The 60,948-nt window shown below is 40.3% G+C and overlaps 1 protein-coding gene across 1 annotated transcript; it reads left to right on the top strand.

Annotated features, from left to right (window-relative positions):
• The first annotated feature begins 13,967 nt into the window (after positions 1-13,967).
• LOC126457212 (protein LLP homolog) lies at positions 13,968-56,700 on the top strand. The gene is made up of 3 exons (XM_050093321.1): positions 13,968-14,097; positions 42,986-43,150; positions 56,288-56,700. The coding sequence occupies exons 2-3, from the start codon at positions 42,994-42,996 to the stop codon at positions 56,524-56,526; spliced, it is 396 nt and encodes a 131-aa protein (XP_049949278.1). The 5' UTR covers positions 13,968-14,097; positions 42,986-42,993; the 3' UTR covers positions 56,527-56,700.
• Positions 56,701-60,948: the final 4,248 nt, after the last annotated feature.

Consider the following 60,948-nt stretch of genomic DNA (forward strand, 5'->3'; position numbering starts at 1 on the left):
TTTCCCCCTCCTTCCCTCTTTCCTGATGGGGCAACAGTTTGTTGCAAAAGCTTGAATTTTGTGTGTATGTTTGTGTTTGTTTGTGTGTCTATCGACCTGCCAGCGCTTTTGTTTGGTAAGTCACATCATCTTTGTTTTTAGATATATTTTTCCTACAATACTTTCTTTGTTACAAGAACATTTTTCAACAATATAATGAAATAATAAGCAACCAGTTGCAAAAAAGAAATCTAATTTCTTTACTGGTTTGGGGCACTTAGTGCCTTCTTCATAAGGTTATGCACACCACATTATTTGCGGTAAACTGGTAAAGTAATTAAATTTCTTTTATGCAACTGGTTAATCTCTCATTGCAAACAGGTTAGAATGTTGCCAGTGAAAAAAGGGCCTCATTCAATCTTATGCAGCCTGGGCTGTTGATTTATATGGCTTAAGTAGAAATCCCCCCCACGAACCATGGACATTGCCGTTGGTGGGGAGGCTTGCGTGCCTCAGCGATACAGATAGCCGTACCGTACCGTAGGTGCAACCACAACGGAGGGGTATCTGTTGAGAGGCCAGACAAACGCGTGGTTCCTGAAGAGGGGCAGCAGCCTTTTCAGTAGTAGAAGGGGCAACAGTCTGGATGATTGACTGATCTGGCCTTGTAACACTAACCAAAATGGCCTTACTGTGCTGGTACTGCGAATAGCTGAAAGCAAGGGGAAACTACAGCCGTAATTTTTCCCGAGGGCATGCAGCTTTACTGTATGGTTAAATAATGATGGCATCCTCTTGGGTAAAATATTCCGGAGGTAAAATAGTCCCCCATTCAGATCTCCAGTTGGGGACTACTCAAGAGAACGTCGTTATCAGCAGAAAGAAAACTGGCATTCTACAGATTGGAGCTTGGAATGTCAGATCCCTTAATCAGGCAAGTAGGTTAGAAAATTTAAAAAGGAAAATGGATAGGTTAAACTTAGATATAGTGGGAATTAGTAAAGTTCGGTGGTAGGAGGAACAAGACTTTTGGTCAGGTGAATACAGGGTTATAAATACAAAATAAAATAGGGGTAATGCAGGAGTAGGTTTAATAATGAATAAAAAAATGGGAGTGCGGGTAAGCTACTACAAACAGCATAGTGAACACGTTATGGTGGCCAAGATAGACACGAAGCCCACACCTACTACAGTAGTACATGTTTATATGCCAACTAGCTCTGCAGAGGACGAAGAAATTGTATGTATGATGAGATAAAAGAAATTATTCAGATAGTAAAGGGAGACGAAAATTTAATAATCATGGGTGACTGGAATTCGATAGTAGGAAGGTAGAGAAGGAAACGTAGTAGGTGAATATGGATTGGGGGTAAGAAATGAAAGAGGAAGCTGCCTGGTAGAATTTTGCACAGAGCATAACTTAATCATAGCTAACACTTGGTTCAAGAATCATGAAAGAAGGTTGTATACATGGAAGAAGCCTGGAGATACTAGAAGGTATCAGATAGATTATATAGTGGTAAGACAGAGATTTAGGAACCAGGTTTTAAATTGTAAGACATTTCCAGGGGCAGATGTGGACTCTGACCACAATCTATTGGTTATGAACTGTAGATTAAAACTGAAGAAACTGCAAAAACGTGGGAATTTAAGGAGATGGGACCCGGATAAACTGACTAAACCAGAGGTTGTGCAGAGTTTCAGGGAGAGCATAAGGGAACAATTGACAGGAATGAGGGAAAGAAATACAGTAGTAGAAGAATGGGTAGCTTTTGAGGGATGAAGTAGTGAAGGCAGCAGAGGGTCAAGTAGTTAAAAAGACAAGGGCTAGTAGAAATCCTTGGGTAACAGAAGAAATATTGAATTTAATTGATGAAAGGAAAAAAATATAAAAATGCAGTAAATGAAGCAGGCAAAAAGGAATACAAATGTCTCAAAACTGAGATCGACAGGAAGTGCAAAATGGCTAAGCAGGGATGGCTAGAGGACAAATGTAAGGATGTAGAGGCTTATCTCACTAGGGGTAAGACAGATACTGCCTACAGGAAAATTAAAGAGACCTTTGGAGAAAAGAGAACCATTTGTATGAATATCAAGAACTCAGATGCAAACCCAATTCTAAGCAAAGAAGGGAAGGCAGAAAGGTGGAAGGAGTATATAGAGGGCGATGTACTTGAGGACAATATTATGGAAGTGGAAGAGGATGTAGATGAAGATGCAATGGAAGATATGATACTGCGTGAAGAGTTTGACAGAGCACTGAAGACCTGAGTCGAAACAAGGCACCGGGAGTAGACAACATTCCATTATAACTACTGACAGCCTTGGGAGAGCTAGTCCTGACAAAACTCTACCATCTGGTGAGCAACATGTATGAGACAGGCAAAATATCCTCAGACTTCAAGAATAATATAATAACTCCAATCCCAAAGAAAGCAGGTGTTGACAGATGTGAAAATTACTGAACTATCTGTTTAATAAGTCACGGTTGCAAAATACTTTACATACGAATGGAAAAACTGGTAGAAGCCGACCTCGAGGAAGGTCAGTTTGGATTCCATAGAAATATTGGAACACATGAGGCAATACTGACCCTACAACTTATCTTAGAAGATAGATTAAGGAAAGGCAAACCTACATTTCTAGCATTTGTAGACTTAGAGAAAGCTTTTCACAATGTTGACTGGAATACTCTCTTTCAAATTCTGAAGGTGGCAGGGGTAAAATACAGGGAGCAAAAGGCTATTTACAATTTGTACAGAAACCAGATGGCATTTATATAAGAGTCGAGGTTCATGAAAGGGATGCAGTGGTTGGGGAGGGAGTGAGACAGGGTTGTAGCCTCTCCCCAATGTCATTCAATCTATATATTGAGCAAGCAGTGAAGGAAACAAAAGAAAAATTCGGAGTAGGTATTAAAATCCATGGAGAAGAAATAAAAACGTTGAGGTTTGCCGATGACATTGTAATTCTGTCAGAGACAGCAAAGGACTTGGAAGAGCAGCTGAACGGAATGGACAATGTCTTGAAAGGGGGGTATAAGATGAATATCAACAAAAGCAAAACGAGGATAATGGAATGTAGTCGAATTAAGTCAGGTGATGCTGAGGGAATTAGATTAGGAAATGAGACACTTAAAGTAGTAAAGGAGTTTTACTATTTGGGGAGCAAAATAACTGATGATGGTCAAAGTAGAGAGGATTTAAAGTGTAGAATGGCAATGGCAAGGAAAGCGTTTCTGAAGAAGAAAAATTTGTTAACATCGAGTATAGATTTAAATGTCAGGAAGTCGTTTCTGAAAGTATTTGTATGGAGTTTAGCCGTGTATGGAAGTGAAACATGGACGATAAATAGTTTAGACAAGAAGAGAATTGAAGCTTTCAAAATGAGGTGCTACAGAAGAATGCTGAAGATTAGATGGGTAGCTCACATAACTAATGAGGAGGTATTGAATAGAATTGGGGAGAAGAGGAGTTTGTGGCACAACCTGACAAAAAGAAGGGATCGGTTGGTAGGACATGTTCTGAGGCATCAAGGGATGACCAATTTGGTATTGGAGGGCAGCATGGAGGGTAAAAATCGTAGAGGGAGACCAAGAGATGAATACACTAAGCAGATTCAGAAGGATGTAGGTTGCAGTAGGTACTGGGAAATGAAGAAGCTTGCACAGAATAGAGCAGCATGGGGAGCTGCATGAAACCAGTCTCAGGACTGAAGACCACAACAACAAGAAGAGAAATTGCAATTTTCAAATGATTGTGTGGGTAGAACTACGTGGATATTAATAATTGAAGTTACAGTGCTGCTTATTCTCAACCTGGAATTGAGAAACAATGTATTGAGGAAATTGGATCATTCTCTGACAGAAGTAATGTGAATGGCCCAAACCCACAAAACTGCTCACTCAACGCAAAGTTTGTTATGACAGAAGAAGACATTGCAGAGACATTTCTGCAGCACTGGTCATGCAAAATGTCATCTCCAGTGGTCCAGATGATTCCGTAAACAACTATACTACCAGTGTCTGGTCACATCAGTAGCAGCACAACTATTGTTTCTTTTGCCAAACATGCAATGCACGCTCCCAATGGTGTGAAACATGCCACTGATGTGGCAAAAAGATTACTTGTAGGAGGTCTGTTTTAGCAGTTCCCCTAACTGATATGCCCCACTCTGTGAAAGTGAAGCAAGCAAGTGATCATTGTACCCAAGTGCAGATTTCTCTGAATTCAGCCGAGAAAATGTACTTAAATACATTCATTAGCAAAAACCATGTGAGGTAATTCGTGGGACATAGGACACCAGTGCTTCTGTATCATTGTTACACCCATATAATTACTTAAGTTTAGGTCACCACCTTCTCAGGAAGCCAAGACAAATCTTTGCATCTTTTAATGTCATCATATTTGCTTGAAAAGTTTCCAGTTTTACCAACTTACAATCAAGTCACTTATCTAGTAAATTTTTTAGTTTTAGTTGACGCCAAAGTGGACAAAGTTTTTGGGATAGTCTTTACATGCCTTTGGAATTTCAGTTCATGAAACAGTGCATGCCATGCAATGTGAAGATCTTTGCACTGCCTTTAAGATATGCTCAGATCTTCTCAGCTGGATTAGGGAAGGCAATTGATTTTGGAGCACACATCACTCTTAAATCAACAGCTGCTCCATGTGTTTTCAAAGCTAACTGTTGCACTTGGCTCTAAGGGATTCCCCCAAAACAGAGCTGATTAGACTCACTCATGAGGATGTGTTAATGTCTGTTCCCCATAGTCAGTGGGCCACTCCCCTGATAACAGTACACAAACCCAATGGCACCTTGAGGCTTTGTGGCGATTTTAAAGTAACAATAAACACACAAACGGAAATGGCAACTTGTCCTCTCCTGACCCCAGATCAACTTTTTACAAAAGTAGGTACTTTATCCTGTAAAATTGACCTCACAGAGGCATTTTTTCAAATTCCCTTGCACCCAGCATCACAATCTTAACTAGAGCGCCATTTCCCACTTGCTGTTTACCTTTATAATTGGTTACCTTTTAGAATCACTTCAGCCCCTGCCACATTTCAGCATTGTATGGGTCATGCACTAAAAAGTATTTCCAACTGTTACATATGTTGGCAATATTTTGATCAGGGGTTCAACCTTGAGTGTTTGTTCTAGAGGCAGGCAGCAAAAGGACTTAAATGCAAACTACACAGTTGTTCTTTTGTGCAACCTTCCTTGGTATATTTAGGGTTTAAAGTTTCAGCAAATGGACTGGAACCAGTGAGGAATTATGTTGCACCTATCAATAAAATATTTTTAAAAAATGAAAAAAAAAAAAACTTTGAAGTTCTTTTGGGTAAGATCAACTATAGTGGTTGATTCATTGTAAACCTAACAGAACTCTCCTACCCACTGAACCAGCGATGATGTGAAGGTGCACATTTGGAATGGTTCCCTTGCTGCTAACAAGCTTTCCAAGCTTCAAAAGACTGCCTTAAGCAGGCACCACGTTTGACAACATACACCCCTGGTCTGTCTCTGGTAGTAACAACTGACAGGGCCATCTGTGGTACTGGCACAGTCCTGTCCTATAAATACTCAGACAGTACTGAGTGCCCCATCACACATGCTTCTAACACCTATCTGCTTCTGAGCAATACAATGCTCAAATAGAGTAGGGACCCTCACTATCATTTATGCAGTTCAGAAATGTCAAGTATTCCTTTGTTGTTGTGGTCTTCAGTCCAAAGACTGGTTTGATGCAAGTATTCCTTTATGAAGGGAAATTTCATCTTGTCATAGATCATCACCTGTTGCTTCGCTTACCAAAGTAGATCGCCCATTGCCTCCAGCCATTCTACTTGTCTAATCTTCATTATTCTATCCACTATTGAGCAACAATGTTACATGAAAATGCAGATGCAGTGTCCCATTCCACATGGGATCTGACCTAGCCCTCCATCAAAATGAACTGATGTGTTTCCAGCTTGATTCAGAACTGGATTTGGCAGTTTCAGCATTTCCCTTAACGTCACTTAACCTATCAGTTGCCATCTGCTAAACCTTTACGTTATGCCACCTCACTCTGTACAAACAGGTGACTGGACACACTTCCTGAGAGTGAATTTTGTCCCTTCTGGCCATAGTGGCATCGACTACGTCTTACCCGAGGGGTTATGTTATGGATCTTGGATGAGGACCACTACTGCATCCACATTCCCCCTTCTCTTTGGTGGGAGTGCTCCACCTACTGCACATTGTCCTTTGGAGTGTTTACATCCTATGACTTGAAATGATTTTGTGCCCTTAACAGGCTACAACATCTTCGCATCATTCTTTTTCATGTGACCTCCAAGAGTATTGTGGAATACTTTATCTTTACCTTCAAAACCCAGATCTTCAAAGAAATTTTTTGTAACACTTCACCTAATGTCCTTTACAGTTTTCTGGCAACTTACAAGCTACTTTAATTAAGGGCTGCAACCTGACAGAGTGGCTGCAGGGGCACCCTTACCGCATTTTCTTGAATATCCTACGTTCACCATCAGCACACATCACTGAGGCCTGTCCCTTCTGGATAGGCAACCTGTGTGGACCAATTAGTTTGCGCACCACCCACGTGGATCTATGGGATGATTTCTGTCTGCCACAGATCCAAGATGTATGCGGTGGCCTCTGCCCTTAGACTTCTGGTGTAATCAAAATCAACTTTGCCTCCATCAGGATGCTCAGCAGCCACTTACTTTCTGCCCCCGTGAACCTTCTGGTACCACAATGACTCGCGCATCTTCCATTGAGCCTTGGCCTTCCACAGTTATGCTCACGAACATTGTGAACTTTTAACCACCACCTTTCCCACTGATGGCTCCCCTGGACCACACACTACCCATGAGTTCTTGCCCAGCAGACCATGCTTGGTGGGCAGGAGTGGGTGTCAGGAGGGGGTGCTGTAGTGACACTACCCAATGTCACTACAGAAACTGAAAACTTTGCACATCATCACTGTTCACTACTGTGTCACCACTACCCAGGGGTGTTCTCTGATAGGAGCACACCAAAACCCAGCATATAAGCCAACCCAATTTGGTCTGAGTTGGTCGTGATGTGATCTGTAGAGTGCATGGCAAATGTGCTATCACTCTGGCTAAGCTGTTTATATTGTGACTCTATCTGTCATAGGCGTAACTTTGATATGGAAACTTTGATATGGAGTGAAATGGACTTTGCTTGGGATTACTGACTTAAGGTAGTTTGCATTGTTTCTGAGTAGCATCCTGCATATAATTCGTCTTGGGAATAAACCTCCTTTGGTTGTGTGTATAGACTACATTTTACAGAAATAGCATGGACATAAACTCTGTACAGTTGTTCTTTCATGTATTTCTAGAATTTTTAATTACTAATTATCTGTCCCTGTCTCTTTGTTGAATTATGATCTGTTAATTCAAGGACTATGAATTCGTTTTCCACTCCTCTAGTAGTTTTGTGTTCTGAAACAACGGTAATAACTCTTTTGTCATACAAGTCGTAAGTATATTCCTTCTACCAGTCTGTCAGTTTTTCAGATTACAAAAGAATGCTACCTATCATGTCCTTAACTATGTTATTATCAGTTCACTGTAGTTATTTAATTTTAAAGTGTATTCTGTATGTGCTACTTTTGCTAGTCTTCTACCTCACTACACATTTTTCTCATTCAGGTTTTTTTTAAAATAATACTTAATGATTTAAGTAAAGGATGGTATTTAATTTTTTTAAATTCCTCTGTATATGTAGTGTATGCAGTGCTGCCTCCTGTGTAATTTGACCATCACACTCCCATCAGTAACAATATTATGAAAGGAAAATTTCCACACACCATATAGTGGAGATGCTGAGTTGCAGATAGACACAACAAAAAGACTGTTCCCAATAAAGGTTTCAGCCTGTAAGGCCTACGTCAAACACACACACACACACACACACACACACACACACACACACACACACACACACACACACACACACACGACTGCAGTCCAAGGCAACTGTAGCCACAGTGGCTACGGTTGCCTTAGACTGCAGTCATCTGTGCAAGTTGTGTTTGCGTGAGTGTGTGTCTGTTGTCTATTTTTGTTGAATGCCTTACAGGCCGATAGCTTTATGTGGAACAGTCTTTTTATTGCGCCTACCTGCAACTCAGTGCCTTTGCTATATGGTGAGTGGCAACTTTCCTTTTCATAATATTGTTACATTCCATCCTGGATTTTCCATTGTTTGATACTTCTGTCTGTGTTTAGCAGACCATGTACAGCCCCTGCCTTACCTACGAGATTGTTGGTAAACAGACGAAGCAGGGCACTGTGTACAGTCAAGCCCCCAGCAGCAGCCACAATGTCCGGGGGTGCCAGATTTGCCACTCCGTGACTCGCCAGTTACAGCACAGTCATGTGCTCACATGGTACCACGTTGTACCCATCCACAGGTGGCTACATAGGTCTGGGCTCCACCCAGAGGAGGTCAGACACATCCCGGACCATGACAGATGAGAACCATATCAAGTCTGTGTAACAGATCCCGCCTGTTGTAATGACTGCCGCTCCTGAGTTGTCATACTATGAGCCATATCCACTGTGACCCCTGTGGAGAGGGGCTAGGAGCTGAAGTGGCACAAGGATGAATTAGGATGTTTCACGTATTGGGTGGGTGACAATGTGTCATTCTGGGAGGGGTAGAAAGAATCATAGCTAAGGGTGTTCCTCATTCCTGGATACAGTAGTTAGTAGTTAAAGCACTGGCAAAGGATATAGTTATGTTGTTCCAGTGCAGGGTTATACTGGATAATGAGAGGGGGAAGGTGCTCCTTTGCAGGGGGTTCATGAGGATGTTCGATGAGGAACAGGTTTGAATAAGGCACGAGAGAGCTGTTTGCAAACTAGGTTTTCATGGTAACCTTATCTTTGAAGGACATAATAAGCCCTTAGGATCAATGGCCAATGGATTACTTGTAACTGCAGATGCACGATTTACAGATGTGTTTTTCACCCACTGGAGAAGATCAGTTCAACATGTTTCACAATTACAAGTCTCTTTCATTGTACTGAATTGAAAATCATGTTGCAGGTTTGTTTTGCATACTTCTATTCCATGTTGTGTCACAGAATCATCTTCTGGGATAGTGCAGCTAATGTAAAAGAAATATCTATTCAGTAAAAGAGAGCAGTATGAAAACTTTGTAATCTGTATCAAACAAACACCTCTTCAACTATTTTGTAAATACACTCACTTCTCAGTACATTTACTTCTTGCTGATAAAAAATCAGGTCCATCTGAATAATGGTTTAGACAACAACAATTCAAGACACACAAATAATTTTCATGTAGACTTTGTTTACGATTCAGAGAGGCAGTTTGTATTCTGATGGATGGATGGATGGATCTATCTAAAAACACAGATGATGTGACTTACCGAACAAGTGCTGGCAGGTCAATAGACACACAAACATCCACACGAAATTCAAGCTTTCGCAACAAACTGTTGCCTCATCGGGAGGAGAGGGAAAGACGAAAGGATGTGGGTTTTAAGGGAGAGGATAAGGAGTCAGGAGTCATTCCAATCCCGGGAGCGGAAAGACTTACCTTAGGGGGAAAAAAGGACAGGTATACACTCGCACACACACACACACACACGTATCCATCCGCACATACATTTCATGTGGATGTTTGTGTGTCTATCGACCTGCCAGCACTCACACAGCCGTAACCATCATCTCCAGCAGCTCGGCCAGAGCGGCATTCATGTCTGAGCTGCTAGAGATGTGTTCATGAGGTGTGCTTGCTTGTATGAATGTGTGTGCAGAAGAAGACTTTGGCTGAAAGCTAAATGCGTAACAGCATTTTCATTGTGTCCATTGGCAACTCAGTGTGTCATCCTCACTGTGAGTAGCAATAGTTCTCTTTGATAGATCGTTAATATTCCAACCTGGAGTTTACATTGTTTGAAAAGAAAAAACATACTGTTCTGACCATGCCTGCAAATTATCTGGAGTTGAGTAATGAAGATTCATGTTAATTATAAATAAGGCTCTGTTCTTATGGTGCTTATATAAATGCTGTTCTAAGACAAATATTAATGCAACATTGTCAATATTTAACAAACAATAAAAGAGGTAAACAATGGGAATTTAATATAACTGAGGAAGCCGTATCACTACTTCCTATTGTTTTGCAGTTATGCCTAGATATTCAATCGGTGTAAATAAGTCAAGCAACTTACCATTAATACTGCATTAAAAATTACATGAACGTTATCATACCTATACAAATTAGCTTATGTTTATTCACTGTAATAAATATACAGCCATTCATCGCACCAAGTGGAAATTTTGTCCAAGTCATCCTGAATATCTCTATGACACTTTGTCATGTACAACAGCAAACAGTTGGGACTGATGCTCACCCTATTTGGCAATCTAACTATTCTGAAGCATTCGTGACATTACCTTTATCGCTGATGAACATTCACCATCCAGGACAATTCTGTACGTACAGTATTTCTGTAACTTGTTCAGACCAGTTACTTATAGCATTACCAGTTCTCTATGCTCAATCTTTTGTTATATCTGCAGTGTGGTACAGGGTAGAATGGTTTCTGGAATTCTATGGTTAAAGCATCATCTATATCTATGATTTCCAGGATACTGTGTGTAAAAGGAGAATCTTGTTTCACACAACTGCTGCTTCCTAAAATGTATATTGCATTGCATTACGAAAAGAAGTTTTTCTGACAATAAAACTCATATAGTATGCTCAATGACCCTGGTCATTATTCTAGAATTTTGCACGTTCTTTTGTTCCTTTTCCATGTAGGAGTAATCTGCACTTTTGCCCAACCACATGGTGCTGTGTAAGAGTTTTGTGATAAATGCACTCCAAGAAAGGGGTGAATCTCACAGAGTATTCTGCATAAAACTGATTTCATTAGGGCCTGCTGCCTCAGTCATTGCAACTATATATGTTACTCTACAACATGAAAGATGCTTATTCCTTTTTCATTGTGTCAAAGTGTTTGTGGAATGGTCATATAACGATATTCTTGTGTGTGTGATTTATTTAGGCTGTGAAACTTAGTGCTTTGTCTTACCATTTTCTGCCCTTTTATTTCTGCATGTAACTCAATTCGTAAAATGTTACCCAGAAAAGCCAATTGATTGCTAATAACTGTCTGTCTAGAATTTCAGTTACTAGATGTATTTGATTATTTACTCCTACTTTTTGACCATTAAGTGAGCCAGGATTTGAAAGGCACAGTATTTTTCACTTGTTTCCTTGTCCCGAATTGTTACTCTCGTACATGGTAGGGATCTGTTACTCACATGACATTCAAACCTAGTAGGGACCATAACATATTAAAAGTAACCATGGATTGTGTTTGGTTGGTAAATCATTCACTGAAAGTGAGGAGTAAGAACAGCAAGTGACATAGATAACCAAATACATCACAAATCTCTTTTCATTGGTCTTTGACATCTTATACTTACTCACTCCTTTATTTTATTTATTCCTAATAATAAAATTCAGTTTCAGGTGAACTGTAAATTTCATAGTCATAATGAAAGCCATAAAAATACTTTTCATGTAGCTTTAGCCCCCATCCTGGATGCAGAATAGAGTTTTGTGTTCTAATACTAAAATATTCGGTAAAAGTTAGATAGCTGATCCCCCACCCTTATATTTTATTCGCTGCAGACTCTTCATTACCTTACCTAATGTATGTTTTTGCAGTTTATCTTGCAATTTTAGTTTCTATCATTAAAGGTGCTTTTCAATGAAGGACAGAGATAAACAGTTCACACACAGCTGCACCAACCAACAACTGAATTATTACCTTTCAACCAAAACCTACACCTTGTCCTGTGATACAAATCAGTCTGTCGCCACAACAAAGATTTTAGAAGAAGCAACGTCACAATTTAACCAGTTACTGATCAAGTTAACATCATATGTAAAGCAAGAAATACGGTAACTAAGCATAACCAAGGAAGCAGCACTTTCTTCAAATAACTTTCATGCTTCTTGCATGGCATTAAATTAATTGTTCGCCAAGTACACATCAATAGTTAATTATCAATGTAACTTCTAACAACTGCATCTCTCTCTCTCTCTCTCTCTCTCTCTCTCTCTCTCTCTCTCTCTCTCTCTCTCTACACATCACCTACGGAATGGCAAGTACAATCTTCACATTATATTTAGGCCTACATTACAGTCAATTCTCCAGTCTATTTAATTTTTCTCTAGTGAGGCAAGTGCAGACTTACAAGCATTTCATTCTTTATATTGTAAAAGCTTAGCAATCACATTTATGGTGCTACCTTTCACACTGCAAAATCTAGCAATTTGTGGATCGAGTTTTCATCCTCTGCAATAGAACACACTGACTAATTTTGGAGAACAGAGCAAAATGTCTCATCTACATAGTCCTGATGCAGACCATCAGACAAATGGAAAAGAAGGAATCTGGTACAGCAGAGCAAACTCAGATTTACAGCTTGTATTATAACACTTTAATCCTACATATCAAACAAAAACAAAACAAAATAATACATAATTACATAATATTACAGATCAAACTGGGTTCAGTACATCAAGACAAAGAACAGAACTAGCTTAGCCAGTGAAACAAATGCTTCATATTTGTGTAATTTATACTACGAATTGCTCAAATGCCACAATGTGTTCCAAAAATGACTGCAATTGGTTGATGATAATCATATTTTTATTTACGACAAGGAACGCTCCAAACATGCAGGAGTCTACAACAATTTGCTAATGTTGCAGAATACACATTTGTAACTTGTGTAATAGAACAAACTCAACTACAATATGAACAGCTGATGATAAAAGTTGACACATGGTTTATGCAGCGTAATTTCTGAAATACTGAGCAGAGCAAGCTTCATTTTTATTTGATACCAATAGCACTATGTGTTTCCCAAACGAACAAGAATTCAAATATAGTAATGACGTGTGCACAGTGTTTGAGAACATTCCCTTGAAAGCAAAGTGTCTTCAATATGCAAAAACATTTATCATTAACTTTGTAATATATGCACCACCGACTTTATGGCTAATACAAGAACTTATTCTGAAGAATATATACACATTCTGAAACAAAATGATTGTCTAATATTTGCGTTGCAATTTAAGTGAAATGACAACCAAATCAAAATGATTCAACAACCATACACGTTTTCGTCGCTGTATGAAATATACAGAAAGAAATCCTCTTCGTGGTGCTCTTGATACAGGGAACCCATAGTTGCACTAGTTGGTGGAATTACGTTGTTGACGAAGAAGAACAAGGCGTCCTCTGGCCTCAGATGGATCCTCTTCCTTATGAGAAAGTAGAACTGGCCCACTGTCAAATCTGATGGAACAAGATATTTCTTCTTGTCCAGATCAGCAAGCCTTGATTTCGGAGCTTTCTCCACAATGACGGGAACTCTATCTGGATACTTTCGTCTAATTTTTTCGCCTTCTTCTTTCCTTTTCTCAAAAGGATGTTCTTCTTTGTATTGAAACATCATTCTAGACTAATGTAAATAACTCGGATTGCACAATACAGCTTATCTTACGTCTTCCCAAAGGCAACGCGTACACCAAAGATACCAGCAACGAGAAAATGACGACTCATTTACCCCTTCTGCCAAAACTCGCTTTCTATCCATGGACCATTGATTATTATCATCCAGGGTATATTTATAATTACAACAATGTCTCTTCCACATTGCACTACAGTTATGAACACTCAATAATAGTTTTCTTGGAAAAATAGTGTCTTATATTAGAATAATGTAGACTGTAATATTTACATTTATCTCAAAAAGTCATTTTAAGCGATTACTTAGGCAATGACTTTCTTTGTGCTCCTCTAAAATTATTAGATAAACGTAGTATGTTCTCTTCATGCAAAGGGAGATGCAATGGAGAAATGTGCTCGGAACTATTTGCCAAAGATAGTACTAGAGAAGCTTTGCCATCGGAAATGTGTGTTTGTTTATGTTTCGCCAGTTCGCCTGCAGTTGAGGTTATGTTATATACATTCACGTGGTATAAAAAAAGCTAACGATTTTCCTTAGGACTACAGCATTTGTAAGTAGCTCGTTTATTTAGTGTCGTAGGTTATCATAAAACTTCTGAACATGAGCATAAAGGTAGTGATATTCATTAATTGGTTACGTAAATAGTATTAAATGCCATACTGAGGTCCCTGTACAAACGGATCTGTATCAGTTTTAAAACAAGTATTTGATTGGCAGCTGTCAAGTACTTCGCAGGTGGTAACAGGCCTGCTGGAGCTTCAGTTTCCCAATGGGTCTATGTATTCAGTTTACAAGTGTGCCAAGTGAAATAAAGGAATCGTGATACTTGATTATACAGATTTGTTGGTTGACAAACTGTTTGTTGTTTTAATATGATACTGACAAATGTTGAAGTAGGCCTACGTAGTCCATCATTTGCAGAGATCAGTATGACTAATGATACCATTTTAAAGCACATGTGTTGATACTTTCTTTGTAGCCATATCTTTTTGAGTGACTCAAAGCAAATCGTGCACGAGTTGCTGGAATATTTTATTTTAGCATTTGTGAATCATTATTGTGTTGGAGCACATAACTAAAATCATACCATCTACATATATACTCTGCAAACCACCGTGAGGTGCATGGCTGTCGGTACATCTCACTGTTCCACTTGTTAGGGTTTCTACCCGTTCCATTCACTTATGGAGCATGGGAAGAGTGATTGTTTGAGTGCCTCTGTGCATGCAGTAGTTATTTTAATCGTATCCTCGCGATTCCTATGTGATTGATTCTAACTGGATTGTAGTATTTTCGTAGAATCATCATTTAAGGGCGGTTCCTGAAACTTTAACAGCCTTTCTCGGAATTTTATGTCTATCTTCAAGAGTCTCTCAGTTCGGTTCCTTCATTGTCTCTGTAACACTCTCCAATGGATCGAACAGACCTGTGACCATTTGTGCTGGCCTTCTCTGTGTATGTTCAATATCCAGACAGTACTATTTGGACATGGGTCTCGCACACTTGAGCAGCATTCTAGGATGTGTCACATGAGTGATTTATAAGCAATCTCCTTTGAAGACTGTTTGCGCTTCCCCAGTATTCAGCAAGCAAACCAAAGTCTACCACCGGCTATACCCACGACAGCCTATGTTACCATAATGTTTCATTTCCCTACAAAGTGTTACATCCAGGTGTTTGTATGAGTTGACAAATTCAAACGAGACTAATTGATGTTATAGTCATAGAATTCTATGTGCTTTTTTGTGGAGTGCACAGTTTTATATTTATGAACATTTAAAGCAAGTTGCCAATCTTTGAACTGCTTTGAAGTCTTATCAAAAGATGACATAATGAACTAACAAGAGATGCTGCATATGACCTGCTTTTGTCAGAAAATAAATGCACAACATTGTAGGTATTAAAAAGATAAATTCTTGTAGATTGACTATGGAAGGGAAAAGAATGGAAATTATTTATGTATTGGAGTATGCTACAGACTAAGAATATAAACAAACACATATTTAAAACCTTATGGCTGTTGTGTAATTGTAGATGTGCATTTGATATATTTATAGCTTCTTCTGGGCACAATAAATTGTGATGTAACTTTCAGAGTATCATTTGCCCATGTGATTGTCTTCTGCTTTTAATTTACAGTGCTCAAGATGTTAGACACAAATTAAAAACTGTCAGTTGTGTGCATGTAAGAGAAACAGTTACGCTTAAAGGAAATGCAACTGCAGTATATAATTATCATATGGAATGGCATCTTTCTAGATGTAGAGAAAACAAAAGCTGGGTTATGTTTTCAAAGGAAGACTCACTGTTGGATGCAAATCTTTTGATTTCATGCCACTTTTAGAAAATTCGTTGAAATTTTCTTCCTTTTTCTTGTTAATTTTCATTGGTTGAGTGTATTTCATTATGAACTAACTTCAGAATAATTCAATATCAGATACAGAATTTTCACATTAGTTGCTTGCTAATGTAGCATGGCAATTTACAAAAACAGATGGTTCACCCAAAGGAAGAATTCTGCATCATTTCCCAAACCTTTATCAGTTACGTGTATTTGACAAACAACAATTGTTATTTCTGAGGCACATTTTCACAATGGGAAGACACCTTTTTTTCTGTTTTGTTTCACCCAGACATGTTTCAGCACATTTTGTGCAATCTTCAATGGTTTTTTTTTTTTAACTTACATGATACTATTGGAAACTATTGGTGGTGAAAACTCTGCCTCCAAAACAGAAAAAAAGGTGTCTTGCATAAGGCGGAATTCCTCTTCCCATTTTTGTAGCAAGCACGGACATAAAAAGAAGAAATGCAACGCCACGAGATGATTAACATTTTCATAACTCTAAAAATAACAGCAATCTGTTTCTTTGCATATAGCTTGGAAGTAAGTGGTGTGTCAGAGTGCGGTAGCGGAAGGCCCTTTTTTTGAGAATGTTCATTGTTATTGATATTTGAGACTTGTTGATGTGAGATGTTAAACAGATAAATTTGAGTTTAAACTCATTTAAAGCCAAAATTGGTAAAGCCTTGGAGACGCAAGGAAAGATTTCTCTTTTTACATCCTGCTGATGTTTGAAACAGCAATACTGAAATTAAATACAGGTAAATATCCCCATCTAAGCAATGTCAGAAATATGCTATAGAGGTATTCTATATGAGAACGTAAGCTTCCCCAGAGGAATGTTAGTTAACTATAACCATCAAATATATCATTCTTTAACCTGAAGATGAAATGCCATAGAATCCCAAAATAAGGACAGTCCTCGGAACAATCAGCCCTATCTTCTTTTTTTTTTTTTTTTTTTTTTTAAAAGGCATATAGAAATTCATTGACCGATTACCATGTGCAGCATAACAGTAAAGGCCCTCCCACCACTTACATGTAGTATTTGCCTCTTGGTTAAAATTGCAACAGTAAATTAGATTGTACTGAACTGTTCCACTTCTTTCTTTCAATTGTGGCAATGAACCAAAACTCAGTCGTAATCAAACCTTATTATTTCTTTCAATATTGCTTCAACTTTATGTAAGCAGGATGAATGAAGTGAACTGTTATTATTACACTGCCAGGGGAAAAATTGCTACACCCTGATGGACAAGGCCATTTTATCAACAAGTGAGGTGACTGGTGCTTTACCATGGTAGGAGTGTATGATGATAAATTCAGACCAAGTAACTAACTTGTGTCAAAGTAAAGGGTGCACAAACTATCACATTAATATACAGTAAAGGATGCCTCCTTTGGCAGCAACTCAGGCTTATGTTCTTGCATGCAAATGATTATAAAGTTGCTGAATGACATCCTGCAATAGATTGTCCCAAGCATTTTGTGACCTTTGTTCTAGTTTGGCAGTGGTTATTGGGGGCCCTGGAGTACGTATGTGTTTCAGTTGGCAAGAGACCTGATGATCTTGCTGTCCTGGGTAGTTGTTGTACAGCACAAAGATTGTGTAGCCTCATGACAGCCCTATGAGAACATATATTGTTATACAGAAAAAATGTACATCACCTTCCTGTTGAAGAAATGGCAGTAGCTTGGAGAAAACAGTCTGCAATCTGTTGGGCACTGGTTATTTTACCCTGTAGAAACACCAAATGTGACCACAAATTGTAATTCACACATCACGAAGCCGGGGATGTGCTCCCTCTACGCCATACATTTGTATGCCCATCGCTTGCATACCAACTGAATGAACTCTCTTCACTGAAGACAGCAGAGCACCTTTCCATTCTCCAGTCAACTCCTACACAATATCAGAGTAGCCATGCTTGGCAGTGTCACAGTGTCAGCAATAGCCTGGCCAGAAGCACACGTTATCTTAATCCTGCTGCAAGCAAATGGTTCCCGATAGCCCCTGATGACACAGTAGGTGCAACACATGTCTGGATTTCATCTGGATGATGGTCTGTCAGCCACCATTGCTCACAAAATGCACCGTCTTGATGCACATCTTTTTACAATTAGCTGGACCACAGCGAGGAAGGGTGGAGTGATTGAGTGAGTCTGGATTCAATTTGTGTCTTTTAAAACATTTATTGAAGACCAAATTTGCATAAAACTTCGGTCGCTGATGACCTCCACAAAAATTTCTGTTTAAAGTGTTTGAAGATTACTGGAATGGTAGAAAACATTGAAATCTTGAAACAATAATTACTTTAGTTCTGAAACAGAAAGGAACCAGCTACCTCACAATTAAATTAATAAACTTCACAATTTAATAAAGCAGCCAAAACTTTATCCCACAGTAAATTTCAATGGTGTTTCCTTTAGCAAATAATCAGAAATGCCTCTCTCATACTGACTTGAGAGTTTGACATAAACATAGCAGCTGATACCAGTACAAGTCAGTAACTAATTAACAATTTCACACTGTAGAAAAGAGTCTATAGCTATAGATATTAATGCTCTCTAAGTAGTACATAATTTGAGGGGAACATAGCTTCCCTTTTTTTTTTATAAATGTCTGGTTGTGTCCTGACCACTGCCTCATCATTAACAGGTCAATTAGAATCCAGCATTATTTTGTCAGTTCACAGAAATATAATACAATGTTGGCTCTTACACCAGAAACAGCTCGGTACTAGACATTTGCATAAACCATCTACTTGAACCCACTGCCACCAGTATTGGCCACCAGTATTGTTTCAAACTAATACCACCATATTAATAACTGTTTCAACAAGTGGACCTGAACTAGTTGTCTATACAGGACCATTCTCATTACACAATATCATTTAGCAAATACGTTCTGAGCAGTCATCTAATCTCTGAAATAAAGCTGCACAATTATAGCACACCAATTTCGATCACCAAGATCGGTAGCAAGAAATGGATGCACTATCTAATACAGTAGTGCCAAAAAAATGATGACATTAATATTTCCATGTGACAGTATGTGTAGCAAATATTCCATCAACACAACAGCTGCGTTTCACATCTGCCCTCCAGAGACATACTATGTGTAGGCCACCTGCTGCAAGCCACCATATACATCCATCAAGTTTCATGCAGACCCACAATGCGAACCCATTCAAATGGCTGAAACTGTTCAACTGTACATACTCATTGATAGGGCATGACTGTTCCATAGAATGAAAGTTGCAACTCTAAACTCCAGACAGGTTGAAACAAACGGTACACAGACAGGCCTCCCAAAATCAACCTGATTGCCTATATCTGTGACAAACGCATTGCCAACACTACACCCTCTTGTATTGCATCCTGCTGGCACCAATACAATCTTTGAGGGTGTTGCATTTTTTCTGCCATGTATTAGTGACCACATAAAGCAGTGAAATAAACGTACTGGTACTGTATCATCCAGTTCTGGAAGTGATTGTGCTGGAAGGGACTTTTGTTTGTAATAACAAGATCAATTGAGGTCGGGCAGTGGCTCTGTTGAAAAGGGCCAGTGAGTGAAATAAGATATTGCAAGAATGATCCATCTTTATTTGCTTAAAGTGATTTAGAGAAATAATTATACATTTTTGGTAATGAATTACTGCATGGGAGCTAAAGTCTGTTGCCTCAACTGCTACACCAATGTGCTCAGTCATGAGGGGAGAGTTGTACAGTGATACAGCATACAAGGGAGCTACGGGATCTCACAATGAGAATTTGCATGAGACCTTGATAAGTGAACAGGTATGCAAAGAAAACAATATGTGCGAAATTGGCATTTTGCAATTGCTCACAACTTCGGATGAGGTCATGTAATGTGTGGTAGTTCTCTCACAATACAGTGGTTGGCGAAAGTCCGTATCTAACCTTGTATTCTGAAAATACCCTGTCTAAGAAGGATTAGAAATGTAATAATGGCAATAGAGATGGGGCCACATCTTACCGTGCTAATAGTCATCAAAGCAGCCATTGTCAAGTATGCCATTTTGGATTCAGGTCTCGCAAAGTTGAAATAGCAACAGGGTCATGTGATACATGATGTTGGGCTAGACTTTCATGAACAGTAAGGGTAAGCACTTATTTTTTACCTGCATGTCACTGTTAATAACACATGTGACTGGTTGTTTGGTGCCATTTCTTACAACCCCCATACTGGGGTATGCACGGGAGATGCCCGCTCACAATATGTGCAGTAGTAGAATTTGCAATAAACATGATATGAGCATTGTAAATGAGAGTTGGTGCTTCAAAGGATGAAGACTGCTGTTAAACATGTTTGCTGAATGACATGTATCCATCTGGGAAAATGTTAGTACAAAACAACAAACGCTACCACTCACCGGAAATAGTTGCAACCCTAGGTGGACAAACAGACAATATATCTGAGGTTCTGCAAGGTCATGTGAAACGGCACTTGCATCGATGAAGGCAGATGGCACGTGTCACGGTAGTGATGTTTACTCATTGAAGGGGTTAGTAGTGAATAGCGAGTCAGGTCACAGGCATATTCGCCCATTCACAGTGGTGGTGTGAGATTACCAGAATGGTATATAATACCCATGCAGCAGTACAAATACTAATGATGTAGAGGTAGCCACCATATGACACAGCTCCAACGTACAGTGACAGGCATGTTGCATGGTAGTTGTCGAACCTGTAGGGGCAACATGTTGAAGGTGGTGGTATCATGTGGGAAGGACAGACATTACGGTGTGAAAGTGATGATCGTGCAAGTGACGAGAGACAGGGATATTGTCTGACTGTGATGCCCCACAGTCGCCAGTGCAAAACATGGCAACCAGTTCCAGTTCCTACGAACTATCACTCCCCACCACCACCCCTTCACCCCCCGAGTATGACATACAAGCATACACAAACAATTCACACCAAGAACTATGCAGAGGATTGTTATGAAACTGTGAAGGCTAAACACAAATCTGTAGCAGCAACTGCATGCAAACGCAATACAACACCGGAGAAGGTGAAACAAATTGTTACCGCTCTTGAATGTGCCGGTACTGTGCAAAACAAGATCGTAAGAATTCACAAGTATGTGTATACCAAATTCCAGGAGGCATGTCACATGCGACTCTCAATTCACTATTGGCATTTAAAGATATGAGTGAAACAAGCAGCTATCATTCTAGGCATCCCTAATTTTAAAGCCAGAGCCTGTTTCCTTCATCACTTCAATTGCCGCTATAAAATAACATCAAGCAAGATCACATGGTTTATTAAATGTGTAGGATATTACTGTGCACACTACCATAAGAGTGAGAGGGTTGTAGTTTGTGCAAAAGGTGATGGACTATATTACAGCCAATGACATTGGTGCTAATGTGGTGTTCAATACCAACCAAAGTTGATTTGAGTACAAACTCAAAGCAAACTGGACACTGTCAGTGACGAGATAATGGGTCCTGCCATTTTGTTGCTCAATTCATGGTCAGGTCAAACTGACAAGTGTTTGCCACCAAAGCCTTTGGCAGCAGGAACATACAGTTCAGGCAATGATCATACCACCAAAAACTACAAAGTACTTCAGCCTCTAGATGTATACTCCTTTCACAAATATAAAACATTTGCACACCACATGGAGGAGAATATACTTTGTGATGGGAATTGTGCCATCAATCTGCATGCAGACTTTTCATTTACAGGTTGCATTCTTTTGAAAACAATTAGTTTTGTGCACCACAATATCAACCTAAGCTTCGCTTTGCATGGAAACCCACTGGATATTTGGCACAGGATATGCCTATGCTGTTTTGCAATGTGTCAGATGTCTACTTTCTTGCAGTTGACATGTGCAACACTCCTGACTGTGAGCTGAGTGTTGGTGTGATCTGCTCCTGTTGTACACAGCCACTTTACTTACAGCTTTGCCTTCTCCCACCACATTACCATGCCATGGAGTAACATAGGTTGTATAGAGTTTTTATGGCGTATTTTTATTTGTTACATTGATGTAGGGAGTGTCTGTGGCTGATGGTTTATGTATTGCCTGATTTGACATTCTTCCCATGATTCTGATAGGGATTGTCGCATTAAGATTTGGATGTACTGTGCAAGGAATGCTCAGGACAATGTAGTGCAAGCAGGAAAGAGTATGTACTACTAATGTTTAGTTTCTATCCATTGTGTGCCATGGACACGTGTAATAAGTACAAAGACTAATTATTTGGATCTATGGTATCACTCTTTCAGTTGATGTGCCTTTATTATAGAAGAATCCACAAATATGGAATGTGTATGCACATAAAGTTATTGATATTGTCCTTGTTGATGTCCATTTTTCACATCCTTTGTCGTACCATTAACATACTTTGTATGCCCTCACCCGAGGGTTGCGAGTGATTGTGAAATGCCATGTTCTGCACATATTATTTTCTTTGCGTGCCTGTTTACATCTCAAAGTCTCATGAAAATTCTTGTCTTGAGATCCCATAGCTTTCCTTGTTAAGAATGATATGTGCTGAGCGACATTGTGAGAGGTGGGAAAGACACACTGTGGTTTGACAACAGTGTTAGAAAGTTGCTCCAAAAGCAAGTAGAGCTTCACTGTTTAGATTTAGCCAAAACCTCGTAGACACACAAAAATAGAGTGAAGCCAAAATTAGCTTAAGAGAGCCATGTGTGAAGCATTCAAAGAATTTGAAAATAAAATTGTATTTACAGATTTCTGGAGAAAATACTAAAATGTTTTGGTTATACGTTAAATCAGGAAATAGATCAAAGCCATGTGTCCAGAGTTAAAGATTCCAAGTGGCCATAATTACATCAAAATGAAGGCTAACATAGAGAAGACTAAAATACAGTCAATTCTTTTTCTTGAACCGTTTCACTGAGAAAGATTGTACTGCAGTTACTTCTATCAGTCGTTGCATAAATAGGAAAATGACATATATCTGAATATGTGCCTGTGGGATACAGAATCAACTAAAATTGTTCAACAAACAAAAGAGGCTGGACCTGATAGGATACGTATACAGTTTTATATATAGTCTGTGAAAGAAGTTTCTCCTCTTCTAACAGCAGTCTACTTTAAGTCACTGGATTAATGGTGCATTGCTACTGATTGTAAGAATGTGCAGCCTAATCCCTTTTTCAAAAACCGTCACTGAAAAGTTGCACAAAACTACAGTGTATATTGCTGATGTATGTTGTACAATTTTAGAACACCTTTATGTTTATGTATTATGACCTTTCTGGAGAGCAGATACCACAAACATCGGTCCTGCGAAAACCAGCACCCTCTTTTTGTCCATGAAACACAGAAGGCAGTAGATAGGGGTGCCTAGGTTGGTGCCTTGTTCCTTCTCTTCAAGAATGCCTTCAGTATAGTTTTGGAGTCTACAGAATAGCTGACCAGATTTTTAATTGGGTTGAAAAGTTCCTAGCAAGTAGAACACAGTATTTCATTCTTGACTGATAGAAATCCTTAGACATAAAAGTATGTTTAGGCATACCCCAAGAAAGTGTCATAGAACCATTAGTATTTACTGTGTTGTATAAATGACCCAGCAAATAGTGTTTAAAGCTTCATGAAGCTGTTTGTGGATGCTGCTGTTGTATACGAAGCAGTTATGCTAGAAAATTGTAGCAGAATGCAGGAAGACTTAAAAAAGGTTGACACTTGGCGCAAGGATTGGCAGATGACTCTCAACATAAACAGATATAAAATAAATAGGCAGAAACACACATTATTATATGATTACACAGCTGCTGAACAAGCACTGGAAGCAGTAACTTCCATTAAATATGTGCGAGTATGTATGGGTAGCGATTTGAAGGGGAATGGTCACATAAAACTAACCATGAGAGACAAAGATACTTGACTAAAAGTCTTTGGAAGAATTCTCGGGAAGTGTAGTCTACCTGTGAGGGAGGTAGTGTATACAATCATCATTCAACAGATATCTCCATATTGCTTTTCAATCTAGGACACATTATAGAGAATATCCAAAGACTCATTTTTCACATGCATACCATTTGTGAGGACTAGTTTTAGTGGTATGCAAAGGTACTCTCCACCACACACCGTAAAATGGTTTCTGGAATACAAGTGTGTGTGTGTGTGTGTGTGTGTGTGTGTGTGTGTGTGTTTCTCCAGCATCTCCTCCCAAAGCTATTGATTGATTTCAACCAAATATAGCACACAAGTAGTGCACTTCACGATATCACTACAGTGGGGATTAGATCCTGCTATCTCCCAAAGCAGTGGATATGGGCAAAACTTTTTAAGCCCCTGATGTGTAGGCAGCCCTGCAAGACAGGCATGTTGTGTGGGACTAGTTTTAGCCTGCCTTATCAATATGTTTCGCATGGGCTACACGTGGGGATGAGCACAGGTGAGCAGTGGAGGGACAGAGAGACAGGGTGGGGGGATGGATAGAGAGAGGGGGAGGAGAAAATGGACAGAGAGAAAGAGAGGGGGGGAGGGTTAGGAGAGGGACAGATGAGAGAGAGAGGGGGGGGGGGTTAGGAGACGGACAGATGGTGAGGAGGGGTTGGAAAGGGAGAGAGGAGAGGAGGAGGTGGACAGAGAGTGTCAGTAAGGGTGAGATGAGATGGACAGAGCGAGGGGGAAGGGAGAGATCAGAAGGCAACTGGAAGATGTGGAGAGGTAGTGGGCAGATGGAAAAATTAAGAGGGGAGAAGAGGAGGTGGACAGATAGAGGAGGAGGAGGAGGAGGAGGAGGAGGATATGAACAGGAGTGGGGGGGAAGGAAGATAGGGTTGGAGAGAGTGAGAAGAGGAGATGGACAAAGAGAGATGGCAGGAGCACATGGAGAGACAGAGTGTGAGAATGAGAAACTGGACAGACAGAGGTGGGAGGGTGAGGCAGACACAGAGGGGGGTGGGTCGGAGGGGGGGGGGGGGGAATGTATACAGTATGTGTGTCAAACGCATATGCGAGCAAAGCCAAAAACAGGTAATGTGTAGTGTGTGTGTGCGCACGCGCGCGCGCACACACACACACACACACACACACACACACACACACACACACACATACATTAGGCTATACTTTCTTGTGTTTTTAATTTGTTCTAAGCGCACAGATAACTTTGTATGCATCCTGATACTAATGTGCATTGTGCTCCATTGTTTTCTTTTTGTATGCATACCACTCTAACAGACTCCTGCACTGTATAAGTTTCTGGGCATAGACTTCATTATGTTGCATGCCAGTATTCCCCATACTCACATGAAGGTGAAATGTAGATTCAATTTTTAATTATGTACTAAGACTCATTCAAGCAATTTCTTTGTGCAGGAAGCTAAGGCATTCCATGTTGTGTCACACCTTAATGTTACCAAAGAGAGGTGTACAATACAAATTGGATCAGTCTTCATAGAATGTGTGCCACTTGGTTTTTAACTAGTATTAGCTGGGTCAATCCATACCAAGTGGTCCAGCATTGGTTGCTTGACCATCTCAGAAAAATTTTGTATTCGCTGGGTGAATTCCCCAATGTTTAGTGGTCACAAAAATATTTTTTTTTAAATGTTATTGTTTATTATTTTGAAATGGTGGCCATATTTGTTGCAGGCTGCATGCGTTTTTTTGTATTTGCAAGCATCTACATTTTTTACAATTATTCAGTAGTGGATTGTCCTAAGCCTTTCAGATAAAATGCATTTAGTTCAACAAACTCTGGGCTACAAATTAACATCATTATCACTTAGCTGAGTGTATTCTTTAATATATTTTTAATAGTTCAAAGTTATCAGCCACAAATTAAAAAACTCAAATTTTGAGCAGTAGTTATCCAAAGAAAGATTAATTTCTCATCTTTAATATTTTTTCTGCCGACCTTTTTATAGAGTATCAATGGTGAGCAGCTTACACTTAAAAAAATACACTATTTTAAAAAATGGTTTTTTTTTAATTTTTCCATTTTGTGACCTGCAATATCTTTGTTGGGGGACCAGATAAAAATCTGAAAATTTCACAGTTAATAGACCTTTATGATATCAAACTGCAGTATAAATTTCAACTTTGAGATTCAATTGGAAGTTATGGAAAAAAGATTACAAACACGAGTCAAAAATATGTTTTTTAACATCTGCAATATCTGGAAGGCTAATCAAATAAAAATATACCAATTGCATAATGTAACACACCACATTACACTAGCTAATGATTATTTGTCAAAACAATGCTGTTGTAATTGTTTCAGCAGGCTAACAATTGCATCTTTAAGCCTATACAAGTGTGATTGTTGTTTTCCCTCTTGTACCAACAGTTGTCTACTCACACTTAAAAGCTAGAAGTTCTTGAAGTGTGCAGTTGAAAAATGGTGTCTGTGTTCTGTTGGTGTTGTTAATAATGAAGCATGTCATAAAAGTGTGTATGGAGAGTATCCTAAAGGTATTACTTTAATCGAAGATTACAGTGAAGAAGAAAAAGTGTTGTTTTACTTAAGAGTCGGCCCAGAGGTCGAATCAACGTGCAAGTACCATGAAATGAAATACTTAAAAATATTTCGTCATCTTTTTGGTCAGCTTTGCATGGACCTGTTTGAGAAACATAAGAAACCTATAACAAAAGGTCTGCGAGAAATAACATTTGATCATTATTCTAAAAATAAAAGCCCTTTTGTCAGTCTCATACCAAGAAAATCGTTGTGTCCAACATGTTACTCTAAGATATTTGTAATTCACAATAGAAAGGATAGTGAAACCTCAGATACAGAATTTTGTGACTTACCAGCAACCATTAAAAAAGTAGATACAGCTTGTGAAATCCTGGTTATATAGCCTGCTAGTAAAATTATAAAACTAAGTCAAAATAAAAGACAAAGTGCATTGAATACAAAAATTGAGAAAGTGGCAGCTATAGGGAAAAAGACTTTGGAAGTTTCACTTCAAAATACAATTTGTACTAAAACAGATGGAAGTTCTAAAACTTTACCAACCGAATATGATGATATGATAGAAAAACTAAAAACTAAATGCAGTACTTGAAACAAAGAGGATAAAATTAAGCTTAGCAGTTTGCCGCCGAATTCTTGGAGTTGAGCAAAAGTTAGTGATGAATTTAATGTGTCGGAACGTCTTGTTTAGTTAACAAGGCAATTAGCAAAAAAACGGAGTTTTACCAGCATTGCAAAAGAAAAATGCCTCTAATTTGGTAGGTGAAAACATAATCAATAAAGTTATTAAGTATTATGACGATGACAATACCAGCCATTTGATGTCTTGCAAAAAAGACTGTGTTTCTGTGACACAAAATGGTTCTAAGATTCAAAGACAAAAAAGGTTAATATTGTGTAATTTAAATGAACTACTCACTGAATTTAAAAAAGAAAACCCTGAAATTAAAATTGGAAGATCAAAGTTTTGCGAGTTGAGACCAAGATGGTGTATTGTTTCAGAGACACCTGGCACCCATAATGTTTGTGTTTGTATCAACAGAACATGAAGTTGATGATAGATGGGGCCAAACTTAGAGTTGACTATAAAGATCTTTTGGAAATTATGGTATGCAATATTGACGTTACAATTCTATGATCAAGGGAAAATGTGAAGATTGTCCAGGCAAACAAGCCTTACTTTACATGTTTGAAGAATCCAAAGAAGACGATTTGGTGCCTGACAATATAAAATACAAACAATGGGTGACACAAGACAGAACTGAAATGGTGACAGTCATAAAATCACGAGAAGAGTTTTTTGAAGTGTTAGTGGCTAACCTTGAAAATCTGAAAATGTGTCATTTTATTGCAAAAGCTCAAAGTAAATTTTTGAAAGACAAAAAGTAAATCTTATTCCTTTGTTGTCCAAGATGAAGTACAAGGGCACCACTGGGTAAACAAACAGGCCACAGTTCATCCATTTGTATTATTCTATTATAAAGATAAGGATGAACTAGTGAGCCACACACACCCACACACCCCCCAGGGGGTCCACAACTCTTTTGTGGATACGTGCATAGCGAGCACGGGACCCCGAGTTAATGTGGCCCTCCTTCCTTTCCGGGCTGCATACCTTCCTTTTCCGCATCCTTCCCTATCCCGCACCTTCGCCCCCCCCCCCCCCCCTCCCCTCACCTCTGGCTCTTTCCTTCCCTTTCTCCCCCTCTGGGAGTATGGTTTGTGCCTACGTCCGGAGATGGATGCTCGTAAATTTAACGCATTCTTCGCCTTCTCTGCTTGTATGTCTTCATACTTCCTTTGTCCTTCTCTTTTCCTTACCTCTTCTCTTTACCCTTTTCTCCGCTGCGGCGTTTGAGACCTCTCTTCTTTCCTTTCGCTTTCTTTGTTTTTCCCTTTCTCTATCTTCCTCCCTGTGCGTGTCTGAAGGCCGACCCACGCATTTTCGTGCGTAGCCGGTGACGGAGTAACGCATAATTCCCCGCCCCGGGTAGACAGGTAGGACACGTACGTACCCCCTGGTAACGGCCAGGCCCAGGGAGGGGTGATTACCCGAGCTGATACCTTCCGAAAGTGCCGATTGGTCCTTCCGTCCGTTTGTCGGGAGGTGTGACCTGAGGTGTGAACAATCACCTAAGGCGGGAGTGCCCTCAGAGAGGGCCCCGACAAGGGAGGAGCGCACCATCGGAGACGCCGGTAATCATGGGGGATTCTTCCGCAATGGTTTCCTCACCTTCCACTATGTCTGCTCACAAGCAGCCACAGACAGTTCTTCCATCATTGCCACAGTTCGTTGTTGTTTCTCGGTCTGACGAAGGTCACGACTTCTCCACGGTCAACCCTTTCATTATTCAGAAAGGTGTCGACGCAATTGCAGGTCCTGTAGAGTCTTGTTCCAGATTACGGAATGGCACCTTGTTGTTAGAAACAGTCAGTGCCCTCCAGGCACAAAAATTGCTGCGTACTTCACTGCTCCACATCTTCCCTGTCCGGGTTGAAGCGCACCGCACTTTAAATTCCTCACGTGGAGTCATTTATACATGCTCCCTCGATGGATTGTCTGACGACGAAATTCAGCACTACCTGTCTGACCAGGGCGTAACGGCTGTTCATAGAGTTATGAAAAGGGTTGACACGAACATCATTCCAACCTGCACTGTCTTCTTGACATTTGACAAAGTTCAACTCCCATCGAAAATCAAAGCAGGCTATGAGATAATTTCCGTTTGCCCTTACGTCCCAAACCCTACGCGTTGCTATCGGTGTCAGCGGTTCAATCACACCAGCCAGTCCTGTTCCAATCCGGCCAAATGTGTTACGTGTGGCAAGGATGCCCATGAGGGTGCTTGTCCACCTCCATCCCCTCGCTGCATCAACTGTATGAGTGACCACGCTGCTTCCTCTCAAGATTGCACCGTTTTTAAAGACGAAAAGCTCATCCAGGAAATCAGAGTGAAGGAAAAGGTGTCGACCTTTGCTGCTCGAAAATTATTTGTCAGTCGACAGCCCACCGTGCCTCAGACAGGAAAATACAGCACTGTCCTTGCTTCTCCTCGGCCAACAAAGGAGGCAGCCACGCAGACTTGCGACCTCACCTTTAGTGCCACGGTCGTCAGATCGGCCAGCGCAAATATCGCCCGTTCAATCTCACCACTTTCGCCTGCCCACTCTATGGCTCACCCTTCATCGGGTTCTGCTAAGTCTCGAGCCCAAAAGTCAGACACCAAGATTTCGAAAAAAGAGCATACTCGTGAAGATTTTTTACGTACCCCAACTTCACAACCATCGGTTCCTCCTCCATATAAACATCATATTTCCAAGAAGGCTACTAAGAAACCCAGTTCATCTCCTTCTCCACCAAGGCGTGTCCCATCTACAGCACCACCTGGCGGAAATCGCCCTCGGCCGTCTTCTGTGTCGCACTGCTGGCGGCCGATCAACCGGCCGATCGCTGGTGGCAGGAGCTGCTCCAGAACAACCTATGGATCAGGATCTTCTGCCGTCGGCTGAATGCCATTCCATGCTGTCGGTCACAAGCTCTGAGCAGTCGTTGAGTTGACAGCACCCTTGATCACAGTCCTCCATTTTCTGCACACCCTATGTCCATTATCCACTGGAATATCTGCGGCATTCGAGCCAATTGGGATGAATTGTTAATCCTCTTACGTTCCCACTCACCGGTCATCTTCTGTCTTCAGGAATCAAAGCTGTGTCCCCGTCACCGCTTTTTCTCCCCCATTTTCAGTCCGTCCGATTTGATCTCCCTTCTGTTGAAGGCACTCCAGCCCATGGAGGACTCATGATTCTTCTCCATGATACTCTCCATTATCACCCAATCCACTTAAACACTTCCTTCCAAGCTGTCGCTGTCAGTCTTTTCCTTTCTGGATATACCTTTTCTCTTTGTACTGTATACATTCCATCGTCCACACCAATGGCACGAGCTGATCTCCTTCATCTTCTTGGTCAGCTTTGACCCCCCTATTTGCTGGTTGGGGACTTCAATGCCCACCACCCGCTTTGGGGATCTCCACATCTTTGTCCACGTGGCTTACTATTGCTAGACGTCTTCCACAAGGCAGATCTAGTTTGCCTCAACACTGGGGTCCCTACATTTTTGTCTGCCTCCACGACAAATTTCTCTCACTTGGACCTTTCGGTCGGTACTGTTCCGATAGCTCGGCGCTTCGAATGGTTCGCCCTTGACGATACACACTCGAGTGACCACTTTCCATGTGTCCTTAGACTGCAGCCTCAACTGCCATATATGCGCCCGCGACTCTGGAAGTGTGCTCAAGCCGATTGGACACTTTTTTCGTCTCTAGTGACATTCGATGACCGTCACTTTCCCAGCATCGACGATGAGATCACACATATTACTGACGTTATTCTTACAGCTGCGGAACGTTCAATACCACGCACTTCCGAATTGCCCCGGTGTCCCCCAGTTCCTTGGTGGAACGAGGCGTGCCATGACGCAATACGTGAGCGGCGACGTGCTCTTCGCGTTTTCCACCACCATCCTACTTTGGCCAACTGTATCCGCTATAAGCAGTTCTGCGCACGATGCCGTCACGTCATCCGCGATAGCAAGAAGGCAAGCTGTAAATTCTTTAGTAGCTCATTTAACACCTTCACTCCCTCCTCGGAAGTTTGGAGTCGGCTTCGACGGTTATCAGGCACGCCTAGTTTCTCCCCGGTCTCTGGGCTCATTGTCCCGCATGATACATTAGTGGACCCTGTCGCAATTTCTAACTCATTGGGTCAGCACTTTGCTGAGATTTCGAGCTCTTCAAATTACCCCCCAGCATTTCTCCTGAAGAAACGTGCAGCGGAAGTGCGACCTCTTGCTTTCTCCTCTGAAAATCGCGAAAGCTACAATACTGTTTTCTCCATGCGGGAACTCCAACATGCACTCTCTTCTTCTCGCTCCTCCGCCCCAGGACCGGATGGTATCCACGTCCAAATGTTGCTGCATTTACCAACCCATAGTCTGCGTTACCTCCTACGCCTTTATAATCGAATTTGGACTGACAGTACTTTTCCCAGACGATGGCGGGAAGCTATCGTCGTTCCTGTTCCGAAACCTGGAAAGGACAAACATCTCCCCTCTAGCTATTGCCCCATTTCTCTCACGAGTAGTGTATGTAAGGTTTTGGAGCGTATGGTGAATTGCCATTTAGCTTGGTGATTGGAGTCCCGATGTCTTTTAACACCTGCCCAATGTGGATTCCGAAAGCATCGTTCTGTAGTTGACCATCTTGTTGCTCTCTCCACTTATATCATGAACAATTTTCTCCAGAAACACCAAACAGTAGCAATATTTTTTGAACTGGAGAGAGCATACGATACCTGTTGGAGGACAGGCATCCTCTGCACACTGTTCTCTTGGGGCTTTCGAGGTCGGCTGCTCCTTTTTCTTCGTGAATTTATGGCAGAGCGCACATTTAGAGTGCAGGTGACCACTACTCTCTCCCGTACTTTCTCCCAAGAAAACGGGGTTCCCCAGGGCTCCGTGCTGAGTGTTGTACTGTTTGCCATTGCCATAAATCCAATTATGGATTGTCTCCTTCCTGATGTCTCGGGCTCCCTCTTTGTGGACGATTTTGCGATCTACTACGACTCTCAACGGACCAGCCTTCTTGAACGACGCCTTCAAGGATGTCTCGATCGCCTCCACTCTTGGAGCATCGAAACCGGCTTCCGTTTTTCTCCCAGAAAGACCGTTTGTGTTAATTTTTGGCGACATAAGGAGTTTCTTCCACCCTCCTTACATCTAGGACCTGTCAACCTTCCATTTTCGGACGTCGCTAGATTCTTGGGTCTTATGTTTGACAGAAAACTGTGCTGGTCACCCCACGTTTCCTATCTTTCGGCTCGCTGTCTGCGATCCCTCAACACCCTCCGTGTCCTGAATGGTACCTCCTGGGGAGCGGACCGAGTGGTCCTTCTCCGCCTCTATCGCACCTTAGTGCGCTCGAAATTGGGCTATGGAAGCATAGTTTACTCCTCTGCTCGGCCGTCTATTCTTCGGCGTCTCGACTCTATCCACCACCGTGGATTACGTTTAGTGTCTGGAGCTTTTTACACCAGCCCTGTGGAAAGCCTTTATGCTGAGACTGCTGAACCTCCGCTGTCCAATCGGCGAGCAGTCCTTCTGAGTCATTATGCTAGCCATCTGTCTTCCATGCCTGCTAATCCGGCCCATGACATTTTTTTCGATGCCTCCTTTGATGTAGGGTATGCAGGCCGCCCCTCCTCCCTACTACCACCGGGAGTCCGCTTCCATCAACTGCTCCATTCTCTTTCCTTCCGCTTTCCTAAAACCTTCTTGACAACTTGGGGTACAGCACTGCCTTGGCTCCGCCCCCGGATCTGCCTGCTCCGTGACCTTTGTCAGTTTCCCAAGGATGGTACCCCTTCACTTGTTTATCGTCGTGCATTTTCTGCTCTACGTGCACAAATGACGGAAGCCACATTTATTTACACTGATGGCTCAAAAACATCGTTTGGTGTAGGGAGTGCCTATATTGTTGGCGACACCACAAATCAATTTCGGCTTCCCGACCGGTGTGTACTGCAGAGCTTTACGCTGTTCTCCAGGCTGTCCACTACATCCGCCGCCGTCAGCGGATACAGTATGTTATCTGCTCAGATTCTCTCAGCTCTCTCCTCAGTCTCCAAGCTCTTTACCCTGTCCACCCTCTGGTCCACCGGATTCAGGACTGTCTGCGCTTGCTCCACCTGGGGGGGGGTGTCTCGGTGGCGTTCCTCTGGCTCCCGGGACACGCTGGTATCTGTGGAAATGAGGCGGCCGATATGTCGGCCAAGGCTGCAGTCTCTCTTCTTTGGCCAGCTATTCAATCGATTCCCTTCACCGATCTACGGAGCGTTTTATGTCGTCGTGTTGTTCTTTTATGGCACGCACATTGGTCGACACTTCCCCATAATAAATTGCGGGACGTGAAAGCTCCTCCTTGTGCTTGGACCTCTTTCTCCCAAACGCGTCATCGGGAGGAGGTAATTTTAACTTGACTCCGGATAGGGAACTGTCTTTTTAGCCATCGACATCTTTTAAGCGGCGATCCTCCCCCACTCTGTCCCCACTGCTCTCAGCTGTGGACGGTAAGACACCTTTTAATTGAGTGCCCCTATTTTACTCTGTTACGTGCCCGTCTACAGCTGTCACCTGATATATCGTCAATTTTAGCAGATGACACGCGCTCGGCCGATCGTGTTCTCGAGTTTATTAGTGCCAGTGAAATGACATCAGTCATTTGAAGCTTTTTTTGGGGACAACCAACCCCTTTCTGTAGTGGATTTTTAAGCCTTTCTTCTGCTTTTAGTTTCTCCAATTTTTTGAGTTTCGTTCCCATTGCTGCTGGTTTCCATTTTCGGTTTTTTGCTGTTTCCTAAGTCACGGACCGGGCGCTAATGACCATAGCAGTTTTGCGCCCAAAAAAAAAAGAAAAAAAAATAGTGAGCCACAGCTTTTGCGTCATAAGTGACACTTTTGAACTCAACACTACAGCAGTGCACATTTTTCAACAAAAATTAACAAACTACATTAAACAGCACCACCCTTCCAAAAAAAAAAAAAAAAAAAAAACTGATTTACTTTTTTGATGGGGCAGCAAGTCAATATAAAAACAAAAGAAAATATTAAAGAAGATTTTGGGTTTGATGTAGAATGGCACTTTTTCGCTTCATGCCATGGGAAGAATGCTTGTGACGGAGTCTGACGTACAACAAGGCGAGCTGTCACAAAAGCAAGTCTGCAGTGGATCTATGACAATCATATCATAACACCTCAAGAAATGTTTGAATTCTGTAAAAAAACATATGAGTGGAATTACCTATGTTTTTGTACAATGTGAGGAAATACAAGAAGTCTATGACAGTGTCTTGAAGGAAAGGTACAGCACTTGTCAGAAGATTAAAGGCACTCGATCTTTTCATTGTTTTGTACGCCATTCACACTACTTACTGAAGTGTAAGATCCCATCAACTTTGCCTGATGGTGAACTTCATCATTGTGGAAAACTTAATACCCTCCAGGACCAAGGGCATCTTTCAAAAAAATTGAGAAGGATCAAGTTTGGATGCCACTTAAAAAAGCACTATGGAAGCTGCCTCCCATGGAATTTACAACTGTGACTGGGCGAACTTATAATCTAACACCCAAACTGAGTGAACAAATTTCTCAAATGTTCAGTGAGCAATGTACTAAAAGCAAATAACAAGAGAACAATATAATGTAATTAGTAGACTTATTTTCAATAAAAAAGTAAGTAATCATACAAATGATTAAATTATGTACTGTTAAGTGAAATATTTCATTCCATAAGCCTAGATATCGCATATGTTAAAAACGTATTTTTGACTCATGTTTGTAATTTTTTTTCCGTAACTTCCATTTGAATCTCAAAGTTGAAATTTACGCTGAAGTTTGATTTCATAAAGGTCTATTCACTGTGAAATTTTCAGGTTTTTGTCTGGTGCCTCAACAAAGATATTTCAGGCCACAAAATGGAAAAATTTTAAAAATCATTTTTTTTTAAAATAGCGTATTTTTTTAAGTTTAAGCTGCTCACCATCAATACTCTATAAAAAGTGACTATACTATACAGTGCGATAGCAAAAAATAAATAAAAAATAAATAAAAATAAAAAAAATAAAGCTGAAAAATTAATCTTTCTTTGGAAAACTACTGCTCCAAAATTGAATTTTTTTAATTTGTGGCTGATAACTTTGAACTATTAAAAATATATCACAGAATACATTCAGCTAAGTGATAATGATGTTAATTTGTAGCCCAGAGTTTGTTGAACTAAATTAATTTTATCTGAAAGGCTTAGGACAGTTCGCTACTGAATAATTGTAAAAAATGTAGATGCTTGCAAATGCGAAAAAACGCGTGCAACCTGGAACAAATATGGGCACCATTTAAAATAATAAACAATAAAGGTTTTTTTTAAAAAAAAATTGTGAGTACTAAACATTGGGGAATTCACCCAGCAAATATAAAATTTTTTTGAGATGGTCAAGCAACCAATTATTTTTTTCTTAGACCACTTGTGTGGATTGACACAACTGTATCTGTCTAATGGTGCCCATAGGACCAGAGAAAATTTTTAAACTTTTGTATTTACCATTTTAAGTAACTGAAGGCATGACACAGTGTTCAGAATGGTTTCTTAAGTAAATTTGAAATTCATGGTGCATGCCTATTGAAGATTATTAATCACATCTGTTTTACTCTTCATACTAGTAAACAACCATGGTGTGAACGGCAAATGGTTCTTTGAAGTTTTTCAATGTACTCAGTGAGTTTTAAATTTGAGAATTGTTTATGCTGATGATCTTTGGAAGGCTCACATTGAAATTTAATGTAAAAATAATAATGAACAAATTGTACTCTCTGTAATGATTGGTAGAAGCCTGTTTGTGGTGAATCTCCATTTCTCCCATTTAATTGCTTTGCAGTCACAATACAGCAAAATTTGTGTAACTAGTCACATTTATCATGAATATGCCATGGTAAAGAAACAGTTGTGCCATACATGGATTCAGACCCTGATCTCCTACTTATCACGAGCAGTTGCATTGACCATTAGGCCGTCACCAGACGTGACTCAGATTTTTAAGATCAGTGATGGTTTATCTTATTATTTCTGAATGAATGTCATTTATACAGGGTGGTTAGAAGCATCTTGAAAAGCTCGCAAGGGTGTAGCAGGATAGGTTTTGCCAAGAAATAATAGTTAAGAAAAAAATCAGTATGTTATGCCATTTCTGAATTAATTAGTATTGAAGTTAGCCAATCAAGTTGTTGTGCATGCAAATTCAAGTGATCCACCAGATAGTGTCAGGTGTTCTCATAGCATAGGGGATAGTGCATGAGACAACTCAGCCTTTGGCTCAAGTTTGATCCTTACTACTGTCTCATGTTTGTGTTTTGTATTGCTCTCTTGTTCAGTTTTATGAAACCAAACGAAGAACACTCTTGGCGACACTGTCCCTGCAACGCACTTACGGACTTTCAGACTGTTTCTGACCACCCTGTACAATTTTCATATCATGTCATTTAATTGATTTTATCACAATAGTATTAGGTTTCGAAACAGTTTGCTGGTGGAGGTATAGCTACAACAATCTTCTTCATTTATTTGACCTGTTTGTAAGCTGGGTGGCAAGTGACTTGGTAGTTTCTCTTTTCTTGTCCTCAAAGTATTTCCTCATTCAGAAGCTGATTTTCTTCCAACCACATGTTCTACATCTACATCTATACTCCGCGAGCCACCTTACGGTGTGTGGCGGAGGGTACTTATTGTACCACTATCTGATCCCCCCTTCCCTGTTCCATTCACGAATTGTGCGTGGGAAGAACGACTGCTTGTAAGTCTCCGTATTTGCTCTAATTTCTCGGATCTTTTCGTTGTGATCATTACGCGAGATATATGTGGGCGGTAGTAATATGTTGCCCATCTCTTCCCGGAATGTGCTCTCTCGTAATTTCGATAATAAACCTCTCCGTATTGCGTAACGCCTTTCTTGAAGTGTCCGCCACTGGAGCTTGTTCAGCATCTCCGTAACGCTCTCGCGCTGACTAAATGTCCCCATGACGAATCGCGCTGCTTTTCGCTGGATGGATCATGTCTATCTCTTCTATTAATCCAACCTGGTAAGGGTCCCATACTGATGAGCAATACTCAAGAATCGGACGAACAAGCGTTTTGTAAGCTACTTCTTTCGTCGATGAGTCACATTTTCTTAGAATTCTTCCTATGAATCTCAACCTGGCGCCTGCTTTTCCCACTATTTGTTTTATGTGATCATTCCACTTCAGATCGCTCCGGATAGTAACTCCTAAGTATTTTACGGTCGTTACCGCTTCCAATGATTTACCACCTATGGCATAATCGTACTGGAATGGATTTCTGCCCCTATGTATGCGCATTATATTACATTTATCTACGTTTAGGGAAAGCTGCCAGCTGTCGCACCATGCATTAATCCTCTGCAGGTCCTCCTGGAGTACGTACGAGTCTTCTGATGTTGCTACTTTCTTGTAGACAACCGTGTCATCTGCAAATAGCCTCACGGAGCTACCGATGTTGTCAACTAAGTCATTTATGTATATTGTAAACAATAAAGGTCCTATCACGCTTCCCTGCGGTACTCCCGAAATTACCTCTACATCTGCAGATTTTGAACCGTTAAGAATGACATGTTGTGTTCTTTCTTCTAGGAAATCCAGAATCCAATCACAAACCTGGTCCGATATTCCGTAAGCTCGTATTTTTTTCACTAAATGTAAGTGCGGAACCGTATCAAATGCCTTCCTGAAGTCCAGGAATACGGCATCAATCTGCTCGCCAGTGTCTACGGCACTGTGAATTTCTTGGGCAAATAGGGCGAGCTGAGTTTCACATGATCTCTGTTTGCGGAATCCATGTTGGTTATGATGAAGGAGATTTGTATTATCTAAGAACGTCATAATACGAGAACACAAAACATGTTCCATTATTCTACAACAGATTGACGTAAGCGAAATAGGCCTATAATTATTCGCATCTGATTTATGACCCTTCTTGAAAATGGGAACGACCTGCGCTTTCTTCCAGTCGCTAGGTACTTTACGTTCTTCCAGCGATCTACGATAAATTGCTGATAGAAAGGGGGCAAGTTCTTTAGCATAATCACTGTAGAATCTTAAGGGTATCTCGTCTGGTCCGGATGCTTTTCCGCTACTAAGTGATAGCAGTTGTTTTTCAATTCCGATATCGTTTATTTCAATATTTTCCATTTTGGCGTCCGTGCGACGGCTGAAGTCAGGGACCGTGTTACGATTTTCCGCAGTGAAACAGTTTTGGAACACTGAATTCAGTATTTCTGCCTTTCTTCGGTCGTCCTCTGTTTCGGTGCCATCGTGGTCAACGAGTGACTGAATAGGGGATTTAGATCCGCTTACCGATTTTACATATGACCAAAACTTTTTAGGGTTCTTGTTTAGATTGTTTGCCAATGTTTTATGTTCGAATTCGTTGAATGCTTCTCTCATTGCTCTCTTTACGCTCTTTTTCGCTTCGTTCAGCTTTTCCTTATCAGCTATGATTCGACTACTCTTAAACCTATAATGAAGCTTTCTTTGTTTCCGTAGTACCTTTCGTACATGATTGTTATACCACTGTGGATCTTTCCCCTCGCTTTGGACCTTAGTCGGTACGAACTTATCTAAGGCGTACTGGACGATGTTTCTGAATTTTTTCCATTTTTGTTCCACATCCTCTTCCTCAGAAATGAACGTTTGATGGTGGTCACTCAGATATTCTGCGATTTGTGCCCTATCACTCTTGTTAAGCAAATATATTTTCCTTCCTTTCTTGGCATTTCTTATTACTACACTTGTAGTCATTGATGCAACCACTGACTTATGATCACTGATACCCTCTTCTACATTCACGGAGTTGAAAAGTTCCGGTCTATTTGTTGCTATGAGGTCTAAAACGTTAGCTTCACGAGTTGGTTCTCTAACTATCTGCTCGAAGTAATTCTCGGACAAGGCAGTCAGGATAATGTCACAAGAGTCTCTGTCCCTGGCTCCAGTTCTGATTGTGTGACTATCCCATTCTATACCTGGTAGATTGAAGTCTCCCCCTATTACAATAGTATGATCACGAAACTTCTTCACGACGTTCTGCAGGTTCTCTCTGAGGCGCTCAACTACTACGGTTGCTGATGCAGGTGGTCTATAGAAGCATCCGACTATCATATCTGACCCACCTTTGATACTTAACTTAACCCAGATTATTTCACATTCGCATTCGCTAATAACTTCACTGGATATTATTGAATTCTTTACTGCTATAAATACTCCTCCACCATTGGCGTTTATCCTATCCTTGCGGTATATATTCCATTCTGTGTCTAGGATTTCGTTACTGTTCACTTCCGGTTTTAACCAACTTTCCGTTCCTAATACTATATGCGCACTATTTCCTTCAATAAGAGATACTAATTCAGGAACCTTGCCCTGGATACTCCTGCAGTTTACCAATATTACGTTGACTTTTCCTGTTTTTGGTCTCTGAGGACGGACGTTCTTTATCAACGATGATAATGTCCTCTCTGGTAAGCCGTCAGGTATTTTATCGTTTCGCCCAAGGGGGGGTCCCTCTAACCTAAAAAACCCCCGTGTGCACGCCACACGTACTCTGCTACCCTAGTAGCTGCTTCCGGTGTGTAGTGCACGCCTGACCTGTCTAGGGGGGCCCTACAGTTCTCCACCCAATAACGGAGGTCGATGAATTTGCAACCATTATAGTCGCAGAGTCGTCTGAGCCTCTGGTTTAGACCCTCCACACGGCTCCAAACCAGAGGACCGCGATCGACTCTGGGCACTATGCTGCAGATATTAAGCTCAGCTTGCACTCCGCGTGCGATGCTGGTTGTCTTCACCAAATCAGCCAGCCGCCGGAAGGAACCAAGGATGGCCTCAGAACCCAAGCGGCAGGCGTCATTCGTTCCAACATGTGCTACTATCTGCAGCCGGTCACACCCAGTGCGTTAAATAGCTGCCGGAAGGGCCTCCTCCACATTACGGACGAGACCCCTCGGCAAGCACACAGAGTGCACACTGGCATTCTTCCCCGACCTACCCGCTATTTTCCTAAGGGGCTCCATAACCCGCCTAACGTTGGAGCTCCCTATAACTAATAGGCCCGCCCTCTGTGACTGTCGGGACCTTGCATGTTCTTGGCATGTCACAATGTTCTTCCCAAAACCCTACAAAATTGTTTCAAATTATCGCCCCATCTTTGTCCATTCCCTTTCTTTCTCTCATTCTTAAAAAGACTTCATCTCATTTTGTGGTCACTTATAATTAATTTGGTGGTACATTTTTCCTTAAGATTTTTCTTTCTTTCTTCTCTAATAGCTCTATTTTTCTTTTGTTGTTCAGTGTCTGCCTTTCTGTGCACTATTGTTATATCTGTTCTGTGTTGACTTCTTATATCTCTTCTGTGTTGACTTATATGTTACTTCTACGTTCCCCTCACTTCCTTTATTTGCTTCTTTATTAAGCCCATGTACAGTACCAATGTCCTTTTTTGAAACTTGTTTCCAGATGCCTTTTTTTAAAAATATATTCTGTGTTTTCCTGTCTTGTGATAAGAGATGTCGAATCATATTATATGTAATTTTTAAACCATTTCTTAAGTGTCTTATTTATTTATTTTGCTAGTTAACACCAAGGCATTGACAGATGCAAACCACTCCAACTTAAGACCTTGTATTTTTAAACAAGATATAATCTTCATTTGTCTAGATTGTGTTTTTATAAAATGATATTATTGGTTCAGTTCTGCCTGCAGGCTTTTATAGATCATAAAATATCATAATACTCAAGGGCAATTGCAAGCACGATCAAAATTGGTACTATAATTTTATAAACTCATGATCTAGACAAATAAAGGCTGTATTAAAAATTTTTTGAATGTAGACACATGCTATATTTTCTCTGTTTATCAGAGTCTTCCATAATCTTGTTATTTTTTACTGTGAGGAATTTAAATTAGATTAGCGACAGAGCATTGCCATATTCTAACCTTGAATTTAGCTTTGGAAGTAATTTCTTTTCATGTGTAGTTTATAGAGATCTTGTCTTTCCAGATTCTTCCAAATTTTGAGGAGCATTTTCCTTTTGTCACATTACGCCCTTTTTATTCTTTTAAATCAACCAACACAACTATATTGTTTTATTCTGTAGTGGCTCTACCTCTCATTGTACTTGCGACAAAAGATGTGTTACAAGCAAGATATACTTTTCTTAAACCTTCATTTTTTTAGCCTATTTATTCACTTGGTTCTATGTTCAGTGAGACCTTAGAAAGTTCTGTGCAAGAAACATGTGGCAGTGGAATCCCTAAATGGTGTTGTTTGGTTCAGTACTGTTTTTCTCTAGGGTTAGTTCTTTATCCAATACGTCTCTAATCAAATGTTGCGGATTCCTTGTTACCTTGTCATCTCTAATTTTCCACATGTCAGTTATTGTACAAACTTTCCTAACTTTTTTATTTCCATGAGATGATAGTTTTTCCTCTGTGATAACTCCTTGCAGTTTCTGGAATTTTAGTTTCTTTGTGGTTCCGTGCAGTTTAGAAGGGTACTAGCTGACAAAAAATGTTAGTCTTTTTAATTATAGTGGCTGACCTTTCCAGTAAAACAGAGATTGGAGACTAGTATTGTAGATATTCTTCACAATAAATTTTAATAAAATTCCCTAGTATTACTTTTCTCGAAGTGTTCTTTCAGGTTTTACAGTCGGTTTGTATCCAGCTTCTTTTTTCTGCTCTGATGATATTTGCAATTGTTGTTTGTTGAATAAAGTCATTCATTCTTTCTTAGTTTTGTTGGAATACCCCACCTTCTCGGCTCTGTATCACTCAGCAATATCATCATCACAGTTTTGTTCCACCATTTATAGTTTATCTCCTTTCCTGGTCTAGAGTTTGAGCTACCTTTATTAATTAGTCTTTGATTTATCCCCAAAGTCACATCTTCCTCTTTAATTGGTAGTTGTATTTGTTTTCTTTGAGATGTTTGGTGTCAGCACTTGGTTTCTTTCTAGCTTTTCTTTAGTGACTGTTCACCCGGTATTTTACTTTAATTTCTGAGTAATTCCACATTGGTCTGTGTCAGTATACAAGTTTTTATGGATTTTGACACTCATTATATTTCTCCGTGTTGTTGTTTTGATTGCAATATGATCAATCTGAAACTCACTACATTGTGAGTGATGGAGATCCACGTTCTTTTCTTCTGTAGGAGGACACTCAAATAAGCAGTCATGAGTTTACATCATAATACTTACAAAAGGAGCTTTACAATTTCTGTTAATCCTTTTATGGGCCAGGTAATGTCCTACAGACATGTTGTACTTTTTCTTCTTCTGCCATTTGCTTAATGAGCCACTGGTCACTGTTCATTTAGGTTAAAATGTACAAGTGTCTTTCACACACCACTAGAGTAGTTTTCACTGAAGATATTACCAATAGGAATTGGGAGAACAATAATGCTTTTCCTCAGAAATTAGAAGTATGATTGCGTAATCAAAGAGCACCTCACTTGGAATCCATTCTCTAGCCATCATGTAGTGGACTCAGTTTATCAACTTGGTTTAAGAGGGTCAGCCTTTGCCAGCCTCACCATGCTAATAGTTTTCATCTCTGCCTTCTCTTATACTGTAGCCTACAACATTACTGAGACTTTGTCTTAATGGCTCACATTGTTGGGCCAAAGTGATGGTAATTGGAAGATATGGTCTTCCCCATTTCCAGTGCACGTCGGGTTTGGTTTTTCTTTCTATCTATCTATCTTTCTTTCTCTTTTTTCCTTTCTTTTCTTCAGGTGCTTTGTGTAAATATTATCTTCAACAAAGCTTTGTACATGCAAAGATAATGGGTTCAGTATTTTGCAACTTTAATTTTTGATGATTATCAGACTATATCAATACCAGTTACTGTAGTACTTCCAAGGCTGGCTTATAAACCACATTTGGAAAACAGTAATTTTAGGCCTATATTAGCAACATCAGTAACAATAGCTCAGCTTTTATAATTCCTTGTATTTGATGCTTTGCTAATTTTCAGAACTGAAGATGGCGAAAAGTTTGCGTAGTAAATGGAAGAGGAAAATGAGAGCTGTTAAGAGAGAACGGTATGGTCAGAAGGAGCTGGCCAGACTTAAGAATATTTTAGGCATTAATGATGGAAGCTCAGATGCAAACATGGAAAACATTTCAGAAATTGTAACAGGTAAGATTATGTATAGAAAATAAGTTGCATTCTAGTATAGTGGGATGTACACACTATTGGTCGCTTCGCTACTATGTGAAACATAGCAAACATATTACAGTTTTGCAATTATTTATTTCCTTAGGATTTATGGAGGTTTTTCCGTTTCCTAAAGAACTCTCACATTTGTGTCAGTCGTCTTTCAGTATTGTGTGTATGCAGATATTTAAAGTGTGTTCATTACTAGATGCTGTAGACTATTTTACCCAATGGCAGTGTTAATGATTCGTGCGAGGTACATCTGTAAAACAAGTTTCCCTGGGGCGTGACTCAAGCAAAACGTAATTTTCTTAAAAGGTTTATTGGGACAGATGCAGGAGGTGTTAAGGTACCTTCAAACAATTCATCACTGGAATTCAGCCATTTGTCATACTGTGGGACCAACTTCTATATCCCTGTGTCTTAGAAATCTGTTGCCAGGGATTGGAATCGTTGTGTAACAACCATCTCTACCTCTATGTCAGTTTGGATATGCTGACTCCGAACGGATAGGACTTTCTCTAGGTTCCGGAACTTGGGGGAGAATTTGTGCAGGAGAACTTCTGTGAAGTTAGGAAGGTAAGAAATGAGGTACTGGCAGAAGTAAAGCTGTGATGGTGGATCGTAAGTTGTGCTTTGATATCTCAATGGGTAGAGCACTAGCCACCAAAAGCCAAACAACCCGGAGTAGAGTCTAGCTCTGGCACACAGTTTTAATCCTCCAGGAAGTTTTGTATCAGTGCACAGTCCACTGCAGAGTGTGAAACTTTCATTCTAAGAACAAGTAACAACATAAATATATGCTTATCGTGCATATTTTCTTGCTTTCATGCGAAATAAGCTGCAAATATACACAAAAATATTGTTGCTGATGTCATTGAATGAATGAGACTCAGCCCTTTTTTTACATTTATTTTATGGTCTTTCCTGTCTCTTTATAATTTACTAGTGCATGGCATATATTATATAGCAACAATTTCATAAATTAAGTACAAAAATAATTAAAAACAAATATTAATCTTAATTTTCCTCTCTACTAGGAGCACTAGTATCGCTCCAGCTGATAGACAGTAACAACTTTCACAGCATTGAGTGTCGTGGCTGTGTATGTTGGACTATGACTAAGTGAAAACTGGTTGATCTGCAAGCTACAAGGTAACCTGAAACACATTAAGTGTAACAGGTTATGGGTCCAGATCCAATTGACTGTTTTTGGAGAATCTTCTTCTGCACTGTGTTAGTGCATTTAAGTTTTGAAGAGAAAAATTTTAAGTGCACTAGCAAGTACAGTTAAAAGTAGAGGTTAAAATGTTGACAACTCCTCTTCCATTTCTATAATATTGCCTTCAATGTCATCTCCGTTGTATAGACCCTTCCATGGTTAGGACTGACTTTTCATCTGACCTCTTGATATTAATACTGTTGCTTCTCTTTTCTCCCAAAGCCTCATTAATTTTCCTGTAGACTGAACCTATCTTTCCCCTATTTGATCCTCTGCTGCCTTCACTATCTCTTCTCTCAAAGCTACCCATTTCTCTTCTGCTGCATTCCTTTCCCTATTTTGGCCAATTGTTACCTAATGCTCCCTCTGAAAATCTCAACAGTCTCTGGTTCATTCAACTTATCCACATTCTACATCCTTAATATCCTACCTTACTGTAGTTTCTTTAGTTTTAATCTACTGTCCATAACCATAAATTACGTCAGAATCTACATCTGCTTCTTGAAATGTCTTACAATTTACCATTATATCATCAGTCTGAAACCTTCTGGTGTCTCCAGGTCTCTTCCACTTATACAACCTTCTTTCATAATTCTTAAACTAAGTTTTAGCGATGATTAAATTATGCTCTGTGCAAAATTTTACCAGGTAACTTTCTCTTTCATTCCTTTCCCTCAGTCCATATTCACATACAATTTTTCCTTCTCTTCCTTCCCCTACTGTCAAATTCCAGTCCCCAGTACAATTAAATTTCCGTTTCCTTCAACTAACTGAATAATTTCTTTTATATCATCATACATTTCTTCAGTCTCCATCACATGTTGAGCTAGTTGACATTTGGAGTTATTGTACTGTGGTGATGTTGGTTTTTTTATAGTACCGGAATTTCTTCTATGGATTTTCTGTGCTAGTTGATTCTTAGATTTATAAAATATTTACATTAAATATGTTTCCTGATGGTTCAACAAAAAGACATTCATTTTTCATTTCCTCTTGTCAGTAAACACAGGGTGTATACGACCCGGGACAACCGGGAGATCCGAGAAAAACCCGGGAATTTTTTCATCCGGGAGAAAACCGAGAAAAACCTAGGACTTTTTAGAATTCCGGAAATTTTTCATTGTTTTGGTTTTCAGTTAAATTTTTGTAACTTTGACTGGTAAGAACCAATACTCTAACAAAGAATATTACTGTATCTCGCTACTGCAGAATAATACTGCAGCAATAAAAAACGAGCGAGAGAAAATAAAACTTAAGTTGCAAAGGAAATGCACCTAATACAACAACAAAACACATTGCTCATACAATCGTTTACCAGCAGCAAAATGTGTCAAAGGCTTTAGGAAGACCATGCATGACAGCAAATTGCCTCCGATGAGCGTGACATAACAACTGTTTACATTAGATTCGTTTGAGCGGTTGCGAGCGAGCTTATGCGCATGTGCACTTGAATCGCGTTTCAGTAGTACCTTCTCCCACTTCTGGCTACACAAGTGTGGCAGTTAGCAGTATAAGCAATAGCAGCAAGCAGCCAGATGCTATCTGGAAAAATTTTACTGGTGCACCTAAGCTGCTAGATTCACGTTTGCGCAACAGGCCCAGAACTAGGGGGCGGGGGCAAACAGGGATATCTGACCCGGGCGACAGTTTCAGAGGGGGGAGGGGAGGGGGGCGCCAAATTCATATTATTGAGGAAATAGACCTTGTTTCACAAAGCACCTAGTATCCAACACTCTTTGGTATATCGATTACTCATATGATTTTGAATGCATCCCTGTTGGTTTTTGAACAAATTCTAAGTTGATTTCTGAAATAATCATAAGTTGATCTTTGAATACGTGCTTAGTGTACATGATGTCTCCGCCAGGGGAATCATTGTCGCATCTAGAAGTAAACTTTCCTGCAGACCAAAGGGGACGGGTCTATACAAGCTGAGCGGAATAAAGGTGAATGGGTGAATGCCATTCGCCATTTATGTGGTTCATTGGGTTTGCAAATGATTAGTGTTGTTATAATTGCTAGGGAATTCCAGGGATTCAGACTACCAGAGTGGAAATAAACAACTAAAAGGAGTAACAGGCAACAAATATTGCATATTGTCTCCTCCGTGTATCCAAGAAAATGAAATTTTGACAGAAAATTTTTGGCCAGACTGCCACACTACTAAGGGCCAGTTATACAGTCCCTAGCTAGCAGCCACTAAAGTTCTATTCTGGGAGTAGTGCGGAAAACGCATTATACGAACACGTAATAATGCCTAACCAGAGAATAAATGCGAGTTAAGTAAAGTTAAGTAAACCGATGATTGATTGTGGCAGGGTTAGTGAAGTTAACCAGAGAATAAGTTTTGACACTGGCAGGAATAGTTACAGAATTAGTGATAACAAGATTGTTTGTTCTAACAAGGAAGGAGAAGAAATGGGGACTCAAACACAAATTATGGAAGAATATGACGATTCCAAGTTTATATAAAAATTTTGTACTACTACTTTTCGATCTAATGCTTCAGAAGCTAGAGGGTATGAATGAAATGTGGAACTATTTCCTAACATAAAACTTTTTGCTTGTAGTTGGCCTAATAGGCATTTGATATTGGTACTTCGTGAATTATATTCCATCTGGTTTTGGGTTCAATTTGTATTAACAGCTTTTTTAGTATTAGACAACAACATTTCATTTTTTCAAGTGGCAAAACGTTTGATGAAGTTTGGTGATATAATAGATCCTTTCACAAAAAGGAAAGGACAGCAAGGTTAGAGAGAAATTAAGGATTGAAGAAATGTGTACTGTCTTGCTTGTCACTTGTCTTTACTCATTTTATGCATCCTATATTTAATTTTAAGTCACACAAAACAGCAAGTTATTAGCTAATAGGCAGTAAAGACTGCAAATTTTGTGAAGAGTACTTGTTCTGCCAGTTACAAATAATCCCATCGAGTATTAATTGCGAGATTTTTTTAAAGAGGGGCAGGATGTCAAACCAGCCGACTGGGAGCAGGAGAGACACCTCAGGACATTTTAATTTCCACTGTCCTGAATATAGTTTGATGGCACCCGTTACAAAATATTACATGTTTGAATTCCACAGAGCGAAATTCAGAGACGTGCGACAGAAGAATGCTGTGTGAAGATGCGTGGCACTGCACTTTGGCACACTTACGACCAAATAACATGTCTTACGTTCCCTCGAACACATATGTTTTATGTATCAGCCTCTTTAGAAAGATGTGCGCTACAAAATGAAGATATTTTATAAAAGTCGATTTTTTTTTAAATTTTTGGTGTCCAACCTCAAACATTTGAGGTAGAGGGAGCGCCACTATCTAGCATTGCCCCGGTTTGGAAATACAGTAGATCCGGGCCTGATGTACAGAGCAATCTGAGTTGTAGTGGGAAGGTGGTAGTCTCCACGTGACCTGTGTTTACGTTAAGTGATTTTGCTGTTTCCTCTTCGTTTATTGCTCTCACATCAAATGAAAACAAAACAGATGTCTTGGCCGGGAGCTATCAAGTGAATTAAAATACATTCGCATAGTTACGGAAGGCTAAAATATGTTGTTAGTTTCAGATTTTATTTTGTTTCCACCTTTTTGACAGTCAAGCGTTGAGCGCCTTGCAGAACAATGAAGTTATTTTTGACGATTTCTCAAAGAAATTTGACTTTTGTTAATCTTTTCTGCTGAGGCAGTCAATTTATTTGAAATGAAGTGTTTAATTCCACACTATTCGCTAGTTTCAACTGTTTACTGTATTTCAAGTTCACGTTTTCATCTTCTAGCACATATGGCATTATGCCTTCATAAAGAGCCAAAAATTAGATAATACAGTACTGGTACTCCAAGAAAATTCCAATGCTCTTGGAGTTTCCTATAATGTCTTGTTTCTTTTATGCCATAATGTAAGATCTTTTAATGTTTTACACGTACGAATGTACGGGCTTCCTGCGTCATCGTAGCTGCGCAAGCACGGCGACACCTGTTATCTGGCATTCTCTGGCAACTGCTGAAGCGAATCTATTTTTAACAGGTCATGGGAAAATATTCAGAATGGTTCTTTGAAAAGTGTTACTTTCGAAGTAAATTTCCTTTTATGCAAGAAGAACTCTGTGGACAATGTCCGATGAATTTCTTAAATCGCAGAGCATTTGACTCTCATTCAAAAACCAAATCTTTTAGGATGACCGTTTACAATATTTTCGAGCCCGGAAGATCAGACATTTATGTTGTTGTTAAAAATTTTACTAGAACTTTGTGTGATGTATCTTAAAGTGTAACACACGAAAAAAAAATAAACATTATATGTGAAAGCTTAGCTTCTCTTGCAGCTTATTAATCTTAGAGACCAATATTATATGTAAAAGCCTTTCTTTTCTTGTAGCAACACTATGTATATTAATTTAAACCATTATCTTATCCTATTTGTGTGTTAGTGCTACTTAAAAGTGATGTTGCTCTTGGCTGACTATATCACGTGCCCTATGCTCTGAATATCCGCTGTCATCGGCTGGCTTGATTGTTTGCATGTGCTACGACTGGCTTACAAAAGCGCATCGCAATCTCTATTTCAGTCCTTCGGAAAGTAACGTGCGGTGTTTGGTGGAATTGGAATTTATACTTTCGTAATACGAAAATATGCAGTGTGCATGTTGCTGCACATCAGACATCTTTCCAAAACATGTTTTTTCCCCCTGAGTTTCGTTTTCTAAAGTGCCTGGAAATTCTACGCCGGTGTATAAAATCACAACCACTGAAAGGATTGATAAGTTATGAGGAAAATTATACTGTTACTTAACATGGAAAAAGTGTGTTTTCATCTGGGAGAAAGTGTGTTTTTAACCGGGAAATTCGGGAATTTTTTTTTTATTTCTCAGCCAAGTACACACCCTGAAACAGTGTTTGAATTGATTGTGTCAGAGTTATTCATAATGCAAAAATACCATCATCATTAGTCATTTGACATACTTTGTTGGATAAAGGTCTATAATCCGGAGTTCTCCATGCATTAGGGTCTTCAAGTATCCACATCCATATTGCATTTTCATGTTTCCTGATGCCAGATAATTGCCTCGCTCTTCCTTATTCATTGTAATCCAGCATAGACTTTTCTTGCTCTGTCAGCTGCCCTCAGCTGTCCATTCGTCTGGCCTGTCTGTATATCCTGCCCCCCCCCCCCCCCCCCACCTACTTTTTATTTTCATTACAATCGTAATCATTTCTTCCACTGGAGTTTGCTCGCTGATTCATTTCTTTGTTTCCAGTCTCTCCTGAGCTGTCACCAGTTTCCTTCTCTCTCTCTCTCTCTCTCTCTCTCTCTCTCTCTCTCTCTCTTTCCCATTGAAAGTCAGTGTCTTAGTGCCACAAGTAAAAACTGTTAATACACACAGTATTTTTTTACAATGGGAGTATCTCTGTGATTAGGTCCAAAGGGATATGAGAGTTGATCAGCTTTTGTGTCATCGTCTGTCTTGTAGTATCATTTTTATTGGGCATGGGGGGACATGGGGTCAGCACACTGCTCTCCCATCCATTTTCAGCTTGCCTGACATTGGGGCAACTGCTTCTCATTCAGGTAACTCCTCAGTCGATTCCATAGGGATGAGTGCACCACTTTCCGGTCCCTTTCTCACAGGAAAAATCACTGATAGTACTGGGAATTTGAACATAGTCCCCCACACAAGGTAGTAAGACATGCTGACTTCTTGGCTACAGAGGCAAACCAAACACTGATTTTAAAGTTTCCTCGTGAAGCACATTGGGAGCTTATTTCTGAAAACTGTTCAGTTTTTGAAGAGCATTAAAGGTCATATGTACTCTTCCATTAGTTTATTTTGCTGTCCGTGTAGTCATTGTTTTCAGTTGTCCTAAGTACAAAAACTAGTCAGCTGGTTCTCTAATTCATTGTTAATCTACACTCCTGGAAATTGAAATAAGAACACCGTGAATTCATTGTTCCAGGAAGGGGAAACTTTATTGACACATTCCTGGGGTCAGATACATCACATGATCACACTGACAGAACCACAGGCACATAGACACAGGCAACAGAGCATGCACAATGTCGGCACTAGTACAGTGTATATACACCTTTCGCAGCAATGCAGGCTGCTATTCTCCCATGGAAACGATCGTAGAGATGCTGGATGTAGTCCTGTGGAACGGCTTGCCATGCCATTTCCACCTGGCGCCTCAGTTGGACCAGCGTTCGTGCTGGACGTGCAGACCGCGTGAGACGACGCTTCATCCAGTCCCAAACATGCTCAATGGGGGACAGATCCGGACATCTTGCTGGCCAGGGTCGTTGACTTACACCTTCTAGAGCACGTTGGGTGGCACGGGATACATGCGGACGTGCATTGTCCTGTTGGAACAGCAAGTTCCCTTGCCGGTCTAGGAATGGTAGAACGATGGGTTCGATGACGGTTTGGATGTACCGTGCACTATTCAGTGTCCCCTCGACGATCACCAGTGGTGTACGGCCAGTGTAGGAGATCGATCCCCACACCATGATGCCGGGTGTTGGCCCTGTGTGCCTCGGTCGTATGCAGTCCTGATTGTGGTGCTCACCTGCACGGCGCCAAACACGCATACGACCATCATTGGCACCAAGGCAGAAGTGACTCTCATCGCTGAAGACGACACGTCTCCATTCGTCCCTCCATTCACGCCTGTCGCGACACCACTGGAGGCGTGCTGCACGATGTTGGGGCGTGAGCGGAAGACGGCCTAACGGTGTGCGGGACCGTAGCCCAGCTTCATGGAGACGGTTGCGAATGGTCCTCGCCGATACCCCAGGAGCAACAGTGTCCCTAATTTGCTGGGAAGTGGCGGTGCGGTCCCCTACAGCACTGCGTAGGATCCTACGGTCTTGGCGTGCATCCGTGCGTCGCTGCTGTCCGGTCCCAGGTCGACGGGCACGTGCACCTTCCGCCGACCACTGGCGACAACATCGATGTACTGTGGAGACCTCACGCCCCACGTGTTGAGCAATTCGGCGGTACGTCCACCCGGCCTCCCGCATGCCCACTATACGCCCTCGCTCAAAGTCCGTCAACTGCACATACGGTTCACGTCCACGCTGTCGCGGCATGCTACCAGTGTTAAAGACTGCGATGGAGCTCCGTATGCCACGGCAAACTGGCTGACACTGACGGCGGCGGTGCACAAATGCTGCGCAGCTAGCGCCATTCGACAGCCAACACCGCGGTTCCTGGTGTGTCCGGTGTGCCGTTCGTGTGATCATTGCTTGTACAGCCCTCTCGCAGTGTCCGGAGCAACTATGGTGGGTCTGACACACCGGTGTCAATGTGTTCTTTTTTCCATTTCCAGGAGTGTATATTTAGTTTTCTTGTTGGTGTTTTGATTACACTTTGTTTTAGTCATATTATAACTGATTTTCATGCATAACTTCAAAATTGCTATATTAACCTTTGATTGTAAGCCTGCTTTTCTTCAACACCACAGATTTTATGAGACACAGATTATTTACAAATAAGTGACATAAAGTAATAATTCCTCACTCTTCTGGAAATATACACAACAAAGAACTTGTGTAGGTGGGCCAATACAGTGCTCTGGAAGTTTGTTGAATAACTCACTTGTCAGTGCAGACCAATTTGCAGATTCGGCTGGAAAGGCTTGAATATGAAACACATTCTCAGTGTGCCTGTAGGACATGGATTTGTTCACTGAAATCACAACTGTGGGTTAAATAGTGACCTAAGACAGTACCGCATTGGACAGAGAAGTAAATCTCTGTGCTAACCAGACGTAATGGTATGTAAGATCACAGTCCAGGAGAAAACCAAAAAGAGCAGGGATATTGTGAGTAGGTCCATTGGGGAGATTGCTGTGAACATCAGCTGTTTGTAACAAACGAGTCATGCTAGTCTGTGGCAGCCCTTAAATCTGCTGCCGGTGGATGTATCATTCCACGCTGTGCCTGGAAACCTTGATGGATGTATGCATAATTTGTTCTGCTTGCATCCAAATGTGTGAAGCTGTGTGAAAATAAGTCCTTGTAGCAGCAAGCTACATTTCAACTCTATACCAATGAAGTTGTCTATGGTGCAAAAATGAATGTGTTTATGTGATATTCTGTTTGTTTATTTTTTCCCCGGTACTGTTAATCCTAATCGTAGATTCCATGTTGGTGAATGTAGAGCGATTGAGTCTCACTTGTAAGTTCTGGTCACCTTAATTGTTCATTCTAGAAACATCTAAGGAATCATTGTAAAGAATTTGTTTTCTTTTCCATTCACTTGAAATTTTGATATTTCATGTTAATAGTGATTTGCCCTGACAATTCATTTTTGACCTCTTTTACAATTTTGATGAATTTCTTAATGTAAATTGAAACTATTTAGTGAGATATGAGAAAAACTGGAATACTCTCTAAACACAGGAATAGTAGTGAGCAGAAACAGCAAAATATCTAAGGTAACTGAAGCCTTTTAAACATAGAATACTTGAAACCGTAGAAGATTGAACTCAGGATTAAGACAAAGTAAGGAGAAAAGAGGGGGGAGAGGAGGGTGGGTAGCAAAAAGGGTAGAAAATAGCTGCCACCGATAGAGGGAGTCAGCAGCTCGTGGTCTAGTGGCTAGCATTGCCGCCTGTGGATCACAGGGTCCCAGGTTCAATTCCCGGCCGGTTGGGGATTTTCTCTGCCCAGGGACTGGGTATTTGTGTTTTTCTCATCATTTCATCTTCATCATCCTCATTCGTGACAGTGGCTAGACTGAACTGTGAAAAAAAAAGAGGACTGTGTAAGAGTTGAGGATTTGTATGGTCACTGATGATTGCGCAGTTGAGTGCCCCCACCCCCCAACATCATCATCATCACCAACAGAGGGACTAGTGCAATGTAAGGAGAAGGCTGTGGCATAGATCAGTATTTATTAGAGAGAGTGACTCGCGGTTACAAACAGAAATCACTTAGCTGCTCACTTGTATTCTATGAAATTTCCCCCAAATGTTACAAGTTTTCGAAAAAGGAAACAAAAGAAACATTCTGTTAGCTTCCAGGAAGCATGGAAATTTGAAGGACTTAACTAGCAGATGATGCACTCAAAAAGTGTCTGCAGTGGGGATTATCTGTATTCAAATTGAACATTGCTCAGTGAGACAGGGATTTATCCTGTGGTGGGAAGACCATCCAAATTATGATACTTGTGGACTGCAAAATGTCAGTGTGCCATATATCAGTGTTATTTTATATTTTAATGTGAGGGCAGCTGTCTTTTCACCACCTCACTTGCCATCTAATAGAATGATGTGGCACAGAGTTTCAAAATTCTGTTTGGTGTAAAGGTGAAGTGAAGAGTGTAGTTAATAACCGGGTCCTTAATAATGTGTTGAAAGAAAATTTTAAGCTGAATATCTTTGTGTGTGTGTGTGTGTGTGTGTGTGTGTGTGTGTGTGTGTGTGTGTGTGTGTGTTTTGTGGAAAGTTTCACAAGTATATGTGAAGGCTTTTGTCACCATAGTCACTATCCATAAAATTGACTGCATTGTCAATATAAGGGGTGTAATGGGTATAAGTGCAGATATTTTTATACATTGTACCTTAATATGTACACACATCAGTGTGCTGGTGTCTTTTTTTCCCTGCATCAAACAGTGTTCTCACAAACACGTTACAAACTTCATGATGTGATGTTGGCTGTATGGTCGTAACTGCATCACTAAGTGGACTGTGCCTGTCAGTGTAGACTAACCATTGTGAGCGCACGAATCGGCACTTCAATACTTGACCTGCTGCCCTGGGGAAAATAAATATTAATGGCTTGCCCTTGCCAGAATAATTGGAGGTACTAACCAACCTAAAAACATATGATTTGTAATAGCTGTAATTATTATTCTGCTAATGTAAATACTGCTGTTAAAGTTCCCCGATGTTTCAGCCACTGTTGCAAATGGCCTTACTCAGTGTGTTTTGCCTACTGCCAAATGAGAAAACTTTTGTTGTTATCTACTAATGGAAGAAGCTTTTTTCATGGTCTGTTAACATATTGAGAATAAGGAGGAGGGGTGTTAGACACTCTTCATTTGTATTTCCTTTATTTATTGTTATTGTTCTATGAAAAGGCAGATGCAGTGTTGCTGCAGTAGGCGAGAGAGAGGAACTTATAGCTATGAGTTCCTCTCTCTTGTCTATTGCAGTGTACATTTTAATGGAGGCACTTGAAAAAACAGCTCCCTAGTTCACCCCATTACAACCAGAAAGCTGATTCCAGTACATGGATAAAACCTTCATTATCTGGCCACATGGAGAAGCACAGTTACAGAACTTTCACAAATAACTTAATTAGCAGCACAGCAAAGTCAAGTTTACTATGGAGATAGAAAAGCATGTGGTGCTGCCTTTCCTCTGTGTGGAAGTTTACCAGAAGTCTAATGGTAAACTGGACTACAAAGAATTGAGACACCTCCCCCCTATCCTGCCGCACGTACAGGTACCTGCATGTCTCCTCCCAGTGTCCTACACAGAAGAAATCTACTTTGCACACTTTAACAAAGAGGGTCCATGGCATCAATGATGAAGTACATCTTAGGGTGGAACTGCAGAACTTTAGGTCCATCTTTGGAGCCAATGGTTATGGGATGAAGATGAGAGACAAAATTATGGGGACAGAGGATGAAGGCAATAGTGAAGAGCAGAAGGAAGCACTATGCTTGCCCTGTTAGCACACTTACCAGGGCTCACTGAATGTGTGGCCAAACTTCTCTACCATGCAGGTATCAAGCCATTTTTGTGAAGCAACAGCAAAATATGAGATGTTCTTGGCTCATCAAAAGCTACAGTCAACAAGCTACATATTGCTGGTGTCTTCAAAATCAGTTTCGAGTGAGGACTCGTATATGTAAGTGAGATGGCACAACCTATCAGCACATGAGTATCTGAACATGAGACACATCCACCTAAGACAACACGCCAAGTCAGCGGTGGTAGAAAAACAGAGTGAGTGTGGCAAACAGACAGTATTTTGAGATGCCTGTGTACTAGTGAAACAGCCATTTACCACGAGGAGGAATATTAGAGGGGTGATAAAAATAGCCACGCAACCCACCGACATGAATAGAGGAGACAGGTACAGGCTTCCAGCATCTTGGCTGCCAGCACCAATAGCAGTAAATAAAGCAAACGCCAATCAGTGAAGTCGTATTTTCTCCAGTAACATGAAACAAAAGAAACACGAATAAAGGATGTGCAAGATCCCTCCTCCTCATCCTCAGTGCCGTATCAGATCACGAAAACAACGTCTTCCATTAGTATATATGAACTTACGTTTTCTCATTCAGTAGCAAGCAAATCACCCTAAGAAAGGTCATTTGCAACAGTGGCTGAAACATCGGAGAATTTTATACCTTGACATGGTGGTCACATACCCAGAAGAATTTAATTCATAGTTTTACAAGTCATTTGTCCATTATTGATAAAGTGTTGTGCATGTGAATGCTTTGTAGATCTGTTAGGATGATGCCACAGGACACATCTTGGCTGAGGACTGAACTGGCACCAATAATGCACAGTATCTTCTTGAAGGGGGAGGGGAGGGGGGGGGGGGGGGTAAAAAAAATTAGGAATTGTTTCATGGATTAAGTTAGGCAATATTTTGTACATTTGTTCTTTCCACTCCCTTGCACATTTATGTTTTGTCATTGTTACTCATCTTGTTTCAGGAGATGCAGACAACTAAGGTTGCTCTGATTCTGTCATATATACCATAATTAAGCCATCATGAAATGCAAAATCTCAGTTTCTTGTTGTTCTCACTTTGTTTATTATGAGTCATTCACCCTTCATATCCACAGTTTCATGCTCTGTATCAAAGTATGACGTAAGAAGGAAACGCTTTAATGAGTGTGCAGTGATTATTACGAATGTCTCCTTTTACAGTGGCAGATCCTAAATCATTGCAAGCAGAACATCCCAGTACTTCGTCATACAGCACACCCCCAGAAGAGGAAATGGATCATGATAAGAAACGAGTGTACAATAAGAAAACTCTCAGGGACCAATATGGTAACTATCCTGTGTGGATGAGTAGTAGAAAGATAAAAGCAATTGCAAGCAAAAACAAAATAACAAAGAAACAAAAGAAGAAGGCTGCTAAGAAAAGGAAGAAGACAAATTAACATTAAATATCTAGTTGTGATACAATTCTAAATGTGGCAGTTAAGTGTTTCTTGACAACGTATGAGATCTGTGGATCTAAGACATAAGTTGATACATTGTATTTTGTAAAAATACCATTGTATATTTTTTTATTTAAATATGTTGGAATACATTTAAGTTAATGATTTAAAACATTTGTAATTGTAGAGTTGTCATATATTGTTAAGCATTCCTTAATACCCTGTTTTCAAAAGAGAAGTTCAGTCCATCCAGGACTTCCTTCTCTATGTTCTGGGCTTGTGAACAGAAATGTAATGCTGCAGCATGTTATAACGATTATTTACTTGGAGAAGCAGTTTGGCATATGTAGCAACCAAAGAAGTGCACATGTTACCTGTTGTTACTGTTCCCTTATAAGTGACACTTCTAGTTGAGACAGGTCAGGCATGTTTGAGAATATAATTTGCTGGAAGTCAGGGACTACAAGTTGCAGTTGGTGAAATTGACTATACAGCCATGAGTTTGGCTGGTTATTTGCATTTCCAGTCAACCGTACTTGCAACATCTCTGAATGAATCAGTGTTACAATTATTACACATTTCTTATAGAAGAACACAGAAATGCAGTGAGCATTTATGTGATGATCTTAAACTGTCTTTTATTTTTTGCTTCCTATTTCATACTGTATTAATTATATCACTCATTGCTCTGTGACCACTCTGGACTCAGAAACTTTTTATCTGTTCATAACTCTGAATCCTGTTTTGAATTTCCACTATCTACTTTGAAACATCCTAGCAGGTCAGAACTCACGGTCTGAATTGGACTCGAACCCAACCACCATGGGTTTTGTGGGTTATACAGGTGTGACTCATAATCAGGAAGTTTAACAATAGCATACACTGTTGCAGTTATTCCTTGATTACATTCTAACCCTTCTGAAGTAGTTGTCTTTTTGTGTCTCTATAAGCCTGATAGCACCCCAAAAGGCAGTAAAATAGTGTACTATTTAATCTGTGTTTGTATACAGCCTTTAATAGTAAAGTTCCAGGACAAATTTTTTTTTAAAAATAGAAAATTGCAATTGCCAATGTTTCTGGAGGTCTTGGAAGAAATAGGGAAATTTTCAATCTGGTTTTTCTTTTGTAAGCTCATTTGTGACAGCCCATTGGATGTTTATGATATCTTGATGAAGCTTTACTTGCAGTCACCATTTTGCTTGGGGAAACAAGAAAAAAATCGCAAGGTGAGGGGTTGGGTGAATATGGTGGATGCAGGAGGGCAATAACAGAATGTCAGGCCAGATACTCAGTAACAGATAAAGCAGTATGAGGTCTTGCATTATCATGCAGGAAGAACCAGTCCCGAGAATGCCACAAATCAGGTTAGCGACGTTGAATTGCTTGTCACAAACATTTCAAGACTTTGATGTAAAGAGTTTGTTTCACTGTTTGATGTTGAGGAACATTAATACCAGAGAATGCAATCAATATTGTCTTTGTTCTCAAAGGTTGTCTTTTGACATTTTCTGAGGCTGGTGATCCAGGACTCCAGCCTTTAGCACTTTTGATGCTTTGTGTGAGTCGTACTGGTAACATCAGCTTTCACCCCCAGCAGTAGTCTTTGACAGAAGTATGGGATCATGTCCAGCTCTGTCCAGTAGTTCAGCAGAAATTCTTCCATCTGTCCTCTTTCTGTTCGTCAGTTAGTGTGTGAGGGAAAAGTTTTGCATTAAGTTTCCTTTTCTGTAAATCCTCGCGTAAAATATTATGAGATACATCATGATTCAAATTAAGTTCTTCTGATATCGCATGCACAGTTATGTGATGGTCTTCTTGCGATAACTGCCTTATATGCTCCACATTTGGACCAGCATGTGCTGTAGACGGGCAACCAGCTCTGGGATCAACTTGCACTGAATCTGTGTCTTCACGAAGCCTTTTGTTCCAGTCATAAACACGACTTCTTGAAAAGTGCCTTGCCTGCATATGCTTGCTTTAATTATTGTCCGCATTTCTAAATTTTGTCAACCATCACTGTAAAAGTGAGGCCATTGCCATCTAGCAGTGAATGGCAGAAATCCTTGAATCCACAGCTCTGTGCAGTGCGATGTAGCCACAGCCAAACTGCGTGTATGCCAGTGTTGTGCTTCCTTTAATGTACCAACAACAGAAGGAATATGTGGAACGCAGCTAGTGTGGATGTGATTTAACATATTCAGATATTATTTGTTTGGTCCCTTTAAAATTAAACTACATTTTGTGCACAGTACTCAATAACCTAAAGTGCACCAGCCAGAAAGTAGCAGCATCGCTCATACATGTCGGTGAGTTCATAAGCTTCTTAAAGAAGGAGACAGACGTGGCCATTATCTTGTTGGCAACCAAAAACTGAGAACTGAATGGCATTCAGGAACTCCTTGCAGGTGTCTAGGAAATACTTCTACTGGTCATTTGAGGACACATTTTGAAGAAAAAGATGACAATTTCAGGCTGTCAGTTTCTCCTATCATGATCACATTTCTCACTCACTATTCACTGTACATTCTTTGAACAACAGACAAAGTTACTTAACTTTGAAGGATCATAAGCAACCATTTGAGAACAATTGGAATGGGAAAAAATGTGAATCCACAACTGTGGTTTTTAATTTTTTGTGCTAAGGTAAACCATTTTCTGAAAAATTACTTCAAGGTATTTTGATTCTTTTTTTTACATAAGGTCAGTTTTTCCAGCAGCGAATCAGATGACTCAATTTTCAGCTTTCTGCTTCCCTTGAATCAAACCTAGATGCAGACATCATTCTTTGCATGGTAGGATGAATAAGTCAGCCACAAAGAGTCTACAATTGCGGCAATGAGTCTGAACAATGAATCACTGAGTAGCAGTAAGATTTACGGGAGGAATAATCTTGACTCCAAACACTGTCTCATAAACACAAGCAGTTGCAGTGTGCTATACTTTCTTTTGGATATATTGCAATTGTTTCTATGATTAGTTGTGTTAAAGAGCTGAGCAGATTTTTTTCGATTGAACAAAGTCTCTCCTGTGCTGTGCCTTTTGCTGCAATTGGGAGATGAGGATACACAAACCGTGGCCTGCACCTGAATAGAAGGAGAAGGAAAGACTGGCTGAGCATCTTGCAGGAAGTGTAAGAGGGACCACAAGCACAAAAGACAAAATCCTTGTGGTTATTGGATTCAGAAGAACACATTTTTTAGGTTAGAGTCAGACAGACGGACAGTATTGAAAGAAATTAGAGCATAACAGAACCATAATATCCGTAACAGGCCGCACGGAGTGGCCGCGTGGTTTGATGTGCCATCTCACGGATTGCGCAGCCTCTCCTGCTGGAGGTTCGAGTCCTCGTTCAGGCATGGGTGCATGTGTTGTTCTTAGCGTTAGTTAGTTTAAGTAGTGTGAGTAGTGTGTAAGTCTAGGGACCGATGAACTCCACAGTTTGGTCCCTTAGGAACACACACACACACACACACACACACACACACACACACACACATTTCTGTAACAGTTTCCAATAAATAAATAAAATTAATTTGTTTCATCAGAATATTATAGGATTGAAAAACAAGATGGATGTGTTCCTTATATACCTAAATGATGTGGTAAATTCTGAAGTGATGTTTTGTGTCTCCATTAATACTACATAACCACAGGGTTGGAGAAGTTAAATATCAGGGGTTATAGAGTAGCATCCTTTTTGTATAGAGTTAAAATAAAAAAGGGAGGATTTTGAAATATATGTAAAAGTTGGACACAAAGTCCAGGAGACTTAATGTTGATCAGAACCTAGAAGCTAGTGCTTGAGAGTTATTATTTCAGCAAAATGTATATGCCCTGGGACAACTGCGAAATCCAGAAAAAAACAGGAATTTTTTCATCTGGGAGAAAACTGGGAAGAACCTGGGAATTTTTTAGAAATCCAGGAATTTTTCATTTTTGTATTTTTCAGTTAAATTTTTGTAATTTTGACTGATAAGACCTGATAGTCTAACAAAGAATTTTACTTTAGCCCACTAATGCATGATAATACTGCAGCAATAAAATATAAATGAGAGAAAAACATCAAAATGAAACTGAAGCTGCAAAGAAAATGTGCCATTTACAACTAAACACAGTGCACACACAAGCACCTGCCAACAGCAGAATTTGTCAATGGCTTTAGGATGAAAACTGTGGAATACTTCTTAACAATGAAGTTTCTTTGATGAGCGTGAAATCACAACTGTTTACATTAGTTTCATCCGATCAGTTGCCAGCAGGCCTAAACACATGCGCGGACCTGAAGCAGTTAACGAGCAGTGCCTTCTCCTGCTCCTGGCTACCTGAAGTGTCGCTATTAGCTGTATAAACAGTACCAGCAAGCAGCCAGATGCTAGCAGGAACAAAATTTTCTAGTGCACGCTAGCTGTCAGATTCATGCCT

Source organism: Schistocerca serialis, chromosome 1 (assembly GCF_023864345.2).
Source record: "Schistocerca serialis cubense isolate TAMUIC-IGC-003099 chromosome 1, iqSchSeri2.2, whole genome shotgun sequence".
In the NCBI taxonomy this organism is placed as follows: domain Eukaryota; kingdom Metazoa; phylum Arthropoda; class Insecta; order Orthoptera; family Acrididae; genus Schistocerca; species Schistocerca serialis.

Excerpts from the sequence above, each read along its gene's own strand:
- LOC126457212 (XM_050093321.1), top strand. The coding sequence starts at position 42,994 with ATGGCGAAAAGTTTGCGTAGTAAATGGAAGAGGAAAATGAGAGCTGTT. Across the intron at positions 43,151-56,287 it reads CATTTCAGAAATTGTAACAG|TGGCAGATCCTAAATCATTG; the intron begins GTAAGATTATGT and ends CTCCTTTTACAG.